This window comes from Mus caroli, unplaced genomic scaffold, assembly GCF_978045245.1.
Source record: "Mus caroli unplaced genomic scaffold, Mus_caroli_1 scaffold_13, whole genome shotgun sequence".
In the NCBI taxonomy this organism is placed as follows: Eukaryota; Metazoa; Chordata; class Mammalia; order Rodentia; family Muridae; genus Mus; species Mus caroli.
In genome coordinates this window covers 67,997,265-68,068,843 of record NW_028227268.1, presented here as the reverse complement: position 1 = coordinate 68,068,843, position 71,579 = coordinate 67,997,265, and the positions used below count along the sequence as shown (strand labels likewise).

The following is a 71,579-nucleotide window of genomic DNA, read 5'->3' as shown; positions in this document are numbered from 1 at the left end:
TGGAGAAGTGAAGGGTGGCAGCTGGTTGTACTGCTTCCACTGTCAAGAAGCAGAGAACAACCTCCCTTTCACAGTCTCAGGACCTCTGCCTGCCTCCGTCCACGGACGGTGGGTTCTGGTGTTGTCTGGGCTCACGATAAAGCAGCTAATGTGACCCTGGGGAAGGATGGCTGATGGCTCACCCAGGCTTGGCCACAGTGTTCATGGAGAGACAAGCTACACAAGGATCTAGTTCAGTCTCCCTCGTACCTCTACACAAGGTCAGAGAAGTCTTCAGCACTTGCCTATCAGCCCTGTGATCGAAGATGTCACATGCTCGCTCATAGGCACTGCAAGCAAAGTGGGGTTCAGCCCTGGCTGCTCATATAAAGATGTAGAAAGTCCCTCAAACTACCTAGGCTGAGCTTCCACAGGCCATGACTCGCCCCCACTGTGTGAAGTTTACATTCTTAAATGCCACCTGTGCAGGTATCCAGGACACCTATAATCAGCTCGTTGCGCCCCATGCAGGCAGGATCCTGGATGCAGATACCCAGGATGAAGGGAGTGTGGACAAAGAGCTTTCCACCCTGAAATATTTAGCAGGCCTTGTTGCCAGATGGTGAGCAGCCTAGGCCTTGGGGCTCTGGCCTGTGAGGCCCCACCCCAGCTGCTGCATGTGGCCTGGGCCTCCTTAGATAAATATCCCCTAGACAGACGACTGGCTACACGGGAACTCTAGGAGAGAGTAACCACCATCAGCTCCGATGCCCACTTCATCCTGCAGCTGCAGGACATGCACACACCCTCTCCCCATCTGCAAAGTGGTTTTATATTCACTATTGCAGTCTATCTCCAAACCTCACAGGGTTCATGCCCCCCTGGGGCCTTACATAGAATCATCTTCTGCCTCCTTGCCTTTGGATCTCAAGTTCACCTCTTTGGAAGGTGGCGGGAAGGTCCACATCATGACGGAAGGAACTGAAATAACTGGACCCGAGGAAAGTGAGCAGTGCGCTGTGTGTTTGCAAGGCCCTGTGGGTGTGCGCAAGTGTATGGGGGAGCATTGCAGACACTGCTAACAACAGGCAATAGACCAGCAGTGTTCAGCTGTAGGTCATGACCCCTTGTGGGGGTTGTCAAATGACCCTTTCATAGGGGTTGCCTAAGACCATTGGGAAACACAGATATTTATGTTATGATTCACAACAGTAGCAAAATTACAGTTATGAAGTAGCAACAAAAATAATTTTATAATTGGAGATCCCTACTACATGAGGAACTGTATTAAAGGCCCACATCTTTAGGGAGGTTGAGAGCCACTACAATAGACAAATTTCCTTCTTCGCATCTCCCTAGTACTATCTTCTGCAACCTTCTCCCAAGGCTGCTGCTGGCCAAGCACCCAGAACTACCCTTGCCCTTGACTGCACTGGATTCCTTCTCAAATCTGACCTTCTGATCCAACAGGTCTGTTGCAGACCCTTCTCATTTCTCAAAGCCTCTTAACCCAAAGGTTGTCCTCCTGCTGGCCCCAGGGCCTCTTTCATGTCCCACCAAAGCATGGTGCGAAGGCATCCAGTCGTACAGGACAAAAGGAACCCCTCAGGCCCAGCCACCCTGAAACTTGCTTGCAGAGAGTTCATGATCCCTGGCCCAAAGCTCTGAATTCCAAGTCTTGGCTCGGCTGATCTCTCAGCCTGACCTGTCCTCTTGAGCCATTCAGAACCCTGCAAGGCAAGTGCCTCCAGCTCCTGCCTGTGCACACACAGGAAGAGGGAAGCAGCAACAGCTCCCATCCTGGAGTTTTACCCACAACTACAAACCCTCCCTTCTGATCAGCCTGATCAGAGACGTTGCTGCGGAACCAAGCATGTTCCTCAGGGGCAGGGAGAAGAAGCCCAGCAAGAGCTACTGTTGAGGGTCTGTCTTGCATCATAAACGTTACTTTCTGCAAACTGTGACTATCCCTGATTCATTGGGTGCCACATCACAAGGATAGATGAAGTGAAACTGGCTCTCAGTTCGGCCATTGGGTAAGAGCTCTGCTCTGTGATTAGATGGAGTTCTAGAGATGGAGTGGGCATCAGAGGGGGTCAGCTGGGGCCCCTCAGCTTGCCCTCCCCTTCCAATGCTAAATTTGCCCTGTAAGGGTAGCCAACTGGGACCTTTCTCAGACAAACTTTGACACAGCATCACTCATGCCAAGCTTAGTCAATTGAAGAGAATGTTCCATTTGGTCTCAAATTCTATTACCCAACAGAGTGGTCAAACAGTAAAAGACTGAGGTTAAAGTCTTTCTGACCAGAAAAACTTAACCCCAATGGATATGACATGAAACATACCTCTCCAGGACATAAGCCATCTTCATTGTGATTTAGCATCTATCTAGTTATCCATGTCCCTTCCTAGGGCCACAGAATTCTGCTAGGGTCAATTCAATTTCCCACTCCAAAGGGCATGTCACCCAGGCCCACACAGTGAGGATAGAACCTGGAACCACTGGAAATAAGTTACACTATTGTATCCTGGTCTAGAAGACAGGAGAACAGAAACCTGGAGGTCGATGTTGCCCATGCCAGGCAGGGAAGAACCTTTCAGGAATGAAGCAATCTAAATAAAGCTGTCTGCCGAAGAAGAACCCTCACTCCATCATCCAAGCTCTCTCGGATCCAGCCAGTCCTGAGGCACTGCACTACCCAGTCCTTGAGCCGATTCACTCCCATCCTTTGGTACTTGGGACAGTGTGCATCACTGGTGACTTGCATAGGAATCAGAGCTGTGAGGTTAGAGTCATCTCTGCTCCTTTTGGGCTGAAGGGGCCAGGAGTTATCAGGAGGTACCCAAGATTATCTGAAGGTACCCAGGGTTACTCTGCCCTTCTGATGCCCAAGGGCAGAGATTTGAGGAGGAGAGATCCTTACCTGTGCTATTTTGGCCATGGTCTCAGGTTCTGCAGCAGAAACCACTGTGGAGAGAAAGAGAGAATTTGAGAGATTCCCCCCAGTACTCTGTAACTCCCCCCTCTTTGCCCTTATTTTCCCTCCTCTGGCTGCTCTCCTATCCAGAGACCTGGTGGAGCCGGGATCTTTGTTTTTAGTTGACAGTGGCTGGATTATAGTGCACAGTCAGTCACACACACAGAGCAGGGTGGGAAAGGGACCTGGAGAAGCAGGAAGGCTGGGCATGACCACTGACCTAGCACTGAGCCAGACCATGCTGTGTGCCTGCTATATCCCTAATCCTTTAGCAGTCCTTACAGGCAGCAAGTGCCCTTTGTAGGAGAAAGGAGACCAAGACTCGGGGTCCCACGTTTGGTCAAAAGTCAAAACACTTAGAACTCCAGAATTCAGAGCCCCCATGTGCTGCTGTCTGTCCTCTGTGTGCCCTCTTTCCAAGCCACTGAAAACGGTTTCCCAACCAGGCTTTCTTGGCATGCAAATGGAAGAACCAGGAATTCCCAGGTGTCTCCCTGAAGACATCATCTCAGCTTGGGTCTGCTGCATTCACCCACCATCTATTCCAGCCAGCAATGTTCTACACCCTGAGTCCACAGCAGGACACATTCAAGATTGGACAGTCTAATTCTCATGAGTCCTAGTGCTAAAGCCACCCACGTGGATTACAGTGAACATCTGGAAGAACGACAATGTGCTGGACAAGAGGTAACAGGATGTAACCCCAGGAGGGCAGTCAGAGGTCTCATACAGATGCCTGGGTAAGAGGCAATAGAGAGTAGTGTGTGACTGAGGTGACAGCTGGCAGAAGGATGGTGATATGATGGCCTGACCTTTTATGCCTCTGTGACATCTTGGCTTTACTCTGATGGAACAGAGCTATCACCATCATGGGAGACTTAAACAAAAGGGATGCCATATCTCACTGAAACGAGGTGAGGACTATGGGCTTGAGGTGTCAGGGACAACATCTTATGACGACGGAAAAGGGACACAGGTGTATTACCTATGAATAAATGACAAGTGAAAGCCAGGTGGGTGCAGAGCTGAGCCGAGCTCACAAGCACTCAGCAAAAAAAGGCAGGGGATGCAAGTTAAGCAATCAAGAGCCACGGAGGAGCATGGTACTCCATCAGAAGGGGCTGGCCTAAGCTTAAAACGGCTCCACACTGCTCCGTAAGAGTAAAAAGGGCTGACTTGCCAAGAATGAACTAAAAAGAAGGGTGGAACCATAGAGACCTGCAAGTCAGCACCCTCCAGCCCTACCCATCCCCCAACTTAGGAGACAGCTCTCCTGACCCTTATTAGCTATGTGACCAAGGGCTTAGTGCTTATTCAAGTTCAAGGTTATGCTAAGCACAGACTGCCTGGGAAGGCTACGGGGGTGGGGGTAGGGGTGCAGGGGGGGGGGCGCGGATGGGGCCTAGGTGTCTTCAAGCACAGAGCAGACACTTCAGTGGTGGTGGTATTCATTTCAGTAGAGGGACGTTGTCAGTTTGCCACCATGTAGCTACCTTCAGAGTACTGTCTTCCTAAACTGGGTCACCAAGGGGCAGTTAACTGACGGTGCCAGGGGGGGTGGGGGTGAGGGCAGAGGACAAGAGACAGAGATCTGCCTGTAATCACAGCTCAGTTGCAGGAAACCCTGCTGTTGCCCTGGCAACCAGGGGCCCCTTGGTTTAAAAGCAAAGCTCTCACCAGGAAATGGAAACTTCACACGGGAAGGGGTGACTTTTAGGATTGGGCTCAGAACCAGACCTGGGGTTTCCCCAAGCCTGGAGGCTCAAGAGGCTGATGGTAAAGGAACCTCCAAACTATCAGAAACACAGAGAGGCCCAGGAAGTGAGCCCACATGGGGGAGGAGGGCTGGGACCTGTCATGAAGGCTGAAGCACTTTCCTTTGGCCCTGTTGCTGGAAACTTCAGCAGCTGGCTGCGCGCCCAGGCCCATCTGGACAAGAGCCCCTTTCCATAGAGAGCTCACTCCAAGAAGGGGCCGCTATGCCTTTGGGGAAAACTCTAAGAGCAGTCTCTCTCTCTCTCTCTCTCTCTCTCTCTCTCTCTCTCTCTCTCTCTCTGTGTGTGTGTGTGTGTGTGTGTGTTGGGGGCCTGCCTCCTGTGTATGAGGAAAGTGAGTTCCTTTTGATACTGTAATATTCATATTGTAGTTCAGAGGGCCAACAGGACAACCAAAGGCTGAAGCATGCAGGTTAGCTGTTTGAGCACTGGGGCTCTCCCACAACAACCTACGCCACACAGCCTCAGGTTGGCTGCACAGCCACTAGCCCAGGATTCCAGCTGAGGCTGGAACCATCTGCCCTCCAAGACTCAGCCAGGAGCCCTGCCTCAAAGTCCCTGGTCACAGCAGGCTTCCAACAGCTGGAGACCCAAGGTATGTGATTTCAGCTGGGTTTCCTCTCTGGGCCTTAACAAAACAAGGTCGCTGATTAGCTGCCATGTTGGGGAAGATCTATGGTCAATATGAAAGACTTTTCTAGAGTTCACTGAATGGTTTTCACAAGAGAATGCTGGGAAGGCTCTACCCAGCTCTCAGGACTCCTCAGCTTTCCTTCAACCTGTAAGTTTTGCCAGCTTCCCTGAAATGGGCACTCAAGACTGGTAAAAATGGCTTCTCTCTCCTGAGAGGCCTAAGTCTCTTCTGATCTGAGCAGCCAAGGAATTGGATCATTAAGAAACTCCCTCCCTCTGGGCTGTGACCTGGATGGCTTCTACTTGGGTAGTTGGCATCACCATTACCTTGTCCGGTAGCTTGTGACTATTGTGGTCTTATGTTGGGGTCAGAATCCTACTGCCCAGCCTATTGAGTAGGTCAGAGCCACCATGTTCCCTGCACCCTCTCTGATTTACACAAGCTGTTTAAACTGAATCTCAAGTTTGCACATCTGCAAAGGCATATTGGAACTATGAAACAACAAATGGGAAAATGCTTAGTAAGACTGTCTGACACAGTGTGTTAGCTAACTCCTCCCCACTGTTACCTGGCAACAGCCAGGTAGACCTGATCCATTATAAAAGGGGCTGCTTGCCCCCTCCTCTCTTTCTTGCTCTCTTGCCTCTCTCTCTTGCCTCTTACTCTTGCTTCCCGCTTGCTTCTCTCTTGCCCTCTTGGGCTCTTCCCTTCCCTACCCCTCTGTCCATGTGCTCAAGGCCATGGCTGGCCTTTACTTCTCCACTCTCTCTCTGCCTTTCTCTGCCTCTATTACCTCCTTAATTCCCCTCCCCATGCCCTAAATAAACCCTATTCTATACTATACTGTCGTATGGCTGGTCCTTCAGGGAGAAGGGATGCCTTGGCATTGGCCCACTGAGGTACCCCCTTCCCCCACACCTCATCACACCCCATAGAACATATCTTATATCTCTTTATCTTTTTATCTTTTTATAAACACATCACAGTCAGCAATAGATGGTTATTTTGTATTGGGATAATATGGCAATAAATGAAGGCTTTGTTTGAAGTCCCCAGGTTCAAATCCTGACACTGCAAACATCCAATTGTATCACTTCTTTCTGCCTCAGTTTATCTCAGAAATGGGAAAACTATAAGGTTTTCTTAGGCTATTGCAAGTCAGTGTGCAAAAACCATCCATCCTGTGGGAGGCTAAAGTAGCCAACTGGAAATTATTATTATTTTTTTATATGTCTTTATTTCATGTATATGAACGTTTTGCCTGTCTGTAGTATGTACATGCACCACATGTGTGTCCACGCTTACAGCGGTCAGAAGAAGCCATCCGATCCTGGAACTGGAGTGACAGAAGGTTGTGAGCCACCCTGTGGGTGCCTGCCAGGGCAACAAGTGCTCCTAACCACTGAGCTGCCTCTCCAGGCCTGCAAAAGTAAACATTTTAAAAACATTTCTTTCTATTCACGCTTATGGGTATATGTCTATCTGGATGAACGTATGCCACACGTGAGCTGGTGTTTTTGGAGATCAGGTTAGGATCCTCCCAATCATAAAATTATTTTTGTTGCAACTTCATAACCGTAATTTTGCTGTTATTATGAATTGTAATGTTAACATCTGTGTTTTCCAGTAGTCTTAGGCAACTCCTGTGAAAAGGTTGGTCAGCCTCCAAAGAGGTCACAACCCACAGGTTGAGCACCACTGTCCTAGGGGCTAGAGTTTTAAAAGTTGTGAGCCAAAGGATCTGGGTGCTGGGCACCAAGCCGGAGTCCTCTGTAAGAGTTGCAAGTGTTCCTAACCACTGAGCCGTCTCTCTGATCTCAGATTGTTTGTTTTTAGGCTGGTTTCCTTTTGTTTTTTTTATTGAGACAGGGTCTCTTGTATGACAGGCTAGGCTTGAACTTACTAAATATGTCCCACCTCAACCTTCTACCTCCCAAGTGCTGGGATTTCACGTTGGCATCTCCTTGCAGTTTATTACAGTGCTGGAGACTGAACCCAGGCTGGCTTCCAGGGTGCCAGTGAGCAGTCTGCCACACCTACAGCTCCATAGCCAAGCAAATGTATTTCTGTGGCATATGTCAAGTTGGCTATTCAGAGGAATTGCAGGCCTTTGCAGATAGAACATGGGTTCCAAGGGGCTGTTTTTTGAAGGAAGCCATTCACTTCTGCCCACTGTCAGTAGACAGTGGGTATAGGGTATTTCTCATTCCTCCCCCCATCCTCCACCCCTACTTTGTTTTTTGTGTAGGAAAGATCTTGCCTACTGGAAGTCACTAAGGAGGTCTAATTGGCCCAGATGGAAATGACCACAGGTCACCCTGACCTGAGAGACTTCATCTGCCTCATAAGGCTGGCCACTTTTTTTCCCCTAGAAGCCCAACCCCATTTTTTGTTTACCATGGTGAAAGACTCCATCATCCTGCCCCACTTCTTGATCTTTTGTTGTTTTGAGACAGGGCTTCATTCTATGGTCCAAACTGGTCTGGAAGAGGACACCAGCCTCCCTCAGCTTCCTGTGTGCTGGGATTACAGGTGTGCACCCCCAGGCAGCTCCCTTGCCTCTCTCTGAGTGCCTGGCATTAGTGTCTCTCCACGTTAGTGCATGTGCGTAAGTGAGTGGTCATGGTGCTGCCACTCCAAAGATGAAAGTCATCAGAATTGGCAGGCAGAAGTAGACATAATGGTGCTCATCTTTAATTCCAGAAGTGGGGAAGCAGAGCAGGTGGATCTCTGTAAGTTCAAGGCCAGTCTGGTCTACATAGTGGGTTCCAGGACAGCCCAGGCTGTGCACCTTGACCCTGTCTCAAAACAAAACAAAACCTGGCCAGTGAGACGGCTTCACGGGGAAAGGCACTTGCCATGCAAGTCTGGTGACTTAAGTTTGGTTCCTAGGACCATGTAAAGCTGGAAAGATAAAACAGAGTCCACAAAATGGTCCTGGGGCCTTCACATGCATCTCTCTCTCTCTCTCTCTCTCTCTCTCTCTCTCTCTCTCTGTGTGTGTGTGTGCACTTGAAGGGTTGGTTATCACCAGTCTTCCCTCCTAAGCTAGGAATGCCCTCCTCTATCATTTATCTACCCAACCTTCTAGAACCTAGAAAACCTGAGGGCTTTTTGCCCCCATCAAATGTCCAAAGTCCAACACTAGAGACTGAAAATATTTCAGGGCCAGTACAGCCAACAAACTGATTGGTATCTGCTGGACCCAGCCGTTACCTCAACTGGGAAATCTCCTCTCCTTGGAATCCCCACAGGCTGCACACCACCCTCCCTAGGCTGGCTTGTGGTCAGCTGTTGAGGAGTTGCCATTCCTGTGTAGCTGGAGGGCACTGATTTTTGCATGCATTGTGGGGACAGGGGCAGGGGCGGGGGCGGGGAGAAGAATCTTTCTTCAAAGAAAACCTCTGGGGACCATCTAATTCTAGTTTTTCTGTCTTCAGGCTCTTGGAGAGCTCAGCAAGTGGTAGATGACTAATACTCATACATAGTAATTCTAATATCATTCCACAGTCTCTCCCCTCCCCCGTGGGTGGAAAAACCAGTTTTGCCTCTAAGTGCATATTCCTTTAAATATAAAGGCGGCTATTGATTCCATTTTGAGCTGGTTACTAATATCTGCTTGGGCTAGTCATTGGCTATAAGAAGAATAAAATCTCAGGTAAATGCTCATTTTTATTTTATTGCCTGTGACTCATGGCTGGCCCATTACTGCATAGCTATGTAACCCTCTGGTGAGGTTAACCTCTGCCTCCAGCCAGGGTGGCACTTCTTACAGGCTGGTTGCCTTGCTGGTTGATGGAGTGGTTAAGAAGCCAAGCCTTCGAGGGTGCTTTTCCTCAAAAGCACAAACCCCTCACTCTTCTCACAAGGAAACTAAATCCAAGCTATCTTCATCTGGAGTCTGTCTATCTGTCTGTCTTGTTTACTTTGGCTCAAGTACAGAGCTAAGTACCACCCTGAACCGTCCCTCTGGTGTCACCTTAGATTCCTGAAGAACAAAACTGCGCAGAACAGACCACCCTGTGAAAGAGGACAGTCGTTCCATGAGGGTGAGCTGCACCGGGGGCAGGGAGTGGTCAGTCGGGAGGAACCAGAGGGAGTTCCTAAAGCAATGGCATTGATATTGATGACAGAGGTGAGGACTTCTAAGAACCTCTCAGAAGAGCGAGAATGAAGGTAGAGAGGCTCAGATCGGTTGACCATGCATATCTCTTTCCCTGGTTCTTCCTCTGTTCAAACCCAAGTCATGTCAGAATAGTAAAAAGGGGCTTGGTGTCTCAGCCTTCCTCAGTTCATTCTTCCTCCTAACTTGGTCACATTGAATAAATTTCCTTTTATCATTTCCCCCCCTCACCATTACAGGTCTCTAGCTGGTTTATTGGGACCAGGTGGCAGAGCTTTGCTAGTGAAGGACTGCAGAAGCCTAGGCTCCCATGACAAAAACTCCAGTTACAGCCATGAGAGGTTTCTTTAGTGACACCCTTGAAAAGTCACAGGGGAAAAGTGGAACCATTAAAACAAACTGCTTTACTCCCCAAGCTGTGGCCAGAGGGGAAATGACCTGAAGTTGGGCAACTTGTCCAGGTCCATAGAGAAAAATTACTGATTAACTGAGGGAGGACTCGTGAGAAAGCCAAAGGAAACAACAAACCTACTAGCTATCTAAGCTCACTGGTGGGATCTGCGACAGAAAGTGGGATAGACAAGGCTCCTGTGCCCTTAGCAACGACAGCCTAATACCACAGTTTGCCTGACAATAAGTATAGAGGAAAAAAAAAAAAGAGCACTGATTATGATAAACTTTTTAAATCATTTTTTGGAGGGGGCAAACACGTGCTGTGGGTCATGAGAGTTGGTTCTTTCCTTCCACCATGTGGGTGCTGGGGATTGAACTTGGGTCATCAGGCTTGGTGGCAAGTGCCTTTACCTGCTGAGACATTTGCTGTTCATTTCCCCCACCCTTCAATCCACTTTTAAAATAACATAGAAAAGAGCATGTTGTAGGTTGGGGTGTAGCTCATTCAATAGAGTACCTGCCCAGCACGTACAGGCATGCTAGTTACATACACACAAGCAATGGTAGCTGGAGGCTGCAGGGCTAGAAATTCATTGTCAGATACATAACAAGTTCAATGCCAGCCTGGGCTACATGAGACCCTGTCTCAAGAACAATTTTAGTAACAGAGTCTGAAGATTTTCTGTATCCCAGAAAGTTTTCGTGGGATAAGTTTACTCTTGGGGTAAGTCTACTGTACTGCTTGAAGGCTGTGATCTTCAAACATTCCTTTTAAACTGGGTATTCAGTTTAGTATAGACTCAGCTTAGTATAGACTTAGTTTAGTATAGACTCAGTTTAGTATAGACTCAGCTTAGTATAGACTCAGCTTAGTATAGACTCAGTATAGCCTTGGTTTAGTATAGACTCAGTTTAGTATAGACTCAGTTTAGTATAGACTCAGCTTAGTATAGACTCAGTATAGCCTTGGTTTAGTATAGACTCAGTTTAGTATAGACTCAGTTTAGTATAGACTCAGCTTAGTATAGACTCAGTATAGCCTTGGTTTAGTATAGACTAGTTTAGTATAGACTCAGTTTAGTATAGACTCAGTTTAGTATAGACTTAGTTTAGTGTAGATTAGTATAGTATAGCATGTATAAATCTTTGGGTTCCATCCCTACCACCAAGAGAAGATAACTCTAGAAAACTCTCTTTCTTATGGGCTCCCCTAAGCCAGAAAGAGCAGCTCCCAATCCTTAGCTAATGCAACAGGATACAGCACCCCTGTCTTGCCCCCATCCCTCACCCCCAGACACTCAGGTTTCTTCAAGAGCACTGTTTTCTAACTCCTGACCCACAGTCATTGATTCCCAGTTGGATGAGGCCCCCAGGCATCCATCTGGCTGCCCCAAGATCAGAAATGGCCTAACTTGGGTTTGAACCCCACCCAAGGTTACTTTGTGAATGGCCATAAGGTCTAGCATCTCACAGGGATCAGGAACCCTGAGATGGAAGCCCCACAGTCATTAAGAAGCTGTGTGATAAGCTGGGAAGGATGGAAGTTCAAATCCACAGGTAAAGCCCTGCACAGTAGTCAAGCCTACCATCCTACTGCACGATGGGAGGCAGAGCCGACAATCTGTGATAGCTCACGGACCATTCGCAAACAAAAAGAGAGAAAAACTGCTGTGAGACGGCTCAGCATGTGAGGAGCCCGATAATCTGAGTTGTAGTCAGGAACCACAACGTGGAAGGAGAGAACCAAGTTCCACAAGATGTCCTCTGACCTCCACATGCACACCATGGCATAGATGCACATACACAAATAAATAAATAAATAAATGCAAATAAAAATATTTAAAAGAGAATTCATAGCGGTTAAGGTCAAGGTGTAAAGGATGAAGATAGTTTGAGGTTGTTTTTTGTTTTGTTTTGTTTTGTGTTTTAAAGGCAGGGTCTCTCTCTGTAGCATACCAGGCTGGCCTCAAACTCAGAGTACGGCCTCAGGCTCCCAGGTGCTGGAATTAAAGGCCAAGGCATGGATTACTACACCTGGCAAGAATAAGACTAGTGTGGGGCTGTCGAGATGGCTCAGTGGGTAAGAGCACTGACTGCTCTTCTGAAGGTCCTGAGTTCAAATCCCAGCAATCACATGGTGGCTCACAACCACCGTAATAAGATCTGATGCACCGGGCATGGTGGCGCACGCTGTTAGTCCCAGCACTCGGGAGGCAGAGGCAGGCGGATTTCTGAGTTTGAGGCCAGCCTGGTCTACAAAGTGAGTTCCAGGACAGCCAGGGCTGTCTCGAAAAACAAACAAAAAACAAACAAAAAAAATCTGACGCCCTCTTCTGGTGTGTCTGAAGACAGCTACAGTGTACTTGCATATAACAAATAAATCTTTGGGCCAGAGTGAGCAGAGGTCCTAAATTCAATTCCCAACAACCACATGAAGGCTCATAACTATCAGTGTACTCACATACATAAAATAAATAGGGCTGGTGAGATGGCTCAGTGGGTAAGAGCACCCGACTGCTCTTCCGAAGGTCCAGAGTTCAAATCCCAGCAACCACATGGTGGCTCACAACCATCCGTAACAAGATCTGGCGCCCTCTCCTGGAGTGTCTGAAGACAGCTACAGTGTACTTACATATAATAAATAAATAAATCTTTAAAAATAAATAAATAAATAAATAAATAAGTAAATCTTTTTTTTTTTTTTTTTAAGAAAACTAGTGTGCACAAGGGGACCTTTCACACAGGAGTACGCAAGAGTTTACAACTATTCTTTCTTTCCTTTTTTTTTCTTTCTTTGAGATGGGGCCTCCTGTATCCAACTTACTACATAGCTCAGGGTGACTTTGAACTTCCAGATCCTGCAGCCTCCACCTCTAAGTGCTAGGATTGCAGATGCTTGCAGTTTATGCCTCCCAAGGGAAGGAACTAGGGCTTCCCCAGTGTAGGGGGACACATTTCTAGCCACTTCTCTACACTCTACATGAGGGTTACAATGTCTCTATTTCTGCAGTGGTCTGATACCTGGAGTCTGCTCGGCTGGAAGGGTTCCATCAGTGACAACGACCATGACTTTAAGAAGCATCAAGACAGCAGCCTTGAGAAAGAGGAACCTGGGGCTCAGGTAGCCTCCGGAGTACCACACCCTTCTGAGGTTACCACAGCAGCACTAGCTGCTCTCCGTAGAGCACTCTACAGTTCACGTGGCACTTTCAGATCTGCCGTGTAACCACAAGAGAATTGGTCCTCCTTTTACAGATGGGGGGAATCTGGGCTCACAGAACCCTGAGGCCACCACAGCTCTGCAGGGCCAGCCTCAGTGGGGGCTTCTCAGTCCTCCAGAGAGAGCATTCAGAACAAGGCAAATGGAATGCAGAATGTAAATAGAAAAGGACGGATTCTAAGCCAAGAAGCAGCACGCGAGGATAAACCCTCACTTCCCATCCTCCATGTGGGCAATCTGTGGAGCCCACATCCTCAGTATTAACCCCACCCAGGAAGTCTCTTGAAGGGGCTTGGCTAGGAGTGCATGGGGCCACCACTGAGCCTGAATGGCACTGTAAAGAGCCACCAACCCAGGTTCAACACATCTTACCAGCTGGGGGCCTGGGTACAGGTCTCCTCCTCCAGGGAGGAAGGAATCAAGATGGGGAGATGCCCAGCTTGTGGGTGGAGGGGCAGGGATGGGGCGGGGCCGGGCCTCGTGTCCAGGACTCCTCTGAGAGCTGCAGTGCAGATGTATGTATGGTCTCTGGCAGCTCTCCAGTGCTGCAGTCCCCCACTCCCAGCCCCACCCCCACCCCAGCAGCTCCATTCTCAGGGCAAATCCATGTTCTTTCTGTCCAGCAACAGCTGCATCCCCTGGCCAGAAACAGCAAATAGGTTCAGTATCCCAGCAGAGAGAGGCTCACAAACAAAGGACAGGAAGTAAAGGGACATGGTGAGCGACAGTCACAGCTGCAAGGGGATGAAGGCCTTCTCCTTCTCTCCATGCCCAGCCACACCCCACTCCCAAATCTGAGAACAGTTGAATTGGCCGAGGGAGGGGGGGCACCGGAAGTGGCGGCCACCTCAGCAGACCACTATGGGGAACAAGGGCCCAGAGAGAAAAGAAGTCCCTCCAAGTGTCCCAGGCAAGCTGCAACTCATGGATATGGGAGAGGATTGCCCAGGGTCTTCCTGCAGGGCTTAGGGCCTGCAGCCAGAACATAAGGGCATGCAGGGGCTGAAATAGTTCCCGGGGGGGGGGGGGGAGATAAGAAAGGCTGGGGAGTCAGGCTATCCTGTCGGGGAGGTGGGCTCAGCAGCTTCAAGATGTGATCTGGCCAGGTGAGGTGAAATGGAGGGCAGATTCTAAGGGAACACCAGGATCCCCTATAAATCCTGGAGCCATATGCCCAAATTTGGAAGTGTCTAGTAAGACCCACCAGAGTTTAGACAAAAGGGGGTGGGGCGGGAGTGGGGCGGGGGTGGGGAGAAGCAGAAGCCAGATTCTCTCTAAAGGAGAGTTTCATCGACCACACCTGTACTCAAGATTCCCCCAACCAGCAGCCAAATCAAACCCACTTTCATAGGACTGAAAGCAGGGGTTATCAACACTTGTGAGATGGGGGCTCAGAGAGGGAAAGGCGGCTGGCTCAAGGCCACACTGCAAGTTGGTGGTGGGATCTGGATTCGAGGTCAGTAGGAAGCATCTAAGGCCCTGAAAAACTGGGAAGGAGCCGGGTTGGCATAGGAGAAGCAAAATTCAGAGTGGGACCTCTGCATCTTGCTAAGAGCCTCTGCGGCTCCCGGAAAGGTGAGCATCTCCGGACGGACAGCAGGTCCTTCCTCTGACCCGCATCAGGGAGCCTTTCTCCCGGACCACACCACGAACCGTCTGGTGCTCAGCAGACTGTTCAATTCCTCAAGCTCTCCAAGTTGAGTAACTCACAGCCTCCCGCGAGGGTCCCCAAGTTTTTCCACTACTTTAGACAATTAGGCTCCTGGGTCTTGGACCACACCCTTGGCGGGGCCGGGGGGGGGCACCAGCTCCCCTCCCCCCTCAGGGTGCTGTCAACCAGCGCTAGCACTTTGGGTTCCCTCCCGGGACACACCCAGCCGCGACACCCCGGGGTGACCGCACACCAGCGTGGACCCGACCAGGTCCCTTCAGTCCTGGACCCCGTGTCCCGCAGCGACTCTGCACACTCACCGCGCTAGGGAGGCCTCGGATCAGGGCGTAGGGACAGACGCAGCTCGAAGCCCGTTAACCTAGCAGCAGCCGCAGCGCAGGCTGGGCGCACGGTGGAGGGGGACACGTGGCGCTCAGGGGCCAATCGGATTCGCTCGCTGCCCGCCCCGCCCTGTCCCGCCCCACCCCGAGTGCTTCTTTTTTGGAGTCTGGGTGTCACCGGCTGCAGGGGAAGGGCATGGGGGAGGGCGTCCTCGGGGGAAACCTGCCACCTCCTACCTGGATCCTTTCTGACCCCAGCCCTGACGTCACCTCCAGAGGGTAGGGGACTTGGCAAAGGTCACGCTGCTATCCAGAAATAGAAGTCAAATTAATGTCCTGTTCTGGATACATTCTCCAACATTCCTGCTACTCACCAAAGCTTTGTTGAGAAATTTGAAGCTTGCCAAAATTGAAGTTGAGACGTTACCTGACTGATCAGATTTCACGCCTTCCTGCCCTATCGGATCACAGGCGTAGTCACCTACTTTGTAAGGAAGGAAAGGCCAGAGAAGACAGCGTCTCTCCCAGGGTCACTCAGCTTGCAGATTGTGGGGTTGGAAATCTAATTTAGGTCAGGAATCTCTTGGCCTTGGGGAGTGGGTTCTGATTGAAGAGGGAGTGATAGGAGGAACAGAAGTTGTCTTCCAGGTCTGTGTGGAAAAGCGGTACAATCTCTGGAAAACAGATAGCCCAGCTTTGACAGAGAAACCTCCCTCCACCCACCCCCCCCCCTCCAGCCCTGCCCCTCCGCCTGGTGTCCACAGTGGACCGCAGACTTCTGTTAATAAATTCCTTGAAGCCGGGCGTGGTGGCACACGCCTTTAATCCCAGCACTCGGGAGGCAGAGGCAGGCAGATTTCTGAGTTCGAGGCCAGCCTGGTCTACAAAGTGAGTTCCAGGACAGCCAGGGCTACACAGAGAAACCCTGTCTCGAACCCCCCCCCCAAAAAAAAAAAAGTTCCTTGAGTTTCTTTAAAGGGTCATCCTGAGGAGCCAACTAGCTGGCTCAGAAGGCCAAGGTGCTTGCTGCCAAAACTGAGTTTGCCCTACAGGTGGCTCACACATATTTTTTGCACTCCGATAAAGAAAATGTAATTTTTAAAAGTTAAAAGTTTAAAAAAATATTATCTCCAGAATCTGTCACTCGTTCAAAGAGTAGGAAGCATCTTCCAAGATCTAGTTGGAAAATGTGTCCTCCGTTTGTTTGTTTGTTTGTTTTTCATTTCACCCAAAGCACACTTACTGAACCTTTGGTGCAAGCTAGAGCAAACTGAACAGGTGAGCTCTGCTGCCCGGCCCCACCCTTGGGACCTGCCAATAGACAGAGGTTTAGATTTCTCTATGGGAAACCTGGGGCTAAGGTGGAGGAAGCACTTGGGGTAAAGCAAGTGGGGCAGTGTCACCTTCAGAACAGGAATGATGCCATTACAACTTTTGAGAGGAGCAGATTATCAGCAGAGCCTGCATCCCAGCACTGAGAGGCTGGAGCAGGAGGATCAGGAGTTCAAGGTCATCATTAGCAACAAACATCTTCAAGGCCAGCCTGGGCTACACGAGACTGTCTCAGAAAACATGCAATAATAATGGTCTGAGGGTTGTGGCTCAGTTTGTAGAGTGTTTGGCATACATGAGGCCCTGGGTTGGATAGCCAGTACCACATGAAATCAGAATTAGGGGTTCATACCTGTAATCCCAGCACTCAGAAGCATCAGAAGTTCAAGGCCATCTTCAACCACATAGCAAGTTCAAGGACAGCCTGGGCTACTCTCTCAGAAAAATCAAAGAAAGAAAGAAAGAAAGAGAGAAGAGAGAGAGAGAGAGAGAGAGAGAGAGAGAGAGGAAGGAAGGAAGGAAGAAAGAAAGAAAGAAAGAAAGAAAGAAAGAAAGAAAGAAAGAAAGAAAGAAAGAAAGAAAGAAAGAGGTGGGGGAAGAAAACAGAAGAGGGCTGACCCTGCCTGACAAGATGGGGTCCGTGATCACCCTGAACACAGTTGTTACTGCTGTCATTCACTGGGCATTTTCCATCAGTCATAAGGTTGAATATTCCACCCTTGTTTTAAATTAATGTACTTGTGTGCATGTGTGTGGGTGCACGTGTGTGGGTACATGTGTGCACATGCACATATACTCACTTTTGTGCACAAATGCCATCATTGCGTCCATACAGAGGTCAGATGATAACTTGCAGGACTTGGCCCTCTCCTTCCCCCATGTAATAGAACGCAGGTTGTCAGGTTTGGGGGCAAGCTTCTTTACCTGCGGAGCCATCCTGTCATCCCTGTATATCCTTTAACTATGTTGTCATATCTAATCCCAGGGTTTCATCAATTAAATGGTTATAATTATTTATTCAGCACCTGCTATGTGCTGGGCCCTATTTCAGAAGGTTTATCAACAAACTAATATCTCAGTTGTCATAGAACCTGCATCCCAGCCCAGAGGGGATAGATAACAAAACCATGGCAAACGTGACAACATGTGAACAGGGCCAAAAACCGTGGACAAGAAAAGGAACATATGCTGGTGGATAGATGTAGTACTTAGTAGGGTGCTTAGCAAAGGCTAAATCAGAGAGGTTAGAGAACGATGCAGAGGAGACCAAGTCAGCAGAACTGAGCAGACATATGTTGAAAGTGTCCAAGCCAAGGAGACAGTGGTGGGAACAAAGATAGTGTTTGGAGACCAGAGGGGTCCAGGGTGTTGAGCCAGCAAGAGGCAGAGATGGAGGAGGGATCACCTGGTGCAGGGCCTGGAGTCCTTGGGGAACTGCTGCGGGGTGTTGAGTAATGGAGGGATGAGGGTTTAGAGCATCCACAGCTATGTGAATGCTGTGTCTAACTCTGTGCCATTTCTTGACTGCAGAATGCTAGTATCTTTTCAGCAGTTACCTTCCTCCCCTCCCCCCCAAATCCGGGCAACCACCAGTGTGCTTTCACCTCCTTTTCCTCCACTTCCTCCTCCCCCATTTCTGGTCTTTTTTTTTTTTTTTTGAGACAGGGTTTCTCTGTGTAGCCCTGGCTGTCCTGGCACTCACTTTGTAGACCAGGCTGGCCTCGAACTCAGAAATCCGCCTGCCTCTGCCTCCCGAGTGCTGGGATTAAAGGCGTGCGCCACCACGCCCGGCCATTTCTGGTCTTTTGAGACAAGGTCTCATGTGTTTGAGGCTGGCCATGAACTCCATCTGTAGCTGACAATGACCTTGAACTCCTTATCTCCCTTCTTCTCCCTCCCAAGTGCTATGATTACAGCTGCGAGCCACCACACCTCCCCACCCCACGCGCACAGATTTGATTTTTGTCTCTGTGGATTTTCTTTTGCCACTTCATGTAAATGGAATGATGTGTGTGTAGTCTTTGGGGTCTGGCCTCATTGGGCATGCTTTAGTGTAATGGAGCCAGTGATGTGTTTAGAAAAAGATAAATAGATGGGGATATGTACTATGGAGGTGTAGTCAGGTGTGGGGGAAGGGGGTGCCTCCGTGGGCCCATGCAGATACACGATGGTATAGTATAGAATAGAGTTTATTCAGGGCATGAGGAGGGAAGATAAGAGGGTAGTAGAGGCAGAGAAAGGCAGGGGGGAGGAGAGGAGAGGAGAGGAGAGGAGAGGAGAGGAGAGGAGAGGAGAGGAGAGGAGAGGAGAGGAGAGGAGAGGAGAGGAGAAAGGAGGAGAGGAGAGGAGAGGAGAAAGGAGGAGAGGAGAGGAGAGGAGAAAGGAGGAGAGGAGAGGAGAGGAGAGGAGAGGAGAGGAGAGGAGAGGAGAGGAGAGGAGAGGAGAGGAGAGGAGAGGAGAGGAGAAAGGAGGAGAGGAGAGGAGAGGAGAGGAGAGGAGAGGAGAGGAGAGGAGAGGAGAGGAGAAGAGAGGAGAGGAGAAGAGAAGTAGAGGAGTAGAGGCTGGCCATAAGCACGTGGGGGCAGGGAGGGCAGGAGCAGGGAGGGGAGAGCAAGAGAGGAGCAAGAGAGGGAGTAGAGGGCAAGCAGCCCCTTTTATAGTGAGTCAGGCATACCTCTGTTGCTAGGTAACTGTGGGGCAGAGCTTAGATAGAATGCTAACACCCAGACCTTTAGGCTCCAAGACCTTAGCACCACTGACTCCTTGGTGGAAGTGCCGTTCAGGCTGTAAAACTCAGCACATAGACAGTATCACCTACCAGAACAAAAAGAAAAATTAATCCACCAAAGACCATACATTTCTGGAAAGCCTCTAAATGTACTAACCTGGCTTTATGGCCTCTGTAGTTCCACTCTGGCTAACTGTTCTTATTAACTGAAGTATGTCAACACAGAATACGGTTTTTGTGATTAAAAGCTCATCCTGAGAAAGGCTCACCCAGTGTGGTCACCAGCCCGCTAGGATTTCCTGTTAGCTTAAACCCACACCTGAACAGTCTTCTCCAGTGGATTCCCCACACCTACATTGTATCACGTGCCAATCCTTCCTTTTTATGGCTGAATAGTATTCTGTTGCAGGAGTCTGCTGAATTTTGCTTTTCAGATCATCTGCTGGTGGGATTTAACTCAATTCAATTCTCTGGCTATTGTGATTGAGCCATGATCAACAGCTGGGGACACTTACATGGATGCCAGTGTGTGGACTCCCGGGCTCCAGGACTCCCTTGTAGCTTACTTCGTTTTGTAGAAATGAAACTGACATGGTTAGATGATAATTGCCCTCTCTCCCTCCCTCTCCCTCTTTCTCTCTCCCCCTCCCCCTCCTGTCTTTCTCTCCCTCCTTCTTCTACCCCTCTCTCTCTTCCTCCCTTCCCCCCATCCCCCCAATCTCCTCACAGTACTGGACAATGAAGGCAGGCCCTTATGTGTGGTAGGTAATACTTTCCCTTTGAACAACATCCCTCCATGTTTAGCTTGCTGAGAAACCACACGACTGATTTCCACAGTGGCTGCACCATCTGATATTCCCACAGCAATACACAATGTTCAGACTTCAGATCTCTCCACATCCTTGCCAACGTGTGTGTGTTTCTAGGGATAGAACCATGGGTCTGGGGTGTGTTAGTCAGCTAGTTATAACTCCTGCCCAACACCTGATTTATTTAGGTGCTATATTTTGTTGTTTGATAGGGTCTCATGTAGCCCAGGCTGGCCTTCAGTTTGCAATGTAGCTGAGGAAGACCTTGAACTCCAGACCTGCCTCCATCTCCTGACTCCTGGGATTACAGGAGTAATCCAGTCTGAATCTGTATCACCATGCTTAGTTTATGTGGGGCTGCGGATGTCACCTAGGTCTTTGTGCATACTAGGCAAGCACTCTACCAACTGAAGAGACTGTCCAGATTTCCCACTGTCTCTATGATCATTCTTGTCAGCATACAAATAGGCTCTTCTGTGTTGAATCTTTAAAAACCAAAACATCAAGGTTGGACATGATGGTATACACCTACACCTGTAATTCCAGCATTCAGGAAGTACAAGCGGGAGGACCAGGGGTTCAGTGCCATCCTGGTTCAAAGTCAGCCAGGGATACAGAATTTAGAGAGGGGTAGGCAATTGATGGAGAAGAGAGGCTGGGAGGGGTAACGACTAGAGTGATGTTGTAGGAACTGAGTGGAGTGTACAAGCCTTGCAAGGTCTTCCTGTTCAGCCTGGGCTGTCACTGAACTATGACCCTCCTGTATCGACCTCCCAAACACTGGGTTATAGGTATGCACCACCACACTTTGGCCGCATTGATTGTATTTTATTATAATTGACAAATTTGATTTGATTTTAAAAAAAGATTTATTTATGTATCTGAGTACACTGTAGCTGTCTTCAGACACACCAGAAGCGGGCATCAAATCCCATTACAGATGGTTGTGGGTCACCATGTGGTTGCTAGGATTTAAACTCAGGTCCTCTGGAAGAGGCTTCAAACTCTATGTAGCTGGCAATAACCTTGGATGCCTGATCCTCCTGCCTCCATCTCCCCAGTGTTGGATTATAGGCACTTTTGCTAAGAGTCAGCTGAAGAGGCTGGGGCAGAATTAAAAATTCCTTAGCCAGATGGTAGTGAGACACCCTCTTAATCCCAGCACATGGGAGGCAGAGGCAGAGGCAGAGGCAGAGGCAGAGGCAGAGGCAGAGGCAGAGGCAGAGGCAGAGGCAGAGGCAGAGGCAGAGGCAGAGGCAGAGGCAGAGGCAGAGGCAGAGGCAGAGGCAGAGGCAGAGGCAGAGGCAGAGGCAGAGGCAGAGGCAGAGGCAGAGGCAGAGGCAGAAGGTGGATTTCTGAGTTCGAGGCCAGCCTGGCATACAGACTGAGTTCTAGAACAGCCAGGGCTACACAGAGAAACCCTGTCTTGAAAAACAAAACAAAAAACTGGTTTCTTTGGCTGCAAAGCTGAGGCCTTAATTCAGGAGTGGAGGCACTGAGCAAGAATGGAGGCTAATTACGTTACTGTTCCTTTGCTGAGTTCATTGTCTTTGCTTCTCAGCCTCAGTCCTGAGAAAACAATTTTCTATGCAGGGGGCGGGGGAAGCTTTGAGGGTGATACTGTATATATATATAAAGTACAAAGAGGAAGCCCCCTCAGCTGTGGAACTTATTAAAGCAGGCAGGTGTTGCAGCCTCTCAGGCTGATGGAAACAAACCCTGGAAGGAAGCAAGCAGCCGGATAGAATCGTGTTTGCTGTGTTCTCCCTTCCTCTGGACTGGCACGTCCAGCGGGGTCTGTACGGTCGAGGGTAAGATGCATGACTCAGACCAGAACAATGCATCAGGATTGGGGATTTTCTCAACTCTCTTCAAATTGGTCATAGGAAGAAAATCTTTGGGCACTACCTGGGGAAGTGGATGGTTACTGCCACCTGCTGGCTAGTTGCTGGATGGCGGCCAGGCAATGCGGTGCCTTCCTGCAGGCTCCCCACCTCCAGGTGGCCCTAGGAATCCTGTAAGATGATGACTGGGACCGCCCTCAAGGCCCCTCTCAGGGCCTGAATAAAAGTTAAGAATCTTTAAAAGAAGGAGGAGGAAGGGGGAGTGGGAGGGGGGCGAGAAGAAGATTGTAAATCCAGTGAAGGTGACAATGAAGATTATAACAGTATGATGAAAATATGGTAGTTGGGGCTGGAGAGATGATGGCTCAGTGGTTAAGAGCTCTGGCTGCTCTTCCAGAGGTCCTGGGTTCAATTCCCAGCTTCCATATAGTGGCTCACAGTGTCTGTAACTCTAGACTCAAGGGTTATGATTCCTCCTTCTGGCCACCTCCAACAACAGGTGATCATGAGACAGATATGCACAGATGCAGGGAAAACACTCATACATATAAAACTAACTAAATACATACTTAAAAAGTGCTATAAAAATAAAAACTGGGCCGGGTATGATAGTGCATGCTTTTAATCTGGAGGCAGAGAAGGGCAGATCTCCATGAGTTCCAGGTCAACCAGGACTACACACTGAGAGTCTGTTTTTTGTTGTTTTGTTTTGTTTTTTAATGTTTTTTTTTTTTTCAAGACAGGGTTTCTCTGTATAGCCCTGTCTATCCTGGAACTCACTCTGTAGACCAGGCTGGCCTTGAACTCAGAAATCCACCTGCCTCTGCCTCTCAAGTGCTGGGATTAAAGGCATGTGCCACCACTGCCCATCTGAGAGCCTGTCTTAAAACGAAAAAGCCTCCTTCCAAACTCTCCAACAACCCAAATGGTACATTGGAGCTGGGCATGTGGGCACATGCTTTTAATCTCAGCAGTTGGAGGCAGAACCAGTCTGATCTCTGTGTGTTCAAGGCTAGCTTGGTCTACATTGTGAGTTCCAGGTCAGCCAGGGCTACATTGAGAGATCCTATCTCAGAATAATGATGGTGATGATGATGATGATGATGATGATGATGATGGTGATATGATGGTGGTGGTGATGATGATGGTGGTGGTGGTGGTGATGATGGTGGTGGTGATGGTGATGATGATGTATTCTATTCAGGGCACACTCTATAAAGGGGCCTGCAGATGTGAGTGCACGGGCCCAGAGTATTACAGTGCACTCCTGTGGACTTTATGAACATTCTTGGGCTATGCTGCTTATAAAATACATTTTGTCAGGTATGATAGCTTACACTGTAATACTAGCACTCAGGGAGTGGAGGCAGAAGGGTCAGAAGTTCAAGGTCAGCTAAGGAAACTACCATCTCGCCTGGAAGTTCTTCAGGACAGTGGGGAGCTGTCACCTGCTATGACATGCCTTCTGGCATATTTCTGAGGAACTTGAGGGAAGAGCCATCGCTGGCATTTGATCTTGGTGGGCTTTGGAGGCAACTCACTGAGTAAAATCTCTGCTTGCACAAGCTTCAGGGTCTAGGTCACCACACTTTTCCCACTTCATTCATTCATTCATTCATTCATTCATTCATGTGAGACAGTGTTCCTCCATGTAACAGACCTGGTTGTCCTGGAGCTTGCTTTGTATACAAGAGTGGTCTGGAACACACAGAGATCCTCCTGCCTCTTCCTCCTGAGTGCTGGAGTTAAAGGCATGCACCACCACCCCCAACTTCCAGATTCATTTATATTTTCCTTATACCTGTGTTTTGCATGAATGTCTGTGCACTACGTGCATGCAGTACCCATAGAGGCCCAGAAGAGGGCATTGGACTCCCTGGAACTGGAGTTTAGAGAGGGTTGTGGGCCCTGGGAATATGGAACCTGGGTTCTCTGGAAGATCAGCCAATGCCCTTAACTGCTTGCCATTTCTCCAGCCCTGTAGCTTTTGTTTGCTTGTTTGGCTTGTTTGTTTGTTTTCAGGCAGGGCGTCAACTATGTAGCTCAAGCCAACCTTAACTTCCTATCCTCCTTCCACTGACCCACATGCTGAGATGACTATACCACCATGCCTTTTGAGTACCATCAGATTCCCACACTTTTGGAGTCTGGCTGGGATCTGCAGATCTGCTGCACCCTTCCTTGTGAATTTCCTTCCTCTGTTATTTCTCTTGAGACAGAATTGTGTTATTGCTGTATAGCTCAGGTTGGCTTGGTTCTCACAATGATTCTCTTGCTTCAGCCTCCCAGAGCGGTAAGGCACAGGCCACCCCACCCAGATAGGGATTTTCTTTCTGGTTCTTCTTTTTGCTGCTTCTTCAGTTATGTGCTCCTCTTCTGGAATTATCAAGTTCTTATGTGTTAGTTCCTCAGGAGCCATGTTAAGGGGTTTGACAGTGCCAGCCTCAGTCCTACTCAGGGTGAAGTCACTTGGTCACTTTGGCAAACCTTCTGAAGACACCCTTGGGTCTCTTCTCCCAGATATCATCCATGCCCTGCTTAGTGACATCACTGGCGCTATAGCAAGGCTCTGGATGCATTCCTGGTATTGCAATCCTTCCAGAGATGCACCGGGACTCCTGCTCCTTAACTGTATGTAACGACAGCCTGGCAAAGGTCCTCCAAAAGGAGTGCCCTTCAAAGCTGCAGTGCATGCCTGATCCCTGGGTGGGATCAAAGTCGTGACAGTGGAGAGAAATGCCAAGATCACCAGGGTTGGGGATACGGTTCAGTCTACAGAGTGCTAGCTTGCTGAAGCTCTGGGCTCAGTCCCCAGCACCGACATGAACAGGCAGGGTATGGTGGCACCTACCTGTAATCCTAGCACTTGGGAGGTGGAGGCAGAAAGAGCAAGAGTTCAAGGCTACCTCCAGCAAAGAAAGTTTAAGGCTAGCCTGGGCTACAGGAGATCCTGAGTCAAAATATAAAACAGAAGATCTCCCATTATAGGAGGATGTGTGGGAGAGTTGTCAACAGTGAGGACATCTGGAAACATCTGCACGCTGTTCAATCCTATAAAAATTCAGGAGAGTGTTTTGGCAGAGGAGCTGGGTGAAGTCAGGGTCCTTATCACCCCTGTAGGAGGCTGGCAATGAATGTGTTGATTGACAGCCTTGAAAGCTCTGGCTTTTCCCTGTGTCAGATCACAAAAGGCTTGGACCTGAAGTTTACAACACTGTTCCCAAGACTTCTGCTGAGGGCCAAATGTAGCTCAGTTGGTATTGTAAGTCAGTTGGTATTCTTGGCTAACATGTGGGAGGCCCTTGGGTTTGATCCCCAGCACAAATCAGACTTGGCGTCTTGGGCTCTTATTGCTCCCACTGGAAAGGTGGAGGCAGAGAATCAAGAGTTCAAGGTCATCCTTACCTCAGTAAGTTTGAGATTATGGTGTACGTGTGAGACTCTGTCTCAAAAACAAGGGGGTGGGGGTGTCAAGGGGTAGAAATCTTTAAAGTAAAAAAACAACAGAAAAACTCTGGGTTTCTGGTTCCACCACAGTCTAGCCAAGTGTGTTAGTGTGAATGAGAATGCCACCACATAGGCTCATATGTTTGAATGCTTGGTCCCTAGTTAGTGGAATTGTTTGGGAAGGATTAGGGGGCGTGGCCTTGTTAGAGAAGGTGTATCTCTGGGGTAAGCTTTGTAGTTTCAAAAGCCCATGCCAGGTCCAATCCCTCCCCTCCCCCTCTGCCTGCTGCCTGGGAATCCGAATGTAGAGCTCTCAGTTACTACCCACTATGCTGATCATGGACTAACCCCCTAAAACTCTAAGCAAGCTCTCTCTCTCTCTCTCTCTCTCTCTCTCTCTCTCTATATATATATATATATATATATATATATATATATATTATATATTATATATATTATATATATATAATATATATATATATATAATATATATTTATGAGTTGCCTCTGGCCTGGCAGTGGGGGTTCATGCCTTTAATCTCAGCAATTAGGAGACAAAGGCAGGTGGATCTTTGTGTTGGAGGCCTAAGGCTACATGGAGAAACCCTGTCTTGGGGGAAAAATTGCTGCCTTGGGTACAGTGTCTCTTCACAGCAACAGAACAGTTACTAAGACACTGTGTGACCCTAGAGCATTTGTTAACTGACTTTTTTTCTGAGAATACAGTGGCACCAGCCACCCAGCACTAAGTAGCTCTCGGTAATGAGGAGACTGAATATAAGCAATGAATCCTGATGTTCCTACTCCTGCCCCTCAAGTGCAGGTGGGCCCCACCATGCCTCGATGGGTTGCCCTTTGTGTTTACTGAGTAGATCTGGTCTCTTTCTGGGAGGTGAGAATTCCATTGGGTTTTGTGACTTGTCTACATTGTCAAAGAACTGGATGGGTTCTATCTTACGGTCCATCTTGTTTTCCTAAGATAAGGCTGGAATTTTGAACATTCTAAGGTCTTACTTACTCCTTGGAGAACCTATGATTCTCAGATCCCTTCTCTGAGATCCCAAGATACTACAGTGTGGAGAGGAGGAACCATGCCACTGTGGGAGCAAGTCTGGAGCAAGAGTGAGATGGAGGCATGTCCAAACCCTGCAAATCTTGTCCCATGAAGGGCAGGAGTAAAACTCCTCCCTCCCTGTCCTGGGCCTGCATGTCCTGGAGCACATAGCCTTACAACCCCCAACCTTTGCCACCCTTGAGGCAGTCACATAGGCTGGTGGCCAGGTCACAGGTTAAACTTCCCTTCTCCTTATAAGGTCATGTCCAGCAGTACCTGGAATTCCTCCTTATGCAAATGAGGCATTCCCAGCACCTTGGCTCTGGCCAATGATGTATACTCTACCCAATTAAATGTTTCCCCCACCCAGGCAGTGGTGGTGCATGCTTTTAATCCCAGAACTTGGGAGGCAGAGGCAGGCAGATTTCTGAGTTCGAGGCCAACCTGGCCTATAGAGTGAGTTCCAGGACAGCCAGAGCTACATAGAGAAATCCTGTCTCGAAAAACAAAACAAAACAAAAAATTCCCACCAACTAAATGAGCTGTTCAATGAAGTCTGCCTCCTGAGAAGTCTGTTTCTTGACACACCCACAGCAGCCTAGAGTTTCCATCATCCCCAGTAGTTCCTGCCTCCATTTCCCTCTTGGGTCACTGGTCTGATCTCAGCCGATCATGCCAATAAAGGAGGAGGCGCAGAGTGGGAATGAATGACATCATAACGTACTCTTCCTAAATCATCCTGTGGGGGTGGGGGTGGAAGGTTTTCTATGGTGGGAGACAGCTTGGTGGCTAAAGTACCTGCTTTATAAGCATGAGACCTCACCTTGATCCTCAGAACCCACATAAAATCCAGACGTGGTGGCCTGTGCCCTGTGCCTATAATCCCAGTGCAGGGGAGGCAGGGATGAGGGATCCCTAGGGCTAGATGGCCAGCTAGCCTAGCCTAACTGTGAGCTTCAGGCTAACCAGAGACCTCGTCTCAATGGAGATAGATGGTGTCCCTGAGGATGACACTCAAAAGTTGTTCTTGGACAGACAGACAGACAGACAGACAGACAGACAGACACACACACACACACACACACACACACACACACACACACACACACGGAGTTTTTCTAAGCTTGGATGCAGTTTGCCTGACTAGCTTTTATTATCAATGATTGCTTTCTTCATGACCCATTGTTTCTTCATTGTTGTTACTTTTGTCTCTTTTTGATACAAGGTAGCCCTTGCTCACCTAGGAATTGCTACATAGACCAGGTTAGCCTCCAACTCAAGGAAATCTATCTGCCTTTGCTTCCTGGATGCTGGGATTAAAGGTGTGTGCCACCACGCCCACAGTGATTTCATCTCTGATGTCATTCAGGGTACACTCAACAAATACATGACCAATGAAAACTAAGTGATGTATGACTTCCAGAACTTAGACATTCCAAGATAGATTAATTCCAAGGCTGTCTATTCCAGACATATGTTCCCTGCCCCTTGACTCACCCTAGACTAGACACCAGGAAGGAAGGGACGTTTCCAGTTTTATAATGTAGCCTGGACCACTTGTGCCATGTTCTTTTGCCCTCATCTATTCTTTGTCCCTTTGAGAACCCTTGGACTAGAAAAGAAGGTGACACTATATCCTTGCTGTTGAAACAAGTCTTAGGTGTTCATCTACCCATCTACTTATCTACACATCCATGCATCTACCCACCCACCCATCTGTCCACCCACCCATCCATCCATACACCCACCCACCTGCCCGTCCGTCTGTCCATCCATCCATGCCCACAACCATCCATAAATATACTCAACCATAATCTTTATATCTATTCACCAATTCCATCCATCCAACTACATACAATCCATCTAACCATTGTTCCATCCATCCACCTATCTACCTATCTATCCATTGATCCATCATTTTATCTACTTATCCACCTATCCATTCACCCATCTATCCCCCAATCCAGGTATTCAGGATCCATCTATCTCTCCACTTATCCATTCACTCACTATCTATCCATTCATCTACCCACCTATCTATTCATCCATCCATCCATCCATCCATCCATCCATCCATCTATCAATATGAACTAAGGTCAGAAAGTGTTAGATGCCTTGCTAAGTAAGGCTCAGGGAATCAAGTATGAGTATTCCAGACCTGGTCTAGCTTTGAGGGACAGATGATCTCCCCAGAAGGAATAGAGGCAAATGGTCCTGGAGTAATCACACAGGTTCTTGAGCACTGTGAAAAGTATAGTGGGATGGAGAGGAGCAGGTGTTCTGAGAGCCTTCACCAGTTCACAGGCTAGATCTAGGACCTCTGATACACTCAGGGACATCAGAGGTTACTCCCTAAGACCTTGGGCAGGTGCTGCATGCTGGGTATCTGGGAGGCATGGGCACTATCCACATGAAGTTTATCTCCTGGAAACTATCAGCTAGACTTTGTGGTCTGGAAAAATCTTAGTACCCCTTTGAGACTGTTGAGTCGGAGGCAAGAAGCTAAACCACAGCTTTCCAATGCTTCTTTCAACCCTGTGTGGTCAGCTACAGAAGAACCAGAGAGCCTGGGAGGCCAAGGTCTTCCTTAGATGTGTAGGGAACCTAGGCTTCAGTCAGGCATGGTTAACCAGCAGGTGGCAGAGCAAGTGATGGGAGCCAAGCTCAGCTGGTTGAGGCTCCTCTCCAGGCTGATCGCCACCCTCTACAGAGCCCTGGAGGGATTCTACAGGAACAAACCCTCCTTAGGTGCAGAGAAACAAAAATCCAAGTCTAAAAACAAAAAGCCGAACCCCAAAGCATTAAAATATGCAAAGTGTAAAGCTGTAAGAAGAAAATGAACTCTTTGAACTATGTTATAGCCTCCTCCCCATTTATTTGTTTGAGATGAAGTTTCATGTAGCCCAGGCTGGCCTCACACTCATTATGTAATCAGTAATGACTTTGAACTTCTGATCCTCCTGCCTCTACCTCGGTGGTGCTCGAGATTACAGTTTTGTTTCTCTCACTGGGTTTATGTGGTACTGGGAACTGAACCCAGGGCTTTTTGTATGCAAGGTGAGCACTACAACTCTTAGGTATTTAAGCTTTCCCTGTAATTGTTTTTTCACGCCCCTCGGGGTTTGCTCTTTGAGAAGGTTCTATGTCATTTAAGTGAAAATACTTCAAAGGACTTGAACTTGGAAGTCAAAGGTCAGTGTCAGCTATCTTTTTCTGAATGAAGTTAGATTGGTCGTTCTCTTAGGCTGGGTAAGTGCTCTCTTGCTGCTGCAGTGCAAACACAGCCACAGATAGTACCTGTGGCTGTGATCCAAGATGTCATTTATGGACACTGAAACGCAGATTTCAGATCACTTGCTACCAAATACTATTTTTCCTTCATTTAAAAATATTGGGGGCCGGGCGTGGTGGCGCACGCCTTTAATCCCAGCACTCGGGAGGCAGAGGCAGGCGGATTTCTGAGTTCGAGGCCAGCCTGGTCTACAAAGTGAGCTCCAGGACAGCCAGGGCTACACAGAGAAACCCTGTCTCGAAAAGCAAAAAAAAAAAAAAAAAAAAAAAATATATATATATATATATATATATATATATATATATATATATATTGTGGGCGGGGAGGGTATAGGGGACTTTTGGGATACTTTTGGGATAGCATTGGAAATGTAAATGAGGAAAATACCTAATAAAATATATTTAAAAAGAAAAAAATATTCGTTAGGGTTGGTTGTGCCTTTAATCCCAGCGCTCAGGAGGCAGGGAAGCAGGCAGATTTCTATGAGTTTGAAGTCAGCCTGGTCTATGGAGTAAGTCTTAGGCCAGCCAAGGCTACATAGTGAGACTCTGTCACAAAAAAAAAAAAATAATAATAATAAATTTAGGTGGATTGAAGAAACGGTCCAGTGGCTAAGAGTGTTTCCAGCTCTCTCACAAGGGTTCTATCCCCAGGACCCATGTTGGGAAATTCACAACCACCTATAGTTCCAGTTCCAGGAAATGTAATGCCTTCTTCTGGACTCTATGGGTCCCTGAAAGGAGACCAAGGCCAGAGGATCAGAAGTTGAAGGCTAGTCTGAGCTACATAATGAGTTTGAGGCCAGCCAGAACTGAATGTGGTCTTGTCTCAACAAGACAACAATTTAAAGGCTTTCTCCACCCCCACCCCCCAATCCTGCAGAGGAGCTGGAAAGATGGTTTTGCAGTTAAGCGCACTAGCTGCTCTTCCAGAGGACCCAAGTTCGATTCCAGCACTCACGCTTTATTAGCTCACAACCATCAAGAACGCCTGACAGGCAAAAAACCCCATACACCTAAAATAAACTTGAAAAATTCTGCAGAGGAATTGTGACAGCCGCACAAATCTCACCTCCCACAGCTTCACTCACTTATTTTCGTCTTAGCCCTTCCCTGTGACCCTTCTGTGACCTCAGTGCTCTGTCCCAGTGTCTCCTTTCTGGGTTATATCCCTGTTTCTTTTCTGGGCAGGACTCTGAAAGGCTCTACTCCGGATGGCAGGAGGACCCAGAAAGGGACTTTCCTTGCTGTCCTGGAGAAGTCAGGACTAGGGACTTTGGTTGGCCTTTCCCACAAAGCCACTTCCTTTCCATGGCAGGCTACTTTTCTGCTCATAGCCTTCTGTCTCCAGGGGTAGCCTCCACACGCATTGCATACATCTACCCAGCATGCGCGCGCACACACACACACACACACACACACACACACACACACACACACAAAACTAAGAGCACCCACTGCTCTTCCAAAGGACCTGAGTTCAATTCCCATCACCCATATCAGGTGACTCCCCATTCTTGACTGCACAGTTCCAAGGGATCTGACACCCAGTTCTGGCTTCTGTAGGCACCTGCACATGTGTGGCACACCCTCATAGTGAGGCGCACACACATAAATAAAAACAAATCTTTTTTTTTTAAGTGTGTAAGAGCCCTTCTGCAGCCCACCAGAGGTGACTCTTCTAACAAATTCAGTATAAAAAAAAGATCTGTTCAAAGATGGCTACACAGGGTATTTCAATTAGAATTCTTTTAGGGGATGCTCAGAATGTGTAAAACTACCTAAGTACCTTACACCAGTGGTTCTGACCTTCCTAATGCTGTGACCCTTTAATACAGCTCCTCATGTGGTAGTGACCTCCAACCATAAAATCATTTTGTTGCTACTTTCTAACTGTAATTTTGCTACTGTTATGAATTATAAATATCTGATATGCAGGATAACTGGTATGTGACTCTCTCCTCCCCCTAGGGGTCTCAACCCACATGTTGAGAACTACTGCCCTACTCTGAAGAAACTGTAAGACATACCTTCTAGGAACTTACTGCAGAAAAGGATTAGCATGTCCTGACAAATGTAGTTTGAATAGGACATGTCCCCCATAGATTCACATGTGGTAAATGCATGATGCCCACATGTTGGCACTATTTGAGAAAGTTTTGGCACCTCTAGGCCACTTCAGTGGCTGGAGGAAGTACATGGATGGGAGTGGGCCTTGAGGCTTAATAGCCCGATTGCCAGTGTCATGTGACTATGAGGCCTCCCGTTCCTGCCACCATGATGGACTCTATCCCTCGAGACCCCTAAGCTGAAATAAACCCCTCCTCCCTTATGCTGTGTTCCTGAGGGTGTTTTACTACAGCAACAGGAAAGTAACCAAGACAATGGAGAACGAAATACACCCTCACTGATAAGAACATGAAAATAGAGTTTTATTTTAACAACAAAAAAATTAATCTTCACATTAAGACCTTAGATAAATATGCTTAAAAATACTAACAGTGCTTATGAGCTCTACAGCAAATTCAACCCTTTATCTGGCTGGATGTGGTGGGACATGCCCATGTTCCCAGCACTCCGGAGGCTGAGGCAGAGTGACTTTGAGTTCAAGGTTAGGATGCCCTACTCAGTAAAAACAACACTGTGTTCCTGTTCCTTAGATTGTGTCTCTTGCAGTTTTTCTCTGAGTCAGAGCTATGGGTGTGGCACTAAGAACTTGATAGGTTGGTGAATTGTCAGCAAAACTGTTGATCTGGGATTGGGGTTGTCCCCTCTTTGTCAGCCGGTGCAAATGGCTCCACCTGCCACGGGAGAAGTCTTGAATGCCCTCATGAGGACAGAGCAAAGGGAAGAATATAACTACCTGCTTGTTCCCTGCTGCCGACTAAGGAAAGGCACTTCTTGGGGTGGTCTTGGTGGTCCAAACTTCCCCATCAGCTTTGTAGAAGCTTCCCTTCTCCCCCCCACCTTGTCCATCCTGGGAGAAGAATGGAGTGGCTCTTGCTCTCTTCTCCACAGAGTCTTTGGAGGGGACGGTGAGTCTGGAAACCATGGTGGGCCCAGGCCCTGCACCTTTATACGGAGGGCAGAGGCCTTTGTGGTGTAGCAGAAGGCAAGGTAAGATGGAGGAGGTGCTGGCCTCAAGGACTCAGATGGTTCAGTGGCTCCTCCGTCTGCTGCAGCAGTGGCCGTTCTGTGACTCCTTTTCAAGGTCCTGAAGTAGGTCTTTCCGGAGCTGCCTGTGGTACAGACAGAGCAAGGGTTGCCTGATGGGGTAACTATTACTTGAACCCATGCCCCCAGGAAGCCTTCCCTAGGGGAGTCATCATCATCATCTCTCTCTCTCTCCAAGGTGTTTCCTGCAACCCCAGATCCCTGTCTGTATGTGAGGGGTGATTTTTCTTTGTTGTTCATGTCCTAAATCCTCACAGGTTGGAGTTCTGGGTGGCTCCGGGCTGAGCCTCTCTGCCTAGCTGGGTCACCTGAGGTGGCACCGGGTTTTGGTTTCCTCACCAGCAAAGGGGGATCTGGAGGAGGATTCTACTAGAAAATATGTCACATATTCAACTGCCCATGACACGGGACATCAGCGCTCACTTACAAAGCCTCAGGACCGATTTGTTCCACGCATGCCTGCTTAGGTAGATTGTTTCCTGTTTCCTGTTTCTCATGTTGAAAAACTGGGCTTTCTGACTCCCAAGGAAAGAGGAGTCACATTCCCAAGACAGGTCCTGGGGCCACTTGACATTCCAGTCCCCAGGCTCTTCCAGGTCCCTCCCAGCTGGGAGTTTTGGCAGAAGGCTGGGGGTGGGAGGAAGGGGGAATGGCTACCTTGACATGGTCAACCTGTTCCCAGCTTGGAATTGTAGGTCCTCGACCTCCTGCCGCAGGGTGGTGTTTTTCAGTGCTAAGATCAGATTTTTTTCTTTCTGTAACAAACCAAGGAGCTTGGAATGGAGTGGCTCATCTACCCTTGGCACAGTGGGCACCATCACCTCTCCCTTGGGCACTGCTTTATGGAGCAAGACGCTAACTGGAAACAAGGTCAGAGTTAAGATGAACTATCCACTTGGCTTTTGCAACTGAAGAATGTAAAAAAAAAACCAAAAACAAAAAACCTACTGCTGGTAAGATGGCTCAGTCAGACCTGGAGAGAGGGCACAGTGGCTAAGAATGCTGGCTGCTCACACAGAGAACCCCAGGTTGGTTCCCAGCACCCACATGGCATCTCATAACTGTCTGTAACTCCAGTTCATTGGTCCCAATACCCTCTTTTTAGCCTCTGTGTACATGTAGTGCACAGTTATACATAAAGGCAAAATAACACATACAAAATAAAAATAAATCTTAAATAATTTTTTAAAAAAAGGTTTTTAAAAAAAGGTAGAAAAAAAAAAGCCGGGCGTGGTGGCGCACGCCTTTAATCCCAGCACTTGGGAGGCAGAGGCAGGTGGATTTCTGAGTTTGAGGCCAGCCTGGTCTACAAAGTGAGTTCCAGGACATCCAGGGCTATACAGAGAAACTCTGTCTCCAAAAACCAAAAAAAAAAAAAAAAAAAAAAAAGGTAGCTGGGGGCAAATGGGGCAAAAGGAGCAAAGAGTGTTTCCTGCCAAGGTGGGCAACCCCAGTACAATCCCACCAACCAGCATGGTGAAAGGAGAAGCTACTCCTGCAAGTTGTCATCTGACTTCCTCTACATCTATGGAAAACACCCACCCACACATAGATACACAAAATCAATCAATCAATCAATCAATCAATCAATCAATCAACCAATCAACCAACCAAATAAAAACCCAAACAAACCAAATCCACAGTTTGATGGATTCTAAGGGTAAGGCTGCCCCAGGGTTCTGAGACCTCAGTTCTGAGTCGTCAAAGGGCCTTAACTCTCCAGTTCCACCTTTACCAAGGCTAGCCTCCCTGTCTGCCTGCAGGGTGACAGCTGCCACTGAGGAGCCAAGCTGCTGGGGCCCAGGGCTGCCCTACTTACAGCAACCTGAGGGCCCAAGAGAAGACAGGAGTCAGGTGACCAAGAGTCACTGCCTGACTCCTGCAGCAGGGGCAGAGCCAAGCTGGCAGGAGTGGGATGAGGGATGGGGGTGGGGGATAAACCGGAACCGGAAACTCCCAGAAAGCAGCAGCAGCAACAAGCTGCGGGCCCAGCACTGACCAGCATCTCCAGGAGGAACAGCTGCTTCTCAAGTTCGTGAATTCGTTCATTCTTCATCTCAATAACATGGTGCAAACTCTCCAGCTCTTGCTCCCAGAATGGGCCAGGACTCCCATAATCCTAGAGAAGGACACCAAAGGGCCCCATCAATCAGCACGGAGGGACATGAGTCCTCCCTGTTCCCCGTCCTCCCATAAGCTCACTGCATCAGTCTTGTGTGATTTCACGGCCACGTTGCATTTATTTTCTTGGCTTCCCTTCTAGGGGCACTCTTTGAGGCACATGCCTGGTGGGCACAGCTGTATTTGGTAGGGTGCTGACAATGCTACCTTGTGTCAGGTTGGCTAGTTGCCCCAAGTTCTGTCTGCTTCTCTCAGTGTGAATTGAGAACCCTCTTGTTTCTGGGCTCTTGTGAAGGGGAAATTGTCAGGTTTGAGGTTTGTTCTCTAGGGTTGCCTGCCCATGCCCTTCCCATAGCATCAAGGATAAAGGTCTGCAAGTGTTCTGTACCTACCTGGATGTGGTTTCTATAGAGTCGGCTAAGGATGGACCCATCCACCTTGTTCATCTTGGCTTGCGTGGCCTCCTGTGGTGAGACATGACTTGCACAGGTGTTCTGGGGAAGGGAGCAGGAAGGAGATAGCAAAGACAGCCTGTCAAGGTGATTTTCACTATACCAATAAAAACCAGGAGGGCTAAGGTTCTTCATTGTGATTCTGGCCTACACCACATACTGCACAGCAGAGCAGGCTGAAGCCATTGCATCGAAGGCTTGAAACATTCCAGGGCTACCTCTCGCTGTAGAGCTTTTAATGGCACCTGTGATGGTTGATCCTGATTGATAATTTTACAAGAGCTAGAGTCACCAGGAGACAAACCTCTGAGCACACTGTAGAGCTTTTAATGACACCTGTGATGGTTAATGCTGATTAATAACTACAAGTTCTAGAGTCGCCAGGAGACAAACCTCTGAGCATGCCTTTGAGAATGTTTCTAGATCAGGTTAACTGGGGTGGGAAGAGCCACTTTTTTTTTTTTTTTTAAATCTGGGTGGCACCATGCCATGGCCCAGGGTCATGCACTGAATATAGAGGACAGAGCAAGCTGAACACCAGTGTCTGTCACTCTCTGCTTCCTAACTGGGTGCCACTCGACCCGCTGCCACATCTTCCCACCACAACGGAATGACTCAAACCATAAGCCAACATGAACTCCTCCTTCCCGAAGATACTTCTTGTCAGGTATTTGATCAAAGTTAACTACAACTGATCCCCAAACTCTTGGGGTGACATCCTGGTTATTTAAGACCAATGTCAACCTACATTCAAAGCCCAGCCATGTCCTGCTCTACCTGCCTATGCAGTGGCTCAGCATCACACCCAACCCCAATCTCAGGACATGTTCTCTCTGTGCCTTTCCCCTGACAGAGATCTCCTCAGCCATTCCCCTTGTGGCAGAGTCCAACCTCTTCTTATGATCCTAGGCTCAGTCCCACCCTATGGTGCTTGCTTCCCCCTGGCCTTCCTATACCCCGGCATCTTGGACGTCCTTAGGCAACCTGTTTCCCACCCCTTCCTCCATGATTTTGAGCAAGTTGCTTGATTCTGTTTAGGACTTTCATCCCATGATTCCTCACTGAAGCTTCCCAGGCGTCTTCCGGGCTTAGACCTCCTCCCTCTCTGAACGCCTGCAGTCCGTGCCATCTCTGAGATCCCCCTGACAGTCCTTGGTAAGTGCTCTCCTTTCCTCTCTGTTGCTATGGGATAAAACATCCCAACACAAAGCAACTTAGGGGCAAAGAGGATTCATTTCAGCTTCAAATTCCAGGTGACTGTCCATCATTATGGGGAAGTCAACTTCCCCACAGGAAGGAACTTTAAACAGCTAGTCACAGCACAATCACAGTAAATAAACAAACAAACAGAGAAATTAGTGTGTACATGGTCACTTGCTGGCTTGCTTGTGTTCAGTGTGATCTCCCCACCCTGGCAGAGTTCAGGACCCTCTGAATTCCCTGGGCGTTGGGTGTTGCCCACATCAGGCTGATCTTCTAGATTAGCTTAATTCAGATAATACCCTACAAGACAATTCCATGCAGATGATTACTCATTAAGACTTTCTTCCCAGGCTACTCTAAGTTATGTCAAGTTAACAATGAACAAAAAAGCCGGGCGTGGTGGTGCACGCCTTTAATCCCAGCACTCGGGAGGCAGAGGCAGGCGGATTTCTGAGTTCGAGGCCAGCTTGGTCTACAACGTGAGTTCCAGGACAGCCAGAGCTACACAGAGAAACCCTGTCTCGAAAAAAAAAAAAAAAAAAAAAAAAAAACAATGAACAAAAAAGCTGATGGATTGGAGATATGGCTCAACACTGCCTTCTCTTCTAGAGGATCTCAGCTCAGTTCCCAGCACGCACATGATGGCTCACAACTGTCTGTCTATAGCTCTTTCCAGACATACAAATGGTGCATAGACATACATACAGAAATAAAACATACACATAAAATGACATAATAATAAAATCAATTAATTAATACACCCCCCCCCCCAAAAAAAAAAACAAAGCAGAAAACCACCATAGAAAAGGAGGCCAACCTTAATTGCAAGCCAAGGCCCCTTAACCAACTCTCTGGTCACCATATCAAAGGACCAGGGTACATGGAAATTAAGCACTTTAGCCCCCTATCATCTAGGCATCATTTTTGGCTGCTTTGGGGGTCCACATGGCTTCCTTGTCATTTCTCCACCTCCCACACCCAAATGGCCAGGCCCGTCTCACCTGCAACGAGGCTTTGGCCTCTTGGACACAGTCACTAAGAGAGACTTTCTCCTGTGCATTCGATGTCTGCGGGACTGTGAAGAAAGGAGAGTTTTATAAAACACTTTCCCCCAAGCCTCTGTTGAGTTCCTTAAAGTATGGAAGGTTCTGATGATCACATGGGGCCCAGGAGCTGAGCTTTGGTCTTCTTCATCCTTCTCTCTCCCACTCTGGCTCATGAGCTGTGCTGGTTAGAGTCTATTGTTAACTGGATACAGTCTAGAGTCACTTAAAAAGAGGGAACCTCATCTGAGGAATCGGCAGGGTCACACTGTCCTGTGGGTATATCTGTGGAGCACTGACTTCTAATTGATGTGGGAGGGTTCAGCCCACTGTGGTAGGGCAGGTGACCTGGGCCATGTAAGAAATTAGCTAAGCATGGGTAAGTGAGAGCCAGTGAGCTCGAAATTGACATTCTTCCATAGATTCTGTCTCCAGGTTCCTGCCATGAGTTCCTGCTCTGACTTCTCTCAATGATGGGAGCGTGACCTAGATGGTTAAGCATTTGTAGGGCTTAACAAACCCCTGGGAAACAGAAACATCTCCTCCTGGGAGAGAGTGAGCCCCACCAGAACAGGAGGGCACTGTATCCCTGAAGCTTAGATGCAAGGCATGATGGGATCCTGCTGCAGCAGGCTAGGAGACAGGTGTTTAGCTGAGGGCGGGTCATGAAATCACAAAAAGGACAGAGCACCTGTGGCAGGAATCCCCAAAGTCCTGCCTCCTCTTCTTCAAGATGGAGAAACTGTTAGAGGATGACAGCAAGTGGCTCAAAGTCCATCACCCTCAGCAGTGAGTGGAGCCAAGAAGCACCACCAGGTTGTTTGTAAGGGCAGGATCCAGGGGAAAGAGACCAGGCTTTCTCAGAGGGGCAGTGCAGAGTGCTGAAGATCGGCCCATCCCACAATGGGTCTGGTGAGACTTACCACTCTACATTCCCCAGCCCGATTGGGGAATATTTGACCGATCACTCAAAAACAGCCAATCAATGACTAGGCAGATATGTGCAACAGGAGTGATGGGAAGAGTGATAGCCAAAGGCCAGGGTCATAGAGAGCAGCATCATAGGAGAGAGCTCACAGCCAGATGTGGTGGCTCACATCTGTAATCTCAGTAGTTGGAAGGCTGAGATAGGGGGATTACCAGAAGTTCAAAGCTAGCCCAGGTTATAGAGTGAGACCTTGTCACAAACAAAACAAAACAAAACAAAACAAAACAAAACAAAACAAAACAAAACAAAACAAAATGAAACAAAACCAAAATACCAACCAAACCAAACCAACCAACCAACCAACCAACCACTACCACCACCACCACCACCACCACCACAAAAAACCAAAACTGGGTAGTAACATACATCTTTTATCCCAGACTTGGGAGGCTGAGGCAGGAAGTTCTCAAGGAGTTTGAGGCCAGCCTGGTTTACAAAGCAAGTTCCAGGCCAGCTCAGGCTACATAGTGAGATCTGTCTCAAACAATGATAACAACCATCAGCAACAAAAATGCCAACCAGATCTTTATTTGCTTGGGTTAAATAACGTGTCACTATGATGATCTGAGTTTGATACCCAAGACTCATGTGGAAGGAGGAAAGAACTGACTCGAACAAGGAGTCCTCTGAACTTCACACACGTGCTATGGTATGCACTCAACTATATATTCATACACACATATACACACACAAATAAATAAAATACACTTTATGAAAAAAAACAGAAAAATAGGAAGAAATTCAGACTACTGGGAAGATTGAATTGGCACGCTCCTGGGCTTCTCAGTGGGTCACTCAGCATCTATATATTTATTGTACTAAATATCATTAAACCAATGCCCACAGATTTTTCCCATGTAGGTAAAGAATGCTGGTTTCAGACACAAACTGGACAGACGCTGAGCTTGCTGTTTAGCTGCCCTCTGGGGGCTCAAATTCTATTGCCAAACATTCTGTACCAATGTTACAAGGTTTCAAGGTTATGAAACTCATTCAGACCTCTGTCCTAGTTACTATGTTTCTGGGAAGAAGAATTAAATGCTGGGGGAGAAACAAATCTTTGTGAAAAAGATCACTTTTAAGGACAAATCTAGATTTCTAGACTTCCAAGAACTAAGCAAACACACTGGTGTTATTGTCTAAACTTGCTTTTTTTTTTTTTTGAAAACATTGTAGCCCATGCTAGCTTTAAGTTCCTGGTCATCTTTCTGCTTCAGCTTCCTGAGTGTTGGATTATAGGCAGCCTTCATTTTTGTAGCTATGCTTGGTAACATGTTTGCTTCAGTGTTAATGAAAACAAACAAAAACAAACAGACAAACAAACAAACAAACAAACAAAAAACCAAAAAACACAGGGGGCTGGTGAGATGGCTCAGTGGTTAAGAGCAGTCAGTGCTCTTCTGAAGGTACCGAGTTCAAATCCCAGCAACTACATGGAGGCTCACAACCATCTGTAACAAGATCTGTTACATCTGAAGACAGCTATAGTATACTTATATATAATAAATAAATCTTTTTTAAAAAAATGAAAAAAACCAAGGGCTACAGGGAAGCTCAGGGTCAAGAACATCTGTTGCCCTTACAGAGGGACCAGAGTTCAGTGCGCACAGCTCATCATCTCCTGTACTTCCAACTGCAGGGAATCTAATGCCCTCTTCTGGCCTCTGAGAGTACTGCACATACATGCACATACACAAATATTTTGAAGAACAAGATATAAAATTTATACAAGAATGCTGTATGATCATGACAGCTTACAAAGGAAGCAATTTGAAGCCAGGTATGGTGGCTCATGCTTTTAATCCGAGCACTCAGAAGGCAGTGGCAAGTGGATCTCTGTGAGTTCAAGGCTAGCCTGGTGTACAGAGTGACTTCCAGAACTTGTTCAGACCTTTGTCCTAGTTACAATGTTTCCAGTTGCTATGTAGCCAGAGCTACACAACAAGACCCTGTCTTGGAAAAAAAAACAAAAAATAATAATTCTGGAATTATTATTTTGTGTGTTCATTTTCAAGATCTATTTTAATGCTGTTAAAACATACATAACTTTCCCAAAGTATCTATATAAATGCTAACAGTACACAAAAAGATTTCAACCAGTGGTTGGGCTGGAGAGATGGCTCAGTGGTTAAGAGCACTGGCTGGTCTGCCAGAGGTCCTGAGTTCAATTCCCAGCAACCACATGGTGGCTCACAACCATATGTAATGGGATCTGGTGCCCTCTTCTGGTGTGTCTGAGGACAGCAACAGTGTACTCTTATAGAATAAATAAATCTTAAGATGTCAACCAGTTAGTAGTTAGGGAACTGTAGATCGAAAATTTAATAAATCAAGCATGGTGTCATACCCCTGTGACCTCAGTACTTAGGAGGATGAAGCTAAGCTGCTTGGCTTAGTGAGATCCAGTCTCAAAAGCAAACACAAGAATCCCTTAAAGGAATATGAAGAGCAGAAACTGTAATGTTCATACATGGTTTTGAAGGAGGCTGAGGCAGGAGGATCATTGCAAACTGTCAGTCAGGCTGGGCAATTAGTAAGTTCCAGGACAGCCAGGGTTACACAGTGGGATTACGTCTCAAACAATAGCAAACAAACAAGAAAAACAGACAGGCACCCACAATGAGATGCCACTTTGTGCTCACAACAGTGATGACAGAAATGGAAAAGCAATACACATTGACGAGGCTGGGGAGCCGCTGGGACCTTCACACCTTATTGGGAAGAGCATGAAGTAGTACAGTTGCTATGGAAAAGAGTTTGGGAGTTTCTCTGAAGGTTAAATACAGAAATGCCATATTTTCCTTCTACATGTAAAGTGAGGTGAAATTGAAGTAAGTACTTGGGCTAATGGTTCCATTCACAGTGGCTGGAGGTAAAGACAGCTTGAATATCCATGATGAATAAAGTGTGGTACATCCATTCAGTCATATTACTCAGCCACAAAAAAGAAATTGAGTCCAGATGTGTGTTGTAACACGGAAGCATCTTGTTGGGTGAAGTAAGCTGGGCTGTCTAATGTCATTGATATGAGTCTGATGCCATGAAATCAGAGAACAGGTTAGCAGTTGCCAAAGGCTGGTGGGAAGATAAGGAGTCACGACTGCTGGGTGTTTCTTTTTGGGGTAAGGAGAATGTTCTTGCACTGAGTGGTAGTAATGATCGCATTTACAATGCATTTAGTGGCTTGTAAGTGCACTAGATGTCACCAGTGTCACACATACCAATGTTGTATGTGGGTTTTACCAATCTGGAAAAATAAGTATGCATGAATTTGGTCATTTCAATTCTAAGTTATTTAAAAACTATTAATGTGACCAAAAAAACCCTCCTATTTGATTTTTAAAAACCTAATTGTGTGTGTGTGTGTGTGTGTGTGTGTGTGTGTGTGTGTGTGTCTGTCTGTCTGTCTGTCTGTCTGGGGGGGGTGTTATGTACATAACTGCAATACCTGTGGAAACCAGAAGAGAGTCCTCATAACTGGAGTTACAGGTGGTTGTAAACTTCCAGATGTGGGTGCTCCGGTCCTCTGGAAGAGCAGTGTATAGTCTCAACCGCGGAGCCATTGCTCCAGCCTTTGCTTCATTTTTTTTTTTTTTTTGAGACCAGTTTTTGCTGTGTCTCTCAGCTGGCTTTTAACTTACCATGTTGCCCTAGACTGGCCTCAAACTTAACAGTTGTCCTCTTACCTTCAGCCTTGTGTGTAATGGGATTACATGGCCATGAGCTATGCCTGACTATCCTAGACATAATTTCTTTTATATTTGTATGTGTATATGGTGAGTGTATTGTGTACATGTATGTGTGTGTATTGAGCACAGACATATGCAGAGGTCAAAAGCTGACCCAATGCTGACCTTGTGTGCTACTGCACACAGTAAGTTGATCTTGTGTACCATTACAGACAGTAAGTTAGTTGGCCAGTGAGATTCTGGGGATTCTCCTGCCTCCACCTCCCATCTCACCATATGAGAACAGAATAGACACACACTGTGATCCTTCTTTACATAGGTTCTGGGGATCTGAACTTGGGTCCTCTCACTTTCACCACATGCGTTTTACCCACTGAACCATCTTCCCAGGCTCATCCGAGACATAATTTTTAGGCATCATCACTGTATGGCCTGAAGGTGGTTGATAAAAAGTGATTTCATTTGTACAGGTTTTCTAGTTCCTGACTCTCTCCCTTTTTGAGACATGGTTTGGAGTAGCCCAGACTGGGATCCACTTTGTAACACAGATTTGCCTTGAATTCCTGACTCTCCTGTCACTGTCACCTCCCAGCTGCTAGGATTAGAGATGTGTGCCGATATGCCCCACCTACGGTGGGTAGACTTCCAGGAGATGCTTTTAAAAGGAAAGAAAAATGGGTGTGGCAGGGATGCTCAAATAAAGGGAAGCAAAGCATGGTGGCAGAATGTGAAAGGCACACCCCAAGGAAAATCCCATCACCCCTCTGAATCCGAGAGGCCCATGATGAGCTGCCTGGAGCCTCTCCCATTCTCACCTTGCCCAGCCTCCTCATGCCTTCCTTCCAGGATCCTTCCTTCTTTGTTCAGTGCCTCCAGGAGTTCTGTCTGTGTCTCTTCCACCTGAGTGAAGAGTAGGTCAGGCTTGAGATTGGATGGGTAAAGCACACTGTCTCTCAACAGCCCACTACATATAGCCCCGGGCTTCTTGGAACTGGGTGATTAGCACCCCACCGCCTCTATGACTGATGGGAAAGATGATGAGCCAGGGCAGAAGCCCTCTGAGCCATAGCAAGTCTCAGAGATCCTGTCATCCTTAGGCTCGGATATATTACCAGAAGACTGCCTATATAGAAGGGTATTAGGGGTCTTTTATTGTTGGTGTTCCTTCTGCAGGGCAGGACTGGCCTCTCTCTACTGGTCTACATGAAGCACCCCCCCCCCCAATTCATGCTGCTTCAAGTTCTAAAGGCTACAGGTTATTTCTGCCTCTTGCTCTCAAGTTCCTGATTTGAGGTCCCATGAGTCAGGTCCCTGGTGTGCCCACAGAGACCAGAAAATAGCAGCAGTCCCCATCTCTCCAGGCTGGCCACTTGCAGCCAGTCTCACTGTCTCACACCCGAGATGTGTGGCAGATCCACTGCACTCTGAGGGCATGATTCAGACAACAGAGTCTATGATAGATGTCCTAGTACAGCCTGTGTGTCCACGGGGCAGCTCCTTTCCCCTTAGGCACTAGTGCCTGGTCATACAAAAGAGTCCACAGTTAAAGATTCTGCAGGTCAGGGATGGGACCAGCAACATCTAGACAGCTATGTTATCAAAACACTACAGCCCCATAGATGCACATATCTGACTCACCCTCGTAGAAGAAGTGGGTTTCTGGTCAATTCATCTAAGCAAATGATATTTTGGTGCATTCAAGGGGGCTCCTGGAGGACTTGAGTCCCTGTCTTCCTGGCATTATCTGAGGTAACACCCTCATTGTCTACAGTTCCCTGAAGCTTGTCTGCCTAAACCATCAGAGTCCAACAGATATTCTTTTAAAAGAATCTTCATGGGACTGGAGAGATGGATCAATGGCTGAGAGTCCTCCCTGCTCTTCCAGAGAACCTGAGTTCTGTTTCCAACACCCAACCCTGGTAGCTCACGTCCTCCTGTATCTCCACTGTAGGGGAGCTGATGCTCTCTGCTGGCCTCTACAGACAGCTATGCATGCTGCACGTGCAGGTGAGTATGCACAGGAAAGTAAATCCTATCTTTTTTTTTTTTTTGGTGTGTATGGGTTGCATGGAGGTCAGAGGTGTCAGCCCTTACCTATCACCTGGTTTGAGACAGGGCCTTATCTCTGCTGCATCCTCTGGGCTGGCTAGTCTACAAGATTCCAGAATTTCTTCTGTCCCTGCCTCCCATCTCACTAAAGGAGTATGGGATTACAGATGGTGTGCCACCAAGTGTGTCTTTACATGGGTTCTGGACTCAGGTCCTCACGATTGCACGGCAGATACCTTTATCTATTGAACCCTTTCCACAGCCTCTTACTTTAAACTTTAAAACATCATTTACTGGGCTACAGAGATGGTTCAGCGGGTAAAGGCTCCTGACGCTAAACCTGACAACCTGAGTGGGATCCCTGGGACCCACATGGTGGAAGGAGAGGCCTGACTCTTGCAGGCTGTGGTCTGATTTCCACATGTGCAGTGTGCCACACAAACTTAATGTCATTAAAATAAAATCACTTTAATTTATTTGTGTGCGTGTGGGTGGGTGAGAGTGTGCATATGTGGAGATCAAGCAGCTTGTGGAATTGGTTTTCTTCTCTTACTCCTTGACCTCCGGGAACCAAGCTCAGGTTCTTCAGCCTCAGCAGCAGAACCTTCACCTACTGTGCTTTCTCAGTGGCTCCCGCTACTCCGTTTAAAAGCTACCCTGGGATCCTGGAGAGATGGCTACGTGGTTAAGAGCACTGACTGTTCTTCCAGAAAACCTGGGTTCAATTTCTAGCATCCACTTGACAATTCCAGGGAATTGATTGGATGCTCTCTTTTGGCCTCTGTGGGTACCCATAAGCATGAGAGCATCTCCCCCACCCCCAATGCCCCAGATGAAAACAAAATAAACATTTATTTTTTTAAAGCCACCCATTTAAAGCCAGACATGTAATCTCAGTACTGGGGCAATAATAGAGACAGGAAGTCCAGAAATTCAAGGCCAACTTTGATAACACATTGTGATTGAGGCCAGCCTAGGGTACATGAGACCCTCTCAAAGCAACAAGAACAAATGAACAGAAGCCACTCAATATAATGAAGCAGTCAGTTTCAAATTGTGCAGGTTCATTGGCAGAGATTCAAAACTTCAGAACTTTGAAGATTAATTCTGGGTATATTTCCTATGTATAGTTAAAGACAGCCAGCCGGCTTGATAATGTTGAGAAAACACTCATACATCTGCCTAAGCTTTCCCCCACTGCTTCCACAGCTAGGGAGGAAACTGAGGCAGAAGGCAGGGGTGGGGGAAGGGCTTGAGAGTAAATTGGGAAGGGGGAACAAGAAATGCTGGGCCTGGCTGCTTGAGTTGGCTTTAATCTGAATTTCCTGTACCACTTTCCTCACGATCCGTGACCTTGACCCCTGACTAACACAGCCCGGTCATTGCATGAAAATTCCTGCGGGCTTTCTTTCTAGATAATTTTTCAAGCCTTTGTCAGTGCATTAAAGCCTCTGATCTCATACGTGTTATCTATTCTGGACCCAAAAAGCCCTCTGAACATCTCCCAGCATGCCAGACAAGTGTTTTACCAGTGATCTACACCCCAAAAGTGTTTCGTAAAATCACTTGACACTTTATTTAGCAACTGTGGGCGTGTGTGTCTATCACACATGTGTGAAGGCCAGAGGTCAGCCTGTGGGAGCCAGTTCTCTCCCTTCACTGTGTGAGTCCTAGGGATTGAACTCAGGTCATCAAGTGCCTTTAGACCCAGAATGTTTATTTTTATTTATTTGTGTGTGTGTGTATGTGTGTGCACGCACGCACCACATGCATATGGGTGCTTCTGGGGGCCAGAAGAGATATTTTATTCCCCAGGAACTGGAGTTACTGACAGTTGTTAGCTGGCAAATCATCTCTGTAGCCCCCATGCACTTTTAAAAAAGATGTGGTCTCATTAGATGCTGAAAACACCTTTGGTAAAATCCAACATCCCTTCATGACAAAAATCTTGGAGAAATCCGGGATAAACAGGACGTGCCTAAACATAATAAAGGCAATATACAGCAAGACAATAGCCAACATGGAATTAAATGGAGAGAAACTCAAAAGCAATTCTACTAAAATCAGGAACAAGACAAGGCTGTCCACTCTCTCCTTATCTATTTTAGTGCCTGAAGTTCTAGCTAGAGCAATAAGACAGATAAAGGAGATCAGGGGGGATACAAATCAGAAAGGAAGAAGTCAGAGTATCACTTTTGCAAATGATATACCTAATTGACCCCAAAAATTCTACCAGAGAACTCCTAGCTGATAAACACTTTGAGTGAAGTGGCTGGATACAAGATTAACTGACAACAACAACAACAACAACAACAACAACAACAACAAGTCAGTAGCTTTCCTATAGACAAAAGACAAACAGGCCGAGAAAGAAATCAGGGCAACAACACCCTTCACAATAGCCACAAATAATATAAAATAATCTTGGTGTAACTCTAACCAAGCAATGGAAAGACCTGTATGACAAGAACTTCAAGTTTTTGAAGAAAGAAATTGGAGAAGGTATCAGAAGTTAGATCTCCCATGCTTATGGATCAGTAGGATTAACAAAGGAAAATATGGATTACCAAAGTGGCTGTACTCCCACCAGTAATGAAGGAGTGTTCCCCTTGCTCCACATCCTTGCCAGCATGAGCTGTCACTTGTAGTTTTGATCTTAGCTATTCTGACAGATGTAAGATGGAATCTCAGAGTCAGTTTGATTTGCATTTCCCTGATGGCTAAGGATGTTGAACATTTCTTGAAGTGCTTCTCAGCCATTTGAAATTCCTCTGTTGAGAATTCTCTGTTAAGATCTGTACCCTGTTTTTTAATTGGATTGTTTGGTTTGTTGCTGTCTAGTTTCTTGAGGTCTTTATATATTTGGAAACTAGCCCTCTGCTGGATATGAGGTTGGTAAAGATCTTTTCACATTCTGTTTTGCCTATTGATGGTGTCCTTTGCCTTATAGAAGCTTTTCTGTTTCCTGAGGTCACATTTATTAATTGTTGATCTTAGTGTCTGCACTACTGGTGTTCTCTTTGGAAAGTTGTCTCCTGAGTCAATGCATTCAAGGCTATTCCCCACTTTCTTTTCTATCAGGTTCAGTGTATCTGGTTTTATGGTTGAGGTCTTTGATCCACTTGGACTTGAGTTCTGTGCAGGGTGATAGATATGGATCTATTTACATTCTTCTACATGCAGACATCCAGTTAGACCAGCACCATTTGTTGAAGATGCTTCCTTTCTTCACCATATAACTGGCGTCTTTGTCAAAAATTAGGCATCTATAGGTATGTAAATTTACACCTGGGTCTTCGATTCCATTGATCAACTTGTCTGTTTTTAGGCCAATGCCATGCTGGTTTTATTACTATTGCTCTGTAGTACAACTTGAAATCAGGGGTGGTGATACCTCCAGAAGTTCTTTTATTATTCAGAATTGTTTTAGCTATCCTGGGTTTTTTGTTTTTCCATATGAAGCTGAGTATTGCTTTTTCAAAGTCTGTAAGGAATTGTGTTCGAATTTTGATGGGGATGGCATTGAATCCATGGATTGCTTCTGGTAGGCTGGCTTTTCAGAAAATTGAGAATCAATCTACTTCAAGACCCAGCTATACCATCCTTGAGAATATACCTAAAGGATACTTCATTCTACTACAAGAACACTTGCTCAACTATATTCATAGCAGCAATATTCATAATAACCAGAAAGTGGAAACAATCTAGAAGTCCCTCAACTGAAGAATAGATAAAGAAAATGTGGTTTGCCAGGAGTGGTGGTGCACGCCTTTAATCCCAGCACTTGGGAAGCAGAGGCAGGTGGATTTCTGAGTTCAAGGCCAGCCTGGTCTACAGAATGAGTTCCAGGACAGCCAGGGCTACTCAGAGAAACCCTGTCTCGAAAAACCAAGAAAAGAAAAGAAAAGAAAAGAAAAGAAAAGAAAAGAAAAGAAAAGAAAAGAAAAGAAAAGAAAAGAAAAGAAGATGTGGTACATGTATACAATGGAGTATTACTCAACTGTTAAAAAAATCATGAAATTTGTAGGCAAAGGGATGGATAGTTCTACAAAAAAAAAAAAAAAAAAAAATCATCCTGAGTGAGGTAACTCAGACTCAGAAAGACAAACATGGTGTGTACTCACTGATAAGTGGATATTAGCTGTAAAGGATAAATATACTTATAATCTTCAGACCCAGAGAGACTAAGTTACAAGGAGGGCTCTAGGGGGGAATGCATGACTCTCCCTGGGAAGGGGAAATAGAATAGATACTGAGAGAGGACCAGATGGGATGGGATGGGGTAGGTAGAGAAGTGGGGACAGGAACAGGAGGAGTTAAGTGAGAAGTTGGAAAAAAAGTACTGGGAGAGACAACTGGGATTCGGGGGCATCTTGGAGATGAGCTTGAAATCCAATGCAATGGAATTCTCCAGAAATCTATGAGGGCGATCCTAGCTAAGACTCCTAGCAAAGGGGGATACAGAGCTTGAGCCAGCCATCTCCTGTAACCAGGCAAGACTTCCAGTGGAGAGACTGGGACACCAATCCAGCTACAAAAGCTTCAACCTACAATCTGTCCTGCCTACAAAATGTGCAGTGGTAAAAGTGGCACAGAAATTGTGGGGATTGTCAACCAGTGACTGGTCCACCTTGAGACCCACACCATGAGAAAGGGCCCAGCTTGACACTACCTGGAGAGCCAGGACCCAGAGGCTAGATAACCCAGAGACATAGGATGGAACCAAACATGACTGGCAAAAAAAAAAAAAAAAAAAAAAAAAAAAGGTCAATGAAATGATCCCCAATGATAGTAATGACATCTTGCTATACTCATAGATTGATATGTAGTCCAATTGCCATCAGAGAGGCTTCACTGAGCAACTGATAAAAACTGATGCAGAGGCCCACAGCCAAACATTAGGGGGAGCTTGGGGAGTCACAGAGACTGACAACTAGGCAGCCTGCATGGGACTGGCCTAGCTCTCTGCACAGATGTTACAGTTTTATAGTTTGGTTTTCTTGTGGGAATCCTAACAGTGGGAGCAGGGGCTGTCTCTGACTCTTTTGCGTGCTTTGGGACCCTTTTCTGCCTAATGGGTTCCTTCTAAGGCCTCACCCAGCCTTAATACAAAGGGATTTAATTACTCTTCCTGAAACTTACTGATCTGCCATGTTTGCTTTAGATGCATGGGAGCCTGCCCTTTTCTGAAGGGGAGAAATGGAAGGGGGTAGAGAAAGAAGGGACTGGGAGGAGGCGGGGGACTACAGTCTGGATGTAATATATGAGAGATGAATATGTTTTAAAAAAAGATATTGTCTCTTGTAACTCTGAAACTCACAATCCTCCTGCCTCTCCCTCTGCCTCTCAAATCCTTGAATTATGGGTAAACACCACCATGCTCAGCTGTAGTTGTATTTAACATCTGATCTCTTGTCTCAGCCAGAAGAGATGTGGCCACGCCCACATGGCAAAAGGGTTTCACACCAAACACTCAAGATATGTCTTCTTCAAATGTGTAGGTGTTACCATAGACCATGCAGTGAGGCAGGGGAATGGAGTGGCTGTGACTTTAAACCATGCCAGGCCCCAGCTTAGACTAAGAGACCTAGAGTGTCTTGAACCAACTACTAAAGATAAGCCAACAGGCCAGAAGTGATGTGTCTGGAAGTGATTCTGGTCTTTCTCTCACAGTTCATCCTCTAGTTCAACATCCTAATCCAGCCATGTTCTGGGTGTAGAAGGGCACTGAATCCCTCAGCACCAATGACTGGCTCTTAGTGACAATGGCCAGTGTGCCCCAGAGCAAATGCCCCGAGAGCATGGGGTCCCTCTCTTTTTTTAATACATGCATTTGTATTTGTGTGTGTGTGTGTGTGCACGCGCGCGCGCACACCACAGTGCATGTGTGGAAAACATAGGACAACTTTGGGGAGTCAGTTTTTCTCTACCAGGGGTCCTCGGAGTCATCAGACTTGGAGGCAAACACCTGTACCCCCTAAACATCCTCACCAGCCTCAAAGGCTCATTTATCTTTTAAAAATTTTAATTAAAATACTTATTTATTTATCTATTTAATATGTATGAGTGTTTTGCCTGGATATATGTATTATCCTTATACCATATGTATGCCTGGTGCCTGAGGAGGCCCAGAAGAGAGCATCAGATCCCCCTAGGACTGGAGTTACACAGTTGTGAGCTGCCTTGAGGGTTCTGGGACTTGAACCCATGTCCTCTGGAAGAGTAGTCAGTTCTCTTAACCACTGGGCCATCTCTCTGGTTGTCCTAAAGGTTGTCTTCTTGGCAAACAGATTATGAGATGTTTATTAAAATAGCCAAAGTAGGACAGGTGAGATGGCTTAGTGGGTAAGGAGTTTGCTACCAAACCTAACAACCTGAATTCAATTCCCAGGACCCATATGATGGAAGAAGAGAACTGATTGCCATACAGTGTCCTCCATCCTGCACTTGTGTGTCATGTACATGTACATGCACACGTGCACGCGCGCGTGCACACACACACACACACAGAGTAAATAAATAAACAGTATTGTGAAGCTCTGGTTATGACCTCATGCTATATGAGGCCTCATGGGAGGCATTTCAAATTGGGTTGCACCTTGACAGATTGGTGCTGTGGGCCTATAATCCCAGCACTCAAGAGACTAAAGCAGGGGAATCGCAGGTTCCAGGCCAACCTAAGTTACATGGAGAGTTCAAAACAAAAATAGGACCAACCCAGAGCCGGAGAGAGGCTTGCTAGTACTTGCTGCTCTTCCAGAGGACCAAATTTCAGTTCCCAGTACCCACATGAAGTAGCTCACAAGGGCCTGTAACTCCAGCACTAGGGAATCTGACACTCTCTTCTGGTCTCCATGGGAACCTGCACTCATGTGGCATTCACTTATATAGACATACACCTATAAAAATAAATCTTAAAAATGAAACTCAACAAGCCAGACATCTCTTTAATACCAGCACTCGGAAGGCAGAGGCAGGTGGATCTCTGCGAGTTCAAAGCCAGGACAGCCAGGGCTACACAATGAAACTGTCTCAAAACAAAAAACCAAAACCCAAGCCGGGCAGTGATGGTGCACGCTTTTAATCCCAGCACTTGGGAGGCAGAGGCAGGCGGATTTCTGAGTTCGAGGCCAGCCTGGTCTACAAAGTGAGTTCCAGGACAGCCAGGGCTACACAGAGAAACCCTGTCTCAAAAAAAAAGAAAAGAAAGAAACAAAAAAACAAACACGGGGGAGAGGGACAGGGAGGGGGATGGACAATGGACACATGATTCAGTTAGAGCAGCACCACGCAGACGAAGACCATGTAGAGTTAAGCGATGATGAAGGCTGAGGTTCTAGATGCACCAAGCTCTGGGTTTAAACCCTAAACTCAGCACTGGGCTATCACACGAGCTCCCAGACCTCAGTTCCCTCAGAATGGTAGAAAGCACCCGCGCTGTCTAGCTCAACCCGAGAGCTCAGACTCAGGAGGTTCTTGCTTTGTGTCTGAGACACAGGGCAGGAACAGGCCCTGCAGAGCTGTGGCAGACCTCTCAGCCTGCCTCAAGTCTCCTCTCACTACACAGTGACACAGTCAGCTCTCCCCTCCCTTCCCATCCCCCTCCTTTGCATTCCTGGTGCCCTGGGAATTCAGCCCAGAGCCTTGTACATTGTCAGGCACTTTGCCACTGAGCTACATCACACTTGAGGGCCCTGACATTTTCTTATACTTAAACATTAGTACACAATGAATTTTTTTCCAGTTATACAGGAGTCAGCATTTGCTGAAGAAAGTAAAATCCTGTGATCCATAGATAAGCCTGGGATATGGCACTATATATGATATACCTGCCTAAACACATTTGAGCTGGGATATTATGTATGGTTTCTAATATCTTAATTTCTTAGATATCATGCATATTTATCTCATATTAATTGGTCTGCAAATATATTAATAATAGTGACTTAAATGAAATATCCAGGGTAACTTATTGTGAGGTGTCTAGATTGTTTCTTTAAAAATTATTTTCTAGGAGCCGAAGAATGGCTCAGTGGTTTAAAGCACTTGATGCTCTTTCAGAGGACCTGGGTTTGATCTCAGCACCCATATGGTAGCCCATAACCATTTGTAACTTCATCTCCTGGAGAAGCCAGAATCCTCTTCTGATCTTTTTGGGCACCAGGCAAACATATACATACATATACACACATGCAGGCAAAGCATTCTTATACATAAAATAGATAATATAAAAATTTAAATATATGTATATTAATGTTTGCTTGCATATATGTCTGTGCACCATGGGTGTATCTGGGGCCTAAAGAGGCCAGCACAGAGCATTGTGCTGCTTCTGAAATTGAAGCAATGCTCTGAAATTGAAGTTACAGATGGTTGTAAGCCAGCATACAAGAATCAAACTTGGGTTCTCTGGAAGAGTGCTCTTACCAGTGAGCTATTTCTTCTGCCCCTTACTTCTATTTTTTTTTGATCTTTTTGTTTTGTTTTGTTTTAAAGACAGGGTCTCGTGTAGCGTGTATCTCAGGCTGGCCTTGAACTTGCTGTGTAGCTGAAGATGAACTTGCATTCTTGATCCTCCTGCCTACACCTCCCAAGTGCTAGGATTGCAGGTGTGAATGGCCATATCCAATTTTCTTCCTTCCTTTCTTCTTACTTTCTCCCTTCCTTTCTAAGACATAGATCCTGGCTGACCTGGAATTCACTGTGTAGACAAGGTTTGCCTCAAACTCACTTTCTATCTGCTTCTGCTGGGTATAAAGTGCTGGAAGTAAAGGTGTATGCCACCACATCTGACATTATTTCTGTTTTGTTTTGTTTTTTCGAGACAGGGTTTCTCTGTATAGCCCTGGCTGTCCTGGAACTCACTTTGTAGTCCAGGCTGGCCTCGAACTCAGAAATCTGCCTGCCTCTGCCTCTCGAGTGCTGGGATCAAAGGCGTGCGCCACCACGCCTGGCTCTGTTTTTTTTTTTTTTCTAATGTATTTTACTTTTAAGTGTGTGTGTGTGCCTGTGTCCATGGGTGCCTGAAGAGGATACAGGATCTCCTGGATCTAACTGGAGTTACAGGCAGTTGAGAGTTCAGAAGAGCAGGACGTGCTTTCAATCACTGAGTCATCTCTCCAGCCCCTTTATTTCTATTTTTAATGGTCAAATTATGTTTTATGAATACATTGGTTTATAAAGGCTTGAGCAAGCCTGGGGCATGGCTCAATGGTAGAGACTGTATGAGACCCCAGGTTCAACCATTTCTTGGGTGACTTTTCTCATTGTTGTAACTCAAATAACATGACAAGAAGCAACACAACCTAGGGATGATAGACTTCCAGGGCCATAGCTCATTTTGGCAAGGGAGGCACGGTGGCAGGAGTCTGGGATGAATGGGTTCATTGTTTCTGAAATTAGGAAGCAGACATTGGACCATAGGAAACCCGAGAGCCCTTCTGGGTTTGATATGCTGTAGGTGGGGATAAAGTTGTTATCCCATCCACCGTTAATCTTGCCCTGTGTTTGCTTTGAGCAGGGAAGGGGCTAAAGGTGTGACATACTTGGATGTTCAAGCATCACGGAAGAGGTATCTCTGGGGTAGAGGATGCGGGTGGTACTTGCTTATCTGGAATCCTTCACACCACCCTGCCTCCCAGCAGCCCAGGTCAGAACAGTACACAGACAGTCAAACGCCTAGGACAGTGGTTCTCAACCTTCCTCATGCTTTGACCCTTCACTATAGTTCTTCATGTCAAGGTGACCTCCTCCAACCATAAAAATTATTTTTGTTGCTACTTCATAACTGTAATTTTGTTACTGTTAGGAATTGTAATGTAAATATCTGTTTTCTGACAGTCTTAGGTGACTCCTGTGAAAACATTATTTGCACCCACAGGGGTTACAACCCACAGGTTGAGAACCCCTGTCCTAGAAAGAGAGGATGCCAGCACAACTGCCACCTCCTATCAGAGTGCTCCCCGGTTCCTGCATGCAGGGAGAAGTCATTTTATTAGGAACACAGAGAAGATTATAGGATGCCCAGGGCAGGGCAGTTGCAATTGGAAAATGTAGAAGCCAGCATAAAGGACAGGCATGGTTCTCTAATGGGGCTGCTATCACACATCTAAAAAAAGCAGAGCTGGGAGCGTCAGCCAAGGCGCTCATCTCATGTTCTAGACCAACCTGGACAACATGGTGCCAAACTCCCGTGGAATATACTCGTGGCCAAGGCACTCACTGAACAGTGGGAGGAGCCCAAGGACCCAGAGGGAAGAGTTGAGGAGTGGGCCATATCCCAGGTCCTAAGAGGTGCTCCACGAATCCTAGGAAGACAGCTCTCAGTGCTGAGGATGGGACCTTGAGGATGGAAAGCTAAATCCTTGTGAGGTATCAGTCTGAACAGTGGTCGCTCAGCTTTATAGCACGGGATCCCACATTTCTAAGACAGGCTTCGCTTAGTTTCTTTCCCTTTTTCTCTTTCTCTTTCTTTCTTTTTTTTCACCCGGCCGGATCAGCGCCAGGGTAGCGGGAGCGCAGGGTTGCCTGACACCCGCCAGCTACCCAAGACCCCCGCCGCAGGATTTTGGGACTGCTGGTGAGTGGAACACAGCTTCTGCTCCAATCCAATTGCGCGGGACCTGAGACTGCATTAGATAGGGAAGCAGAAACCGGCCTGAGTAGGGCCACAGGCCTCACCCGGCCGGATCAGCGCCAGGGTAGCGGGAGCGCAGGGTTTCCTGACACCCGCCAGCTACCCACGACCCCCGCCGCAGGATTTTGGGACTGCTGGTGAGTGGAACACAGCTTCTGCTCCAATCCAATTGCGCGGGACCTGAGACTGCATTAGTTAGGGAAGCAGAAACCGGCCTGAGTAGGGCCACAGGCCTCACCCGGCCGGATCAGCGCCAGGGTAGCGGGAGCGCAGGGTTGCCTGACACCCGCCAGCTACCCACGACCCCCGCCGCAGGATTTTGGGACTGCTGGTGAGTGGAACACAGCTTCTGCTCCAGTCCAATCACGCGGGACCTGAGACTGCTCTGGTTGGGGAGAGAGAAATCCGGCCTACATAGGGCCACAACCCTCTTCCGGTCAGAAAAGCACCTGGGCAGCTGGGGCGCAGGGTCTGCTGACACTCGCCAGCTACCCACAACACCCGCCACAGGATCTTAAGACTTCTGGTGAGTGGAGCACAGCTTCTGCTCCAATCCAATTGCGCGGGACCTGAGACTGCATTAGTTAGGGAAGCAGAAACCGGCCTGAGTAGGACCACAGGCCTCATCCGGCTGGATCAGCGCCGGGGTAGCGGGAGCGCAGGGTTGCCTGACACCCGCCAACTACCCACGACCCCCGCCGCAGGATTTTGGGACTGCTGGTGAGTGGAACACAGCTTCTGCTCCAATCTTTAAATAGTGACAACGATAACAACTAACCCCAGAGATTACCAGATGGCGAAAGGTAAACGTAATAATCTTACTAACAGGAACCAAGACCACTCACCATCAACAGAACCCAGCACCCCCACTTCGCCCAGTCCAGGGCACCCCAACACACCGGAAAAGCTAGACACGGATTTAAAAGCATATCTCCTGATGATGATAGAGGACTTCAATAAGGACTTTAATAACACACTTAAAGAAATGCAGGAGAACACTGATAAAAAGGCAGAAGACAATAAAGAGGAAGCACAAAAATCCCTTAAAGAATTGCAGGAGAACACTGCTAAAGAGTTACAAATCCTTAAAGAAAAACATGATAACATAATCAAACAGGTAGAAGTCCTTACAGAAAAACAGGAAAACACATCCAAACAGATGATGGAAATGAACAAAACCATACTAGACCTAAAAAGGGAAGTAGACACAATAAAGAAAACCCAAAATGAGGCAACACTGGAGATAGAAACCCTAGGAAAGAAATCTGGAACCATAGATACGAGCATCAGCAACAGAATACAAGAGATGGAAGAGAGAATCTCAGGTGCAGAAGATTCCATAGAGAACATCGGCACAACAATCAAGGAAAATGTAAAATGCAAAAAGATCCTAACTCAAAACATCCAAGAAATACAGGACATAATGAGAAGACCAAACCTACGGATAATAGGAGTGGATGAGAATGAAGATTTTCAACTCAAAGGACCAGCAAACATCTTCAACAAAATTATAGAAGAAAACTTCCCAAATCTAAAGAAAGAGATGCCCATGAACATACAAGAAGCCTACAGAACTCCAAATAGACTGGACCAGAAAAGAAATACCTCCCGACACATAATAATCAGAGCAACAAATGCTCTAAATAAAGATAGAATACTAAAAGCAGTAAGAGAAAAAGGCCAAGTAACATATAAAGGCAAGCCTATCAGAATTACACCAGACTTTTCACCAGAGACTATGAAAGCCAGAAGATCCTGGACGGATGTTATACAGACACTAAAAGAACACAAATTCCAGCCCAGGCTACTATACCCAGCCAAACTCTCAATTAATATAGATGGAGAAACCAAAGTATTCCACGACAAAACCAAATTCACACATTATCTCTCCACGAATCCAGCCCTTCAAAGGATAATAACAGAAAAAAACCAATACAAGGACAGGAACCACGCCCTAGAAACAACAAGAAGGTAATCCCTCAACAAACCTAAAAGAAGACAGCCACAAGAACAAAATGCCAACTTTAACATCAAAAATAACAGGAAACAACAATTACTTTTCCTTAATATCTCTTAATATCAATGGACTCAACTCCCCGATAAAAAGACATAGACTAACAAACTGGCTACACAAACAAGACCCAACATTTTGCTGCTTACAGGAAACTCATCTCAGAGAAAAGGATAGACACTACCTCAGAATGAAAGGCTGGAAAACAATTTTCCAAGCAAATGGCATGAAGAAACAAGCTGGAGTAGCCATTCTAATATCTGATAAGATTGACTTCCAACCCAAAGTCATTAAAAAAGACAGGGAGGGACACTTCATACTCATCAAAGGTAAAATCCTCCAAGAGGAACTATCAATCCTGAATATCTATGCTCCAAATACAAAGGCAGCCACATTCATTAAAGAAACTTTAGTAAAGCTCAAAGCACACATTGCACCTCATACAATAATAGTGGGAGACTTCAACACACCACTTTCACCAATGGACAGATCATGGAAACAGAAACTAAACAGGGACACAGTGAAACTAACAGAAGTTATGAATCAAATGGATCTGGCAGATATCTACAGAACATTCTATCCTAAAACAAAAGGATATACCTTCTTCTCAGCACCTCATGGTACCTTCTCCAAAATTGACCACATAATTGGTCACAAAACAGGCCTCAACAGATATAAAAATATTGAAATTGTCCCATGCATCCTATCAGATCACCATGGACTAAGGCTGATCTTCAATAACAAAATAAATAATAGAAAGCCAACCTTCACGTGGAAACTGAACAACACTCTTCTCAATGATACCTTGGTCAAGGAAGGAATAAAGAAAGAAATTAAGGACTTTTTAGAGTTCAATGAAAATGAAGCCACAACATACCCAAACTTATGGGACGCAATGAAAGCATTTTTAAGAGGAAAACTTATAGCTCTGAGTGCCTCCAAAAGGAAACTAGAGAGAGCACACATTAGCAGCTTGACAACACACCTAAAAGCACTAGAACAAAAGGAAGCAAATTCACCCAAGAGGAGTAGACGGCAGGAAATAATCAAACTCAGGGGTGAAATCAACCAAGTGGAAACAAGAAAAACTATTCAAAGAATCAACCAATCAAGGAGCTGGTTCTTTGAGAAAATCAACAAGATAGATAAACCCTTAGCCAGACTCACTAGAGGGCACAGGGAAAGCATCCTAATTAACAAAATCAAAAATGAAAAAGGAGACATAACAACAGATCCTGAAGACATCCAAAACACCATCAGATCCTTCTACCAAAGGCTATACTCAACAAAACTGGAGAACCTGGATGAAATGGACAAGTTCCTAGACAGATACCAGGTACCAAAGCTGAATCAAGATCAGGTTAATGATCTAAACAGCCCTATATCCCCCAAAGAAATAGAAGCAGTCATTAATAGTCTCCCAACTAAAAAAAGCCCAGGACCAGATGGGTTTAGTGCAGAGTTCTATCAGACCTTCAAAGAAGATCTAATCCCAGTTCTTCACAAACTATTCCACAAAATAGAAACAGAAGGTACTCTACCCAACTCATTCTATGAAGCCACAATTACTCTGATACCTAAACCACAAAAAGACCCAACAAAGATAGAAAACTTCAGACCAATATCCCTTATGAATATTGATGCAAAAATCCTCAATAAAGTTCTTGCTAACCGAATCCAAGAACACATCAAAACAATCATCCATCCTGACCAAGTAGGTTTCATCCCAGGGATGCAGGGATGGTTCAATATACGGAAATCCATCAACGTAATCCAGTATATAAACAAACTCAAAGACAAAAACCACATGGTCATCTCGTTAGATGCGGAAAAAGCATTTGACAAGATCCAACACCCATTCATGATAAAAGTCTTGGAAAGATCAGGAATTCAAGGCCCATACCTAAACATGATAAAAGCAATCTACAGCAAACCAGTAGCCAACATCAAAGTAAATGGTCAGAAGCTTGAAGCAATCCCTCTAAAATCAGGGACTAGACAAGGCTGTCCACTTTCTCCATACCTATTCAACATTGTACTTGAAGTCCTAGCCAGAGCAATTCGACAACAAAAGGAGATCAAAGGGATACAAATTGGAAAAGATGAAGTCAAAATATCACTTTTTGCAGATGATATGATAGTATATATAAGTGACCCTAAAAATTCCACCAGAGAACTCCTAAGCCTGATAAACAGCTTCGGTGAAGTAGCTGGATATAAAATTAACTCAAACAAATCAATGGCCTTTCTCTACACAAAGAATAAACAGGCTGAGAAAGAAATTAGGGAAACAACACCCTTCTCAATAGTCACAAATAATATAAAATATCTTGGCGTGACTCTAACTAAGGAAGTGAAAGATCTGTATGATAAAAACTTCAAGTCTCTGAAGAAAGAAATTCTAGAAGATCTCAGAAGATGGAAAGATCTCCCATGCTCATGGATTGGCAGGATCAACATTGTAAAAATGGCTATCTTGCCAAAAGCAATCTACAGATTCAATGCAATCCCCATCAAAATTCCAAATCAATTCTTCAACGAATTAGAAAGTGCAATCTGCAAATTCATCTGGAATAACAAAAAACCTAGGATAGCAAAAACTCTTCTCAAGGATAAAAGAACCTCTGGTGGAATCACCATGCCGGACCTAAAGCTCTACTACAGAGCAATTGTGATAAAAACTGCATGGTACTGGTATAGTGACAGACAAATAGACCAATGGAATAGAATTGAAGACCCAGAAATGAACCCACACACCTACGGTCACTTGATCTTCGACAAGGGAGCTAAAAACATCCAGTGGAAGAAAGACAGCATTTTCAACAAATGGTGCTGGCACAACTGGTTTTTAACATGTAGAAGAATGTGAATCGATCCATTCCTATCTCCTTGTACTAAGGTCAAGTCTAAGTGGATCAAGGAACTTCACATAAAACCAGAGACACTGAAACTTATAGAGGAGAAAGTGGGGAAAAGCCTTGAAGATATGGGCACAGGGGAAAAATTCCTGAATAGAACAGTAATGGCTTGTGCTGTAAGATCGAGAATTGACAAGTGGGACCTCATGAAACTACAAAGCTTCTGCAAGGCTAAAGACACCATCAATAAGACAAAAAAACCACCAACAGATTGGGAAAGAATCTTCACCTATCCTAAATCAGATAAGGGACTAATATCCAATATATATAAAGAACTCAAGAAGGTGGACTCCAGAAAGTCAAATAACCCCATTAAAAAATGGGGCTCAGAACTGAACAAAGAATTCTCACCTGAGGAATACCGAATGGCAGAGAAACACCTGAAAAAATGTTCAACATCCTTAATCATCAGGGAAATGCAAATCAAAACAACCCTGAGATTCCACCTCACACCAGTCAGAATGGCTAAGATCAAAAATTCAGGTGACAGCAGATGCTGGCGAGGATGTGGAGAAAGAGGAACACTCCTCCATTGTTGGTGGGATTGCAAGCTTGTACAACCACTCTGGAAATCAGTCTGGCGGTTCCTCAGAAAATTGGACATAGTACTACCGGAGGATCCAGCAATACCTCTCCTGGGCATATATCCAGAAGATGTCCCAACCGGTAAAAAGGACACATGCTCCACTATGTTCATAGCAGCCCTATTTATAATAGCCAGAAGCTGGAAAGAACCCAGATGTCCCTCAACAGAGGAATGGATACAGAAATTATGGTACATTTACACAATGGAGTACTACTCAGCTATTAAAAAGAAGGAATTTATGAAATTCCGAGCCAAATGGATGGACCTGGAGGGCATCATCTTGAGTGAAGTAACACAATCACAAAAGAACTCACACAATATGTATTCACTGATAAGTGGATATTAGCCCAAAACTTAGGATACCCAAGATATAAGATACAATTTGCTAAACGCATGAAACTCAAGAAGAATGAAGACCAAAGTGTGGACACTGTGCACCTTCTTAGAATTGGGAACAAAACACCCAGGGAAGGAGTTACAGAGACAAAGTTCGTAGCTGTGATGAAAGGATGGACCATTTAGAGACTGCCGTATCCAGGGATCCATCCCATAATCAGCTTCTAAACGCTGACACCATTGCATACACTAGCAAGATCTTGCTGAAAGGACCCAAATATAGCTGTCTCTTGTGAGACGATGCCGGGGCCTAGCAAACACAGGAGTGGAGGTTCACAGTCAGCTATTGGATGTATCACAGGGCTCCCAATGGAGAAGCTAGAGAAAGTACCCAAGGAGCTAAAGGGATCTGCAACCCTATTGTTGGAACAACATGATGTACTAACCAGAACCCTGGAGCTCTTGTCTCTAGCTGCATATGTATCGAAAGATGGCCTAGTCGGCCATCAATGGAAAGAGAGGCCCATTGGACTTGCAAACTTTATATGCCCCAATATAGGGGAATGCCAGGGCCAAAAGAATGGGAATGGGTGGGTAGGGAAGTGGGGGGCGCTATGGGGGACTTTTGGGATAGTATTGGAAATGTAATTGAGGAAAATATGTAATAAAAATATTTAAAAAAAAAAAAAAGATTTATTTATTTATTATATGTAAGTACACTGTAGCTGTCTTCAGACACTCCAGAAGAGGGCGCCAGATCTCGTTACGGATGGTTGTGAGCCACCATGTGGTTTCTGGGATTTGAACTCTGGACCTTCGGAAGAGCAGTCGGGTGCTCTTACCCACTGAGCCATCTCACCAGCCCTCTTTCTTTCTTTCTTTCTTTCTTTCTTTCTTTCTTTCTTTCTTTCTTTCTTTCTTTCTTTCTTTCTTTCTTTCTTTCTTTCTTTCTTTCCTTCCTTCCTTCCTCCCTCCCTCCCTCCCTCCCTCCCTCCCTCCCTCCCTCCCTCCCTCCCTCCCTCCTTTCTTTCTTTCTTTCTTTCTTTCTTTCTTTCTTTCTTTCTTTCTTTCTTTCTTTCTTTTCTTCTCCTTCCTTCCTTCCTTCCTTCCTTCCTTCCTTCCTTCCTTCCTTCCTTCCTTTTCTTTCTTGAGACAGTTTCTCATGTAGACCAGGCTAGCCACCAACTTGCTATATAGTAAAAATGACATTGAATTCTTGATCTTCTTGTCCCCTTCTATCCCCCCAGTGCTATGACCATTGCTGTATGCCACCACGAGCTTCAGCAACTGTTATTTTGAGGCTACCCCAACAGCTTCTTTCCAGGCAGTTTGCAAATTTCTTTTCACTGTATGATCTATGAACACAATGTCAGGTGTAGTCTCTACCACCCAACGGTGCACAGGCTGGGCTCAAACAGCTCCCCCATGCAGTTAACTTAAACTTTCGGCATTTTCGACTGTAGTTACAGAATCTACGAGCTGACAGGAAGCACAGGCTCAAGCGTTACACCCACTGACAGAGGCAAATGTGGGTGCATTTACATGAGGGTGGGGCGTGTTAGGCTCTTAGGGAAAGATTCTAGCTTCCTGTAAGTTCAACCACAAATTTAAGAAGCAAAATTAAGAACATGTATAAGCTCAGAAGGCACGAGGCCAAAGGTTGTGTCTCAAAGGCAATGATCTTAGGGATTTTTTTTTCCTGAGTCAGGTTGTTATACAGTATAACCCAGGCTGCCTTCAAAATCACTATATAGCTGAAGATAACTTTGAACTCTTTTTGTATGTTTGTTTGTTTTGAGATAGGGTGTCTCTGAATAGCACAGGATGTTCTAGAACTCATTCTGTGGTCCAGACTGGCCTCGAACTCGAGAGTCACCTGCCTCTGCCTCCCATGTGTCACCGCATCTATTTCTATGCAGTCCTGTGGATGGAACCCAGGGACCTGTGGGCTCTAAGTAAGCACTCTCTGAGATGAGTTGCAACCCCAGGCCCTAATTCCCGGGATGTTTTCTAGTGGATTCTAGGCTGAAAAGTTTAACTGTACAACGCAGCAATGTGGCTAAACCTCATGAGTCTTTGAGATTACTCTGTGTATGGAAGCTTGCACGGATCCACCCAGAATGAGCTATGAAGCATTATTTTCTGGGTTAAAAACATGAGCTCAGAGGTCATGTGAGGGACAGTGCTACTGTGATGGCTGGAACTGAGACCATGCGCACACTGGTGTGATGTGTCCGTGCTGGCTGGGGCAGAAGGTGCAGCAACAGCTGCTGCATGATCAGGCAGGCAGCTCTTCTCATGCTCCCCGACTAGCATGCCTTTGGCAACCCCAGGAAAAAGGTCAGATGTGCCTGGGACACCCCCCTGCATGTCACAATTATCCAGTAAAGCTCTCATCCCTACCCACCTTCAAGCCAAGAGATCACTGCTTACTCAACTCTTTCCAATCTAGGGACAAAGTCACTGTGCCCCAGGTTAGGAGGAAAACACAGGAAGTTCATAACTAGCAAAGGTGGAGGGCTACGAAGAACCAGTGCATACACACGAACTGGCTAAACAAGAAAGACAATGGCCAGGACCTTAGGCGGCCATTTAAAAAAAAAAGTTTCCACAGACTGTTTCACATGGGAAAATGCCCCTGGTAGAGCACCAGAAGCTAGCCATAGGCAATATGGTCTCAGATTTAGGGCTGCAGAGATAGCTAAGTGGTTAAGAGCACTTGCGGGCTTTCCAGAGAACTGGAGTTCAGTTCCCAGTATTCCTGTCGGACAGCTCACAATCTCCTGTAACTGCAGCTCCTGGGACCTGATAGACCGTGCACAGAGTGCTGGGAACAAAGGCATGTGCCACCACCGGCCAGCTTAAGTTTGCTTTAAAAACAAAACTATCTTATTAATCCTTTGAAAATTTCATCCGCTGTTATTTTGCTGAGGCTGTTTCTTACTGGTGAGCTTAGAAGCGATTTCCAAGTTTCTTCCCACCTTCTTAAACTTTTAAACTTGGCATTAAAGTGCAGTGATCAGATTTCCAAAAGGGACTTGTACATCTGGGGCTTGTATCACCTCTATTAGCCTTACTCAGATGGCCTCTGGCTTCTGCTTGAACCCTCTAGAAATGAAGAACTCGAGAGATGGCTCAGTGGGTAAGAGCACCCGACTGCTTTTCCGAAGGTCCAGAGTTCAAATCCCAGCAACCACATGGTGGCTCACAACCATCCGTAACGAGATCTGACTCCCTCTTCTGGAGTGTCTGAAGACAGCTACAGTGTACTTACATATAAATAAATAAATCTTAAAAAAAGAAAAAGAATTAAAAAAAAAAAGAAATGAAGAACTCACTACCCTTATTTATTTATTTATTTATTTATTTATTTATTTATTTATTTATTTATCTATCAATGACTTCCATACAAGACATGGAAACATGGCTCCTTTTTAGCTTTTTCCTGTGACCAAGATCCTTCATCCCAGCTCAGCAGAGAACAGATCTTAACTCCTTGTTAACAGAGGTTCTAAAGCCAGATCTGGGCTGTATATCCCTGCACCCGTCCACCTAATTGAGCATTTGTCCTGGTTGTCCTCACAAACTCCTTTGTTTCTTCTGGGGAACCGTAGGCAGTGACACCCTTAAGTCGCAACTTTAGTTCTATGTCTTGCTGGGTAATGGTGATGCACGCCTTTAAAACCCAGTGCTTGGGAGGTAGAGGCAGGCAGATCTCTGAATTAGAGGCCAGCCTAGTCTATAGAGTGAGTACCAGGATAGCCAGAGCTATCCCTGTCTTGAAAAGAAAGTCTGTCTCGTTTTGCCCCATTCAAAGTCACATCGCCTGCCAGTCAGGTCTGTAGTAGACTCAACCTTTCTGAACACAGCAGCCAATACTGTGCCTGTCTCACACCGAGCCAGAGAAGCTAAGTCTCTGGTCAGGTCACTCACTCAGGAGCTCTTTGAGCTAAGGCAGACTCCAGGAGCTCTGAACCCACTGGGGTGGGAACACACACATTTTCCAAGTTCTTTAAAACTGCATTTTATGCATCTATTACTTAAAACATTTTTACTATGTGTATTTGAGATGACTCAGTGGATAAAGGCACCTTTGACAAGACTGACCACCAGAGTTTGATCTCGAGGAAGGAGAGAACCAACTCCTGAACGTTGTTCCCTGACCTCCATACATGAAGAACATGTGTGTACGCACAGACACATAGACAGTTAGATACACAAAAAAACATGAAAAACATGTATGTACATAGGCCATGAAATAAAATAGGCAATATTGGGGTGTAGGGGAATGGCCTCACTGTGTAGCCCTGGCTAGCCTGAAACTTTCTGTGTAGGCCTAACTGGCCTTAAACTCACAGGGGCAATGACCCTGAGCTTCTGACCCTCCCCCACCTTCCAAGCTCTGGGATAAGAGGCATGCACAGTTTATGTGGTGCTGGAGAATGGAAGCCAGGTCTCTCCCCACTGAGCTACATCCCCAGCCCCTATTTCCAGGATATCAGTATGTTCTGTCCTGAGATAGCAGTGACTTAGCCCTAGGCTAGGCCTCTCAGTAAGGTCTGGAGTGTTTGGTCACCCAAGCGACAGAGCACAGAGGTCATCAGATCCTAGGACCAGTGCAATGGAGGTACTAGGGGGATCATTGACATTGAGATACTGTTCCAAGCCTGGGGAGTTCTTATGAAGGCTCAGCTGCCCTCACTGCTGCTGGTCACCCCACTCTGCACAAGCCTCACATCCTGGCCTTTCTGAAGCCTTTAAGCCCTTGGCTTTTATTGGGGGGAACTGCTGCCAAACTTCCCCACCCAAGAAGCTTTCCTCTCAGTTAGGGGAGGCTCTCCTGCTGCATGCCAGGCTAAATCTTGGCCTGGCTCCCAGTTGGCCCTCATTGCATTCCTAGGCACCTGCTCCATGCTCTGCACAGACAGCAGGGGGTTGGGTGGGAAGGGGAAGGCTAGATGTCAATGGAAGGAAGAAAACCAGTCATATATATATTTCTCTCTCTCTGTAGTCCTGGCTGTCCTGGTTCTCAATATGTAGACCAGGCTGTCCTCAAACTCACAAAGACCCACCTACCTTGGCCTCCTGAGTTCTGGGATTAAAGTTGTGTGCTACCATACCCAGCAAGTCTTCCATATTTTTTTAATTAAGAAAAACATTAAAAATTTATATATATATATATATATATATATATATATATGTGTGTGTGTGTGTGTGTGTGTGTGTGTGTGTGTGTGTGTTTTGCTTGCCACATGCATGCTGGTTGCACAGAGGCCAGAAGGTGTTGGATCTCATGGTACTGAAATTTCAGATAGTTTTGAGCTGTCATGTGGGTGTTGGAAATTGAAATTGGGTCCTCTGGGAGAACAGCCAAGGCTCTCAACTACTAAGCCACCTCTCCAGCCCCCTAGCCTTCCCTGAGCAGTCATCCTACCATTTGGCTCTCATATCCTCTCTGAGCCTTAGGGGCCACACCTGTAATGCGGGGAAGCTTCATTCTACAGCTCAATCTAGTTCCCAGGACCTTCCTGACACAGAACAGGAAGTGAAAATATTTAGGGAGTGTCATTATTGTGGTCTGACTCTTGTGACCTCCTGAACCTCTATTTTAGAGTTCTATCTCCCAGGGGTATTGGCAGACTGTGTAGATATACCGGGTGCTCATGATTTGACATCTGCATTGGAAATTAAGCAAAAAGCACCAACCAGGAGGGTTAGGAACAGGTGGGAACTTAGCCAAAAAGCAGCCCACTATCCAGCTCACAGGCACCGTGAGCAAAAGAACCCAACGAAGCTACACAGGCCCAAGGCTGACATGGAGGCTGTTTGAGGCAGCAAAGGTGAAGGGCTTTGCAGTTATCAAGAAGCCCCTAGAAGCCAGGTATGGTAGCCCAGGCCTATAATTTCAACATTAAGGAGGCTAAGTAAAATTGAAAGTTTGGGGCCAACCTAGTCTACATATTGAGAGCTTGTCTAAAAAATCTGAACAAAAACATCTAGCCTGCTGCGGTGTGATAGGCTGGTAATCCCAGCACTGGAGAGGCAGGTGGATTAGTAGTGCAAGGCCAGCTTTGGCTACACATTAAGTTTTAGGACAGCCTGGGCTACACCAGACCCTGTCTCCAAGAGTGGGGGTGGGGAGAAAAATAAAACAATGAAAAGTTAGTCCAAGTGCAGGGGAGGGTTCAGAGAGAACACACACACACACACACACACACACACACACACACACACACACTGACAAAGTTAGGGGCAGATAAACAGAGGTAACAGGAAGACTAATGAGCTGAAGTTCCTTGCAAAATTAATCATTTTCACAGTGGGTACTGATGAAGTTCACGGGCTGTCCATCCCCACAAGGGGTGAAGAGCCTGGCAGACAGGAAAAACGACTAGGACTCTAGAGTGCCTGTTTCCTTCTCTGGGCCCCCGGCTGTCCTCAGTGGATTTGGCCCTGAATCTAGGTTCTGACCTCCTGACGTTTTTCAGACCTCAAGGGGCAGAAACCTGAGTCAGTCTCTTGGGCTCTAACCCAGCTTCAGGGCTCCAGGGCGGGAGGGACAGGAAGGAGGAGAGAGAGCTGCAGGAGACTACAAATCGACTCCCACTTTGGCTCCTCCCAGCTACCCTAAGGGCAGCCCACGCACCGCTCAGTTCCCGCAGGAAGCCCCGACCCGTTTCCTAGGCTCTAAAGGGTGCAGTGATCCCAGGCGAAACTCGTTAAGAGGCAGCCTGTGTCTAGCAGCCCTTGGGCAGACCAGGGAGTTGAGGTTTCCAACAGGTCTCAGGTGATGCTGGCGCTGTCCGGCTGTAGACCTATCAGGGATTGCCGGCCTTAGACCTTAGCTCAAGGCTCAGAGAGGTTAAGAATCCTGTCCTCCACTACACAGTGACAGCCCCACACTGAAGGCCACCTGCCACGGACACACCAGTCACCTCCCCGCGGGGACAGCAGGGTCAGCTGCAGTTTGTCTGGGACTGAGTGTGTTAACTCGGCTCTGGTTGCCTGGTCGGCTCAACACGGGCGGAGACAGAGCACCCCCACCCCCGCACCCCAATCTCCATGACTGCCCCCCCCCCGACTGCTGTCCATCTGGTGTCCTCTGCTGTCCCTCCGAGCGCCCCCCAAGCAGACCTCCGTGTGCGGGCTCCCGGTACCTTCTCTGCGCGCTTGCCGCGGCTGTGCCGGCTTTGCCTGCAGCCCATCCTGCTTCGCGCGTCCCGCCGGCTGTGACTCTCAACCGCCCGGAGCTGCAGCCGCGCCGGCTGCGCGCCTTAAATGCCGGAAGAGCAGGGCCTGCGCGGGGCCCCGGGCCGAGCCGGGGCCGGGCCAGGGCAGGTGCCAGCGGCGCTCCACGCCAGGAGTACCTGAGGCCGGGGCAGGAGAGATCCCCAGGAGCCACAGATGGTCCTCAGGACCCTCTGATGAGAAAGAGCTGAGAGGGAAAAGAACGAAAACAATTAAACCAGACGTTGTGGCACACGTCTGTAATCCCAGTTCTGGGGAGGTGGAGGCAGGAGGATCACAAGTTGGAGGACAGTCTGAGATATATAGGGGGTTTAAGACCAGGCAGGGCTACATGATAACTTGTCATACAAAGGGAACGGGGTTGGAGAGAGATCTTAGCGGTTAAGAGTGTTTTTCTGCCCTTCCAGAGAACTATGGTTCAACTCCAGGCACCCACATCGGGTGGCTCACAGATGCCAGTCTGGGCTCCAGCCCATCCGCCTGAAGGCACTGAGGGTGAGTGCCTATAAACCCAGCACCTAGGAGGCTGAGGCTGGAGTTTCAGGAAGAGGTTACAGAGTAAGTAAGAGCTTATCTCAAAACCAACCAAGCAACCAACCACTGAGCCAGCTACAGGCTCAGTGGGAAAGGCAGTTGCCTGTGATGCTGACTTGAGCTCCATCCCCAGGACCTACTCGGTGGAAGGAGAAAACGAACGTGCATGCCAAGCCTCACACACTGCATTACCCATTCATAACTAAATCTACATTTCCTAAGCTGAAAAGGCCAATCAATTTGCAGTTCCAGGAGGCTGAGGCCAAAGGACAACCACAAGTTGGAGGTCAGTCTAGGCTACAGAGTGAGCCCTTGTCTCAAAAGAAAATGAATTAAAATTGTCTCAGTGAGTAAAGGTGCTTGCTACTAAGCTGATAACCTAAGTTCAATTCCCAGGAAAAAGAGAACCAACTCCTGAAATTTGTCCTCTGACCTCCATATATGTAGGCCATGTGCACACATGTGTGCACACACACTCACTCTCCCCTCTTCAATAAACAAATGAATAAATGGAATAAAAGTATACTTCAGAGAGGGACAACGCTGGTAGCAAGGCCCAGAGCCCAGGTTGAATGATTCCCCAAACCTGGGGTTTCAGGAAGAGGCTACAAATGACACCCACTTTCATTGTAAGGCTTCCACAAGGCTGGGCCAATAGCTTTCCCCAGCTCACAAGATCTGTGACATAGTCTTCTCTCCTCGGAACAGACAGGGCAAGCTTGCCAGATGCAGTGGGAATAGGGACAATAGGGTCAGAATCTAGGACAAGAGACTCCTTTCTGTCTTCTTGGAGTGCTCACTGGGAGCTGCACGTGGGAAGAGGATAACAGCTTTGAAAGTCAGCGCTCCAGAGTACTGGGCACGGGTTAGAAAATCCGTGTCAGGGTCACAAACTCTCTGAAAGCTGTATTGATGAAAGAGACCCAGTGCAAAGAATAACACATTCAAGGCCATGACCCTCCAAAGAGCATAAAACAATATTGAGCTGGGCATGAGGGTTTATATTTGTAGTCCAAACAGCAAGAAAACTGAAGCAGGGGGTCACTGTGAGTTCCAGGCAAGCCTGGACTACATAATGAAACCCTGTGTCTTAGTCATTGTTTTATTGCTATGAAGAGGCACTATGAGTAAGGCAACTCTTAAAAAAAGAAAGCATTTAACTGGGGGGTGGGGGGCTTCTTACAGTTTCAGGAGCTTAGTCCATTATCATGGCAGGGAGCATTTAAAGGCGCTGGAGCAGTAGCTGAGAGTGCTACATCCTGATCTACAGAGGGGGCGGGGAACAGAGCTGGACATGGGCTTTTGAAATCTCAAAACACTCCCCCAGTGGCACACCTCCTCCACAAGGCCACGCCTCCTCCACAAGGCCACGCCTCCTAATCCTTCCCAAACAGTTCTACCAACTGAAACCAAACATTCTAATATTTGAACTTATGGCGCCATTCTCATTCAAACCACCACAGAAATGCTTAGTAAGTAAGACAGCCAGAATGTGGGACAGGTGAGAAGGCTTGGTGGATTAAAAATGGTTCACTACTCAATTCAATCCCCAGGACCCACACGATGGAAGGAGAGAAGTGACCTCCCCCCGCAAGCTGTCCTCTGACCCACACATATATGCCATGGTGCAGAACATCCTGGGGACTGATCTTCCTCACCATGCTTTTTTGTTTTTCTATTTATTTAAAAACATTTTTCAGATGTCTGTTTTATGTGTATGCGTGTTTTACCTGCATGTGTGTATATGATGTACTGCTTGCATGCCTGGTACCTGGGAAGGTCAGAAGAGGACATCAGATCCCCTGGAACTGGAGATAAGAATGGTTGCGAACCGCATATGGATGCTGAGAACTGAGCCCAGGGCCTCGGCCAGAGCAGCAAGTGCTCTTACCTGCTGAGCCACCTCTCAGGCATCTTCCTTCCTTTCTATTAAAAAGCATTATAATTGTCACCATAATCATAATATTATTAGAATAGTTATTTTAATGAAAAAATGCAACACTTTTAATAAGTATAATGATAGTTGTTTTGTGTGTGTGTGTGTGTGTGTGTATAGGTCATAGTTCAATTCTCTCCTCTGTTATATGGATTCTTGGTATTGAACTCAGATCGTCGGGCTTGGTGGCAAGCTCCATTACCCAGAGAGCCATCTCACTGGCCCAGGGTTTGTTTTTTGAGACATGTGTTACTGGCTGGCCTCAAAATTGCTATGTAGCCAAAGAGGACCTTGAACTTCTTTTGCTCCTCCTGCCCCTACCTCTTGAGTGCTGGGATGACTGATAGGAGCACGTCGTCGCATTTGACTTCTGAGCCTTCTAGTTTTCAATAGAAGCTGGGAGTTTTTCATGTATGGTATGGAACAATGGTCTCTGTCTGTCTATCTGTCTGTCTTTTGCATGTACAGCCCTTTCTCTACTTCTATCCCCACCATGCAAGCTGAACAGAAGACTTGGAGGAAGTGTCACAGCATCTGGTTCAGGTGACAGGTGATGGAGCTGGGCATGAAGAAACACTGTGGACCCTGAGGGCATGACTAAGTCTGTATGGGAACATGAAGGTTGGCCAGCTGCTCCAGCGTGTGATGGCTGCACAGGCTTCTGCAGACTGAGTATGGATGGCTTCTTCCCGTCCGTATGGAAAAGAGCATTTCTCAGCCAGTTGCTGTGAGGCAGTTTTAGGGGTCTTAGTGGCTCGGTGTGGCCAGTGTAGCTGGGTAGAGGAGGTATATGGGCAGACACATGCAGACTCCCAGTGGCCTTGGGGATCTGAACAAGCTTTTTGACTTTATCTTGTAAGCAAGGGTAAGACGGGACAGATGGGTATTATGCAAGGTCACTGGGGAGGAGGGGACTGAAGGTGCTGGCTGTGAGTGGATCTAGAGAGTTGGTGAGGGCACAGAAGAACTACCTCCCCCAGGCCCACTCAGACCCTGTCCTGGCTGCTGCACTCCCAGCATGCATGGCGCCAGGGCACTTCTCTCCGCTCTCGGCCTA

General features: G+C 46.8%; 2 protein-coding genes across 3 annotated transcripts in view; both read right to left on the bottom strand.

The window, feature by feature from the left end:
• The window catches only part of Anxa6 (annexin A6), a 53,075-nt gene extending 37,883 nt beyond the window's left edge, over window positions 1-15,192 (bottom strand). For both annotated transcript variants that reach the window (XM_021175546.2, XM_021175547.2), the window contains exons 1-2: window positions 15,074-15,192; window positions 2,904-2,947 (exon numbers count right to left, since the gene is read on the bottom strand). In XM_021175546.2, the coding sequence (XP_021031205.1) occupies window positions 2,904-2,921 (18 nt within the window). In that variant the 5' untranslated portion in view covers window positions 2,922-2,947; window positions 15,074-15,192. The remainder of the gene's footprint in view (window positions 1-2,903; window positions 2,948-15,073) is intronic.
• A 16,882-nt stretch (window positions 15,193-32,074) lies between these two features.
• Ccdc69 (coiled-coil domain containing 69) lies at window positions 32,075-68,088 on the bottom strand. The gene is made up of 7 exons (XM_021178198.2): window positions 67,962-68,088; window positions 43,084-43,168; window positions 37,550-37,623; window positions 35,286-35,387; window positions 34,772-34,891; window positions 33,430-33,527; window positions 32,075-32,837 (listed from the first exon to the last, which is right to left on the bottom strand). The coding sequence occupies exons 1-7, from the start codon at window positions 68,007-68,009 to the stop codon at window positions 32,756-32,758; spliced, it is 609 nt and encodes a 202-aa protein (XP_021033857.1). The 5' UTR covers window positions 68,010-68,088; the 3' UTR covers window positions 32,075-32,755.
• Between the last annotated feature and the right edge of the window lie 3,491 nt (window positions 68,089-71,579).

What these genes read in the sequence shown, in the direction of transcription:
- Ccdc69 (XM_021178198.2), bottom strand. Translation starts at nt 68,009, where the DNA reads ATGGGCTGCAGGCAAAGCCGGCACAGCCGCGGCAAGCGCGCAGAGAAG. An exon ending in GCATGAGGAGGCTGGGCAAG is followed by an intron (nt 37,624 to 43,083) that starts GTGAGAATGGGA and finishes CTTTCTTCACAG; the next exon opens with TCCCGCAGACATCGAATGCA. An exon ending in AGGCCAAAGCCTCGTTGCAG is followed by an intron (nt 35,388 to 37,549) that starts GTGAGACGGGCC and finishes TCCCTTCCCCAG; the next exon opens with AACACCTGTGCAAGTCATGT.